At 45.7% G+C, this 70,749-nt stretch overlaps 3 protein-coding genes and 1 non-coding gene across 10 annotated transcripts in view; 3 read left to right on the top strand and 1 right to left on the bottom strand.

Moving 5' to 3' along the window:
- Positions 1-1,267, bottom strand: part of LOC121818534 (double homeobox protein 4C-like) — a 4,642-nt gene extending 3,375 nt beyond the window's left edge. The window contains exon 1 of the mRNA XM_042242727.1: positions 1,011-1,267. Coding sequence (XP_042098661.1) covers positions 1,011-1,055 — 45 coding nt within the window. The 5' untranslated portion in view covers positions 1,056-1,267. The remainder of the gene's footprint in view (positions 1-1,010) is intronic.
- Positions 1,268-21,418: 20,151 nt separating this feature from the next.
- On the top strand, positions 21,419-30,053 carry CDK20 (cyclin dependent kinase 20). Of its 2 annotated transcripts, none has more exons than XM_004004053.6 (8): positions 21,419-21,802; positions 22,164-22,277; positions 24,821-25,009; positions 25,250-25,371; positions 25,572-25,634; positions 26,644-26,767; positions 27,228-27,383; positions 29,092-30,053. In XM_004004053.6, exons 1-8 carry the CDS (start codon positions 21,728-21,730, stop codon positions 29,287-29,289), a joined length of 1,041 nt encoding a protein of 346 aa, XP_004004102.1. In that variant the 5' UTR covers positions 21,419-21,727; the 3' UTR covers positions 29,290-30,053. The 2 variants fall into 2 exon arrangements, with proteins under 2 accessions (XP_004004102.1, XP_011970510.1); XM_012115120.5 differs by having other exon boundaries at positions 26,644-26,800.
- LOC101123603 (F-box/WD repeat-containing protein 12) lies at positions 30,049-68,380 on the top strand. Of its 6 annotated transcripts, none has more exons than XM_027964170.3 (10): positions 30,049-32,868; positions 36,732-36,769; positions 40,933-41,093; positions 41,516-41,634; positions 45,362-45,571; positions 60,685-60,843; positions 62,212-62,422; positions 63,499-63,677; positions 63,769-63,896; positions 67,842-68,380. In XM_027964170.3, exons 1-10 carry the CDS (start codon positions 32,599-32,601, stop codon positions 67,948-67,950), a joined length of 1,584 nt encoding a protein of 527 aa, XP_027819971.2. In that variant the 5' UTR covers positions 30,049-32,598; the 3' UTR covers positions 67,951-68,380. The 6 variants fall into 6 exon arrangements, with proteins under 6 accessions (XP_027819971.2, XP_060264992.1, XP_027819972.2 ...); XM_060409009.1 differs by having other exon boundaries at positions 65,896-68,380; XM_027964171.2 differs by having other exon boundaries at positions 32,750-32,868; positions 40,968-41,093.
- TRNAC-GCA (transfer RNA cysteine (anticodon GCA)) lies at positions 40,448-40,519 on the top strand. The gene has a single exon. It is a non-coding gene; the product is annotated as a tRNA-Cys (tRNA).
- Positions 68,381-70,749: the final 2,369 nt, after the last annotated feature.

Genomic DNA, 70,749 nt, shown 5'->3' with positions numbered 1-70,749 from the left:
TCTGCTTGCCAGTGCAGGAGACCTTAATCTAGGACTGAAAACCACTGGTCAAGAACAGAGATTTCAATCCTAGCTACACATCAGAATCACCTGGGAGGCTTTCTAAACAGCCTGTGTATATTCCAGCTCTGCCCTCAGAGACCTGAATTTCATTAAGAGCAGCAGCAGCAGTTTTCAGACTTGACCTCACACTTCAATCACCTAGAGGGCAGAGGAGGGGGTGTTATTTAAATTCCCAGGCTGGACCCAGACTCATCCCAGTAGACTTCCTGGAGGAGGAATCAGAGAGACTACAGTGTGCCCCCAAGGCTGTGACCCAGAGAACTAAAGATCCAAGATCCCTGGGACCTCCAGTCTCCTTTGGGGGATCCCTGTGAAATCAAAACCATTTTCTTTACAACACCCAGATGTGACTTGGCTCTGCTCTTTTGCTTCCTTCCTATATTCTGATTCCCAGAGGCCCAGAGAGCTGGTACAGCAAAGGGAATGCAAGGAACTGAGAAACCAGCCTCTGAGTCTTATTCTGCCATTCCTCTAAGACAGTTTTCAGGCTTTGAAACCATGGTTGCTTTTCTTAAAAAATACTTCAAGGTTAACATGTAACGAGTTTATTGTTGTTCAGTCGCTAAGATTCTTTGCAGCCTCATGAACTGCAGCACAGGTTTATTATGGTTATTTTTACTGAATTAGTGAATATTTTGAAATGTCTCAGTTTCAATTTATTTTTCCCCCCTTTTTTTCAGTTCTCAGTTTTCAATTTTTAACATGGTAAATATTTGACAGAACCCACAGAAGCCAGTTTAGACTCCACCCCTTGCCAGAGTAGTAACCTAAATTACTAACCTCTAACCTTTATTTTCCTGTAAATGGGGATAATGTCTACCTCACAGCAATATTAAGAGGATTAACTCAAAGCAGGGCTTTTAAAACCAGTATTAAAAACAGACAGTTAACACGTGGGCTGGTTCCCCACCCAGCCCTGCCCTCCTGTCAAGCATTTACATTTTTACCTGGATTCTTGACTCAGGAACCTTGATTTGCTCAGCCAGAGCCATTCTGGCATTAATATCGGGGTAAGCGTCACTTTTGAAAGCCTCAAAAAGAACCTTGTACTGGTTTTTGTCGTACTTGGTTCTCCTGCGCCTCTGGCCTTCTTTAGACTGTGGAGCAGGTCCAGAAAGCGACTCTAGAACAGATCCAGAATGAGAAACAGACTTTAGCCTCAGGCCTCACATTTCGGTTCACTTGTAACCTCTGCATCTCTGTGTGAGAGATGAGACTTGCTCACTTTGCAACCTCCCAAAGAGAAGGAATTTTGTTTCTGGGCAGGAAGCTTAGGCCCCCTTGGAGAGCTCTCACAAGCCCACTCCTGGGATTCTGCTCCTGGCCTGGCACCCTCTGAGGAATCCCATTAAATACGGACTCGCCCTCAGCTCCCAACTCAGGATTCCACCTGCACATCTTACCGATCCCAAAAACGTCGGTGCACCCCAAACAATTCTTGGGGCATCTGCCATATAAATTATAATGACAACGCAATGCACAGGTCCAGACACTGGCCTGGGAATGCCCAGATGTGTCTGTCAAGACCCCCACTAATATGTACCCACCACCTATGAGAGGACTCAAAATATGCAGGTATTAGGAGATGTCAAAAATTAAAACGAGGAAATCTCATCTGAGAAAAACCAAACATCGTGGAATTCTACACATTAATATTTGCATTTCTGCTTGTAACCAGGGCAAGCTCCCCAGTCCTCAATTTTAGCTTTGGACTCCCAAGTCCATTAGAACTGGGCTCACCACTGACTCAGTTCTAAACCAAATTCACTCTCTGATGGAAAATGGGCAAAATATCAGGCCCTGGAGAAGCTAGGCTCCCTTCCCCCTTTAAGCCCTCCTCAAAGCAATCTAGAACCGCTGCATCCTGCAAAGGGAACTTTCCACATTTCTGAATTTAAGGGGAAAAAAAAAAAAAAAAAAACCATGATGGGTGCCTACTACCATCTTGAGCTCCTTCTCTAAGGAGGCTTTTTCAGGGCCTGGTCTAGTTAGCCTTTCCCTCTTTCCAAGTCTCAGCAGTAAATGGCACAATGAACAGAAAACTTCAAAGCACTCCAGCTGAGCCCTGCGAATACCCCACAGCCCAGACTCTTCCGCATTAGTGCACAAGAGCCCTCCTCCCAAAGACTCACCCTCCGAAGAAGACATGCTGAGGATGTGCCTCAAGACGAGCAAGGAACTTCAGCAAGAACTGCCTCCCTCTCTCCTGGAGTCCTGTAGAGGCACTGGAGGGACCCACCCAGTCAAGCCCCTTTTAAACACCTTCCAAGGCCCCCTCCCTTAACACAATCTTCTCTAAAAGTAGTTCTGGGAGTGGCCAGGCGCACTCGGAAGAGCACTAGTTTCCGGTGCGTACAACGAGGGAACTTTGCGCAGCTACTGAGACATTGAGCGCTGGGTCAGGATTTAGGAAACCTGATTGGAGATTGCCCCCACCCTGTCGCAGAATAGACCAGACCACACAGCGTCATCAAGGTGATTGGTTTTAAGAGATATGACGGCAGATGAATTAGTTAAGGAATGAAAGGCCTCTTCTGCATCCACAATATGCCCAGGTGCAGTGCGGCCAGCGTCGCCCAACAGCAAGCGTCCCCCAGTAGCAAACATAGGGCCAGACTGAGTCACACTTACCTACCCCAGTACTACAGAACTTGCTGCTGCAGTTTCCTCATCCATGTCCTCTGATCAACATTTAAATAATGAAAAAAAAATTTTTTAATCGTGAAATGAACTATGTTATAAAAGCTGCTGCCATGCCTACATAATACATAGAAGGTCATGAGTCAAGATTTAGACATTTATGCTGTATATCAGGGCCCACTTTTCTTGAATTCCAATGGACTGAGCAAATCTCAAGGGAATTTTAGTAGAATATAATTCCAGGAAAATAGAAAGGAAATAAATTGCAAACTGCCCCCAAGGTGCAGGGACCAGGAGAGAAAGGGGTGGGAAGCTGCATGACCTTTTGCTTATCTCATTGTGGTGATTAACAAGCAGGGTGGGGCACTAGATATGATCACATTTTGTTGTTGCTGTTGTTCAATCACTCAGTCGCATCCTACTCTTTGCAACCCCTTGGACTGCAGCACACCAGGCTTCCCTGTCCTTCACTATCTCCATGATTTTGCTCAAACTCATGTCAGTTGAGTCCGTGATGCTATTTATAACCACCTCAACCTTTGCTGCCCCCTCTTCTCCTGCCCGTAGTCTTTCTCAGCATTAGGGTCTTTTCCACCTCTTCACATCAGGTGCCCAAAGTATTGTAGCTTCAGTTTCAGCATCAGTCCTTGCAATGAATATTCAGGGTTGATTTCCTTCAGGATTGACTGGTTTGGTCTCCTTGCAGTCCAAGGGACTCTCAAGAGTATTCTCCAGCACAGTTAGAAAGCATCGACTCTGGCACTCAGCTTTCTTTATAGTCCAACTCTCACATCCATGTGGGTGGATGTGTAGTCAATCATGTCCAACTCTTTGTGATGCTATGGACTGTAGCCTGCCAGGTTCCTCTGTCCATGGAATTTCCCAGGCAAGAAGACTGGAGAGGGTTGCCATTTTCCTACTTCAGGGGATCTTCCTGACCTAGAGACTAAAACTGTGTCTCTTGCATATCTGCCTTGTCAGGCAGATTTTTTACCACTGTGCCACCTGGGAAGCCCCAGTTCACGTCCATACATGACTACTGGAAAAACCATAGTTTTGACTAGACGGAGCTTTGTCGGCAAAGTGTCTGCTTTTCAATGTACTGCCTAGGTTTGTCATAGTTTTCCTTCCAAGGAGCAAGCCTCTTTTAATTTCATGGCTACAGTCAACATCTGCAGTTATTTGGAAACCCAAGCAAAGAAAATCTGTCCCTGTTTCCACTTTTTTCCCCTTCTATTTTCCTGGCCACCTCATGCGAAGAGTTAAATTATTGGAAAAGACTCTGATGCTGAGAGGGATTGGGGGCAGGAGGAGAAGGGGACGACAGAGGATGAGATGGCTGGATGGCATCACTGACTCAATGGACGTGAATCTGAGTGAACTCCGGGAGTTGGTGATGGACAAGGAGGCCTGGCATGCTGTGATTCATGGGGTCGCAAAGAGTCGGACACGACTGAGTGACAGAACTGAACTGAACTGATACAACCAGATGCCATGATCTTAGTTTTTTGAATGCTGAGTTTTAAGCCAGCTTTTTCACTATCCTCTTTGACCTTCATCAAGAAGTTCTTAAATTCCTCTTCACTTTCTGCATTATAATGGTATCATAAACGGTAAAGAATCTGCCTGCCATGCAGGAGACCGGGGTTCGATTCCTGGGTTGGGAAGTTCCTCTGGAGAAGGGAATGGCAAGCCACTCCAGTATTCTTGCCTGGAGAATTCCATGGACAGAGAAGCCTGGTGGGCTACAGTCCATGGGGTCGCAAAGAGTCGAACACGACTGAGCGAATAACACACACATAACACACACACACATTTCTCCCAGCAGTCTTGATTCCAACTTGTGATTCATCTTGCCCAGCATTTCCCATGATGAGCTTCCCTGGGGACTCAGTGTTAAAAATCCTCCTACCTATGCAGGAGATGCAGTTCAATCCCTAGGTTGGGAAGGTCCTCTGGAGATGGGGATGGCTACCCACTCCAGTATTATTGCTCATAGAAGTCCAAGGACAGAGGAGCCTGGTGGGCTATCGTCCATGGAGTTGCAAAGAGTCAGCATGACTGCACAACTAACACTTTCACTCTGCAAATATGAAAAATAAGCAGGGTGACAGTATATAACCTTCAAGTTCTCCTTTCCCAATTTTGAACCATCCATTGTTCCATGTCCAGTTCTGACTGTTACTTCTTGACCTGCATAAGGTTTCTCAGGAGGCAGGTAAGGTTTCTCAGGAGGCTGGTATTCCCGTCTTTTTAAGAATTTTCCACAGTTTGTTGTGATCCATACCAAAGGCTTTTGATCACATTTTGACCACTATCTAGCGTTTTCTTTCAAGCTCCATAGTTTTGTTTTGCTTCTGGCTGGATTAATTTGCAACTTGTTCAATTAATTTGGCATTGTCTCAGAAAAAAAAGAAATTATTTCCACCAAAGTCTGTCCTGAGCTGAAAGATTTAAATAGAGCAAACTTGGAAAGATCCAAGTGTTGAGAAGTAGAGTGGGAAGTATTGTTGAAAATTGTCAAAAAGACTACCTCAAAATGCCATATGAAGCTTCTCTGATGGTCTCCCATGGAGAATTCCATCTCAGAAACCTGCTTTCTGCTCTGCATTCCAGGAAGCTCAGAAATACATGGGCACTGGCCTCCTATTCTGCTCTGAGGTTGGTTCTGCTGGCCCATCTCGTTCCTGCAGAAAGGGGTAGCAGGCTGAAAACCCAGAATGCTTCCAATCCTAAAAGGCTCTCCATCTGCCCCAGTTCTGGTTAGAAATGATCTTCACAGCTGTGTGTCCATGATGGATGTACTCTGTTTGAAAAAGTTTAGCATCAGAGGGTCCACCTTGGGCAGAAGGAACCACCTTATGGGTGTGATAGTTCCCACTCCTTCACCAGGGAACAGCTACATCAGCTCCAAGCAGTTGTACTTCCCCACCCACACACAGCCCCATAAGACCCCACAAGACTCCCCTTCGGCCCCACAAGATCCCACAGCCACCCCAAAAAGACCCCAAATGGCCCCACAACAACCCAACAAGACTCCACACCATGCTATCCCACATAATGCCCCAAAGCCCCCACCATCTCTTTAACACTTGAAACTCTCACTTCATTTCCCGTTCCTAAATTTGAGAAGACTACTGCACTTGCAGGGGATGGTGAGTGTCAAGCTCTGTGCAGAAGGAGAGAGATGAACAGGAGGTGCAGGAGTGGAGAAACCATGGAGAATTTGCGGGGGAGCAGAGGGAGCTCTATACAGGTGTGGACATGGATTTTTGGAGAAACACTTTAGAATGGGAGAAACTCTAGTGTGCATCAAAGCAGAAAAGAGGTGACCAATGTTTCAGTGCCACAAAAGGACATATCCAAAGCTCAAAGGATCTGAATCTCTGCTCTGGGCCAAGCCCTGATCTTGTATTAATTTGTCCCCATAACTACTCTCATCCCCATTTCTTCAAGAGTGGAGGCCAAGCCCCAAAATCCCTTTAAAGGCACAGTCCTGGAATCCAAGGCAGTTTGGGCAGTAAACTGCTGCCCTTTTTTCCTCCTCTGAAACAGGCCCTGAGGGTGTTTATAACCAATAAAGTGGCTGAGCCACATTTATAACCAATACATGGCTGAGCCACATTGGGCACCTGAATGGGGCAAGTCCAAACTGAGATGTGCTGTGACTGTAAAACACACCCTGAATTGCGGGGTTGTTTTGTTTGCTTCTTTGTTTGTTTGCTTGGTTTTTTCCCCATGGTGTGGCATGCAGGGTCTTAATTTCCCAACCAGAGACTGAGCCCATGATTCCTGCAGTGGAAGCTTAGAGTCTTAACTACTGGACATCCAGGGAAGCCCTGGCACTCTGCATTTTGGACACTCAGCACAAAACACACGATGTGAAACAGCTCTGTCCAAGAAAAAAATACTCAATAGCCAATCTAAGAAATAAATGGAAAATTTTATTCAAGCCAATCTGAGGATTACAACCCAGGAGACAGTCTCTCAGAAAGCACTGAGGACTGTTCCACCCATTGGAACTCAAAGATCCATTAGAGGTCAAATCACAGTTATATAAGCTTTTGAGACAAAGTGTTATACGTACGAGAAACATATTGATAGTTTACATGATCTAACAAGGCAAGTAGTGAGTCATCATGACTTCTTACAGAATTGAGAAAGGAATGTTATCTCCTAAGGAGTTACCTTGCTGGCACTGACAGAAAATTGGTGGGGTTTTTAGTTAATTTTTTTGTTGGTGAGCACGCATTCCTGTGTCTTCTAGATCTTCTAAGGAGATCTAGTCTGTGTACAGTGCAGACTCCCAATGCGCATGAAGGGGAGAGAAGAGTGACTCAAACAGCAGATAAAATTTTAGGTTCAAGTTTTCTTGTCCTGCCTTAAAATAATTTTGTTTCATCAGCTCAGTGATTTTTATATGCATTACACAGTCAAAACAACATTTTTTACATACTGGGCAAAATAAAACGTGTTAGTAAAATCAATGTCACTCATCTTACCTTTTTAGTGTAGTTATTATAAAATTTAAAATCACCTATGTGGCTCACATTATATTAAGAGTCTGTGCCCTTAATTGCTATGCAGTCCCTCTACACCTATGAGGTGCCAGATAATGGGCAAGATCCTAAAGATAAATTTATGAACAAGACAAATAGTATTTCTCTGTGGCATCAAGAAGCTTCCCTGTTCCTCATGGGAGAAGGCCAAAGCTTCAGATTCCTTTAGAGCCCTCAACCCCTGGGATCTATTGCCTGATGATCTGAGGTGGAGCTGATGTGATAACAATAGAAATTAAGCGCACAATAAATGTAATGCACTTGAATCATCTGGAAACCATCCCCAATCCCTTCCCCCACCCCTCACCCCTCCCCCTTCACCCTCACACTTGTCTATGGAAAAACTGTCATCCACAAAACCAGTTGCGCCAAAAAACACTGTGGACTGCTGCATTAGAGAATAACAGGGAAAAAATTAAAAAAAAAAAATTTAAGGAAGTTTATCTTTACTTCCAAAGACATTTGACAATGAGTCTATCCCAAATTATGTTTATTTATTATTCAGTTGAAGTGTATCAGACACTCATCACTCATAAATTAATGTTTTCCCATAAGAAATGGCAGACTTTATAACATAGTTGTGAATACTTGTTGATTATTTGAGGTTAGTATTTCAAGAATCATGCCAAAAAAAATTTTTTTTAAAGCATAACAGTAATAGATGGAAATAGAGAAGGGGGAAAAAAAGATTGTGTGTGTGAGAGAGATGGAGATTGAGGGTGATTGAAAGGGAGTCAAAAAGAGTCCATTCATGAATGTCTTCATGATTCAGACCCTCAGGACCACACTTGGCTAAAATGAACTCCATGGGCCTCCCCTGGTGGTCCATTGGCTAAGATCCCAAGTTCTCAATGCAGGGGACCTGAGTTTGATCCTTGGTCAGGGAACTAGATCCCACATGCCACAACTAAGAGCTCACAGGCTTCAACTAAAGACCCTGCGTGCCACAACTAAGACCCAGCCCAGCCAAATAAATATTTTTAAAATAATAATAACTAAAAAAATAAAATAAACTGCATAACTTTTGTCTCTCTCCTCCTCTCCCCCAGCCCCCTGATCTCCCTGTCCTTCCAATCCCTGTGACATTAGTGTTAGTCGCTTGGTCATATCTGCTTTTGTGACTCCATAGACTGTAGCCCACCAGGCTCCTCTATCTCTAGGATTCTCCAGGCAAGAATACTGGAGTGGGTGGCCATTTCCTTCTTCAGGAAATCTTCCCAACTCAGGGATCCAGCTGAAGCTCCTGCACTGAGGCAGATTCTTTATCCTCTGAGCCACCAGGGAAGGTCAGATAGATTTTGTTGTGAATCTGGCTCCTCCCTGCCCTAGCTCCCTGAAATGGAAAGACTTAGAAAAACTCTCTAAACTTCATTTTTCTTATGTGAACAACAGAAGTAACTAAATTCGCTGCCTCACTGGGTTTTCATATAAAGTGCCTTTCAGTAGGTTCTGGCATGTGTTACGTGCTTATTAAACATTAACTATTTTACTCTCTTCAAAAATACGAAGACCAATGAATTAGTGCTTTTATTTTATGCCTGAAATTTCCCTGATTCAGAGCTCACAGGGAAGAAAGAGCAGCCTGAGCAGACAAAGGATTATGAATGATATCCTGGGGCACTCCAGGGGCTTTTAGCCATGTCAGTTCTAGGCTAAGCAAAGGAGTCAGATCTTCCTTGATTAACTCATTAAAAATGACTACAGGGCACTCAGCTCTGCTAGGGCTAATTAAGGGAAAAGACAGAAGGGGATGGAGCTGATTTGCAGCACAAAGAACCACAAAGAAATCTGGGATTAAAGGATTTAGTAGATTTGGGCGAAGGTGCTGCTATGCCTTCCAGTGGGGCTGGTAGGACCGATGCGGGCTCTGTGAACGAAGCTACCGAAATTTCAGACAAAGTGGGAGACTGGCTTTGGGGCATCTACCACTTCAGCACCAATAAGAATGACTTCCAGAGGAACTTGTTCTTCAATTTGGGACTTTGCTGCTGGAGTTTGGCTGGCCAGGAATTCGAGTTACATTGACCAAATAGCATCTCAGCCTGGGATGTAACCACAAAGATACACGGAACCCCTGTGCTGTACTTGAACCTTCCAGAAATAGAGCCTTCAATCTGTGACCATCACAAGACTTGCCCTGATGGCAGCTGAAGCTTTATTCAGATGGGTACTTTCCCTTCCCTGCCTGATTTACTTTTCTTTGTTGAGTCCACTCAGGACACCCACTGCAGGTCAATGGGCAGGCTTCAGCTAAAGTGTCGTTCTCTGTTCTGTAAAGTTCTATACAACAAGGGTGTGATCCCTGGGTCGGGAAGATCCCCTGGAGGAGGGCACAGCTACCCACTCCAGTATTCTTGCCTGGAGAATCCCATGGACAGAGGAGCCTGGCGAGCTATAGTCCATAGCGTTGCAAAGAGTTGAACACAGCTGAAGCAACTTAACACAGATACATAGTTCCTAAGTTTTGTCAGCGGATGATCTTTGTTCTTGACCTGAAGAATAATTTAATTAACAAAGACTGTACATAAAGACAAAAAAAAAACACACACACAAAGATTTAGAAGATTTGGAGTCAAATTCATGCTCCAGCACTTATACGCAATATTCTGGGTCCCTAAATACCTTATGATTTAACTTCTCTGAATCTGGGTATCTTCACATGTAATTCTCACACCACCACTGGTAAAACCCACTATGCTTTAATGACTTAATAATGATGAACATTTATTGAGAACTTAATGACTTATTACACTCTCATTAAACCATTGGAGCAACCCTCTTCAGTGGGTACTAGCAGTATCTCATTTGAAGAGAAAAACACTCAGCAATTGTTGTGGTCTTCAGCTGATGAGGAGCACTTTGAGAAACCCACTGCAACCACTTTGGTTTTATCCCCTGCACTAGGCCTCTACATATTAATGTTCCAAGAGTAACTGCAGGTTCCCTAAGTTGGAACCTTGGCCCATGGCCCTCTCCCTAGAAGTGCACACGATGGGCACTCACAGAGCTTTATTGACTTACTGCTTGATGATGCTAAGAGTGGTGGAAAGGACTTCCCTATTGGTCCAGTGTTAAGAATCTGCCTGCCAATGCAGGGGACACGGGTTTGATCCCTGGTTTGGGAAGATTCCACGTGCCTTGGGGCAGCTGAGCCCATGTGCCACAACTACTGAAGCTGGAGAGCTCTAGAGCCCATGCTCACTGCAAGCCTGTGCACAGCAACAAAGACCCAGTACAGCCAAAAATAAATAAATTAAAAAGTGACAGAGAGCCACTGACTCACTTTAGTACTTGAGAAAATACAGAATTTTCTGAGATAAGCAGCTATGGAGGGGAACTGGAAGATTACTAGTAGTAGTATCTGCTATGTGTTTAATCCTCAAAAGGTCGTGTATGAGAGCAGCCACCTCATTCAGCTGAGAGAACTGCAGGCACTGGAGTAGGCATTTCTCCTCTTCACAAAAAGGAATTTATAGAGTGCACTTGAGTCATCTTCTCAGTTACTCTGCGACCCCATGGACTGCAGCCCATCAGCCTCCTCTGTCCATGGGATTCCCCAGGCAAGAATACTAAAGTGGGTTGCCATTTCCTTCTCTAGGGGATTTTCATGACCTAGGGATCAAACATGCAACTCTTGCATTGTCAGGCAGATTCTTTACCACTGAGTCATCTTGCTGCTGCTGATGCTGTTAAGCCACTTCAGTCGTGTCCGACTCTGTGTGACCCCATAGACAGCAGCCCACCAGGCTCCCCATCCCTGGGTTTCTCCAGGCAAGAACACTGGAGTGGGTTGCCATTTCCTTCTCCAATGCATGAAAGTGAAAAGTGAAAGTGAAGTCTCTCAGTCGTGCCTGACTCACAGTGACCCCATGGACTGCAGCCTACCAGGCTCCTCCGCCCATGGGATTTTCCAGGCAAGAGCGCTAGAGTGGGGAGCTTAGGCTATTCTGTGTACTCACTTTCTGAGGCAACTTTCGAGCCCCTTGGCTTGGATAGGATTGGGGGAAACATATGAGTAACAGAGTATAAACTCTTGACTAGTTACTCAAAATGTGCTTTGCAAGCCAGCAGCCCTGTCTACCAATAACAATCCAACAAGAAAAATGATTATACAAATATACTCACTTAACAATAGAGGTCTAAAACACAGTGAAACGAAACCAGACTTAACTGAAAGGAGAAATACATAATTCAACAATAAAAGTTGAAAACATCATGTCCCACTTTCAATAATAAAACAAATAGGCAAAAGAAAAGCCAGGAGCTCAGTCGTGTCCGATTCTTCGAGACCCCATGGACTATATCCTACCAGGCTCCTCTGTCATGGAATTTTCCAGGCAAGAGTACTGGAGCGCATTGCCATTTCCTTCTCCAGGGGATCTTCCCAATGCAAGGACTGAACCCGGTCTCCCGCAGTGCAGGAAGACGCTTTACCCTCTGAGCCACCAAGGAAGCCACTAGCTAGAACACCACTAAAACACAATTCGATCCAGCAGACGCCTGTAGGTAGCATGTGGTCTCTTCCTGGACCAGATTGAACGTGTGTCCCCTGCACTGCAAGGCAGGTTCTTAACCACTGGACCACCAGGAAGTCCCTGTGATTACTGTTTTAATGATTTTTTTAGAGGAAATTTAAAAATTTCAGAACAGTTTTAGATTTACAGAAAAATCGTAACAATAATGCACCTCGCACATATTCACAACCCAGTTTCTTCTCTTAACATTTTGTATTAGTATGGCACATCTTCAATAATTAATAACTGAACATTGACACATTATTGACGGAAGTCCGTACTTCATTCAGATTTCCTTAGTTTTTACCGAATATGTTTTTTTTCTGTCCTAGTGTTCTAAGATATCAAGTTCTATTTCGTTGTCACATCTCTTTAGCCTCCTCTTGGTTATGGGCTTCCCTTGTGGCTCAGCTGGTAAAGAATCAGCCTGCAATGCAGGAGATCTGGGTTCGATCCCTGGGTTGGGAGATCCCCTGGAGAAGGGAACGTCTACCCACTCCAGTATTCTGCCCTGGAGAATTCATGCCATAGACTGTATAGTTCATGGGGTCACAAAGAATCGGACACAACAGAGTGAACTTCACTTGGCTGTGGCAGTTTCTCAGACTTTCCTTGTTCTTGATGACCTTGCCAGTTTTGAGGAGTGTTGTTCACCTTTTTGTAGAATGGCCCACATTAGCGATTTGCGTCATGTTTCCTCATGATTTGATAGAGATTATGGGATTTGGGAAGGAAGACACCAGAGTGCCATTCTTTCCACGTACTATCAGCATGGCTTATCAGGCTTATCACTAGTAATAACCTTATCTCCTGACTGAGGTGGAGTCTTGTCAGATTTCTTCCCTGTATAGTATTTTTCATTTGATTTCACTTGATTTTCATTTCAGATGAGATGGGTGAATGGCATCACCAATGCAATGAACATGAACTTGGGCAAACTTCAGGAGATAGTGAGGGACAGGGAGGCCTGGCGTGCTGCAGCCCATGGGGTCACAAAGAATTGAACATGACTGGGCCACTGAATGACAATAATATAGCCTTTTTTATTAACTTTTCATACTGTCCTCTTTGACAGTATGACATGACATACAGCCAGCCGTTAAAAAGTGGGGAGCTATTCATGTACTGGAAAGAAAACAACTTACAGAAATGAAAATATGTAACAGGGAGAGGTAGAGGGGAAGGGAGAGAAAAGTCCATATGTATTACAGGGACTCAGCCACACAATATATCACTAGAGTTTAATTTCCTTTAATTGTAGGGTCAGAAAAGATACTTAGGAATTGATTGATAGCCTAGATCCTGCAAAACCTGCTGTTCTGAGGGGAAGAGGCATCTGTAAATTTCAACAAAATTCCTGGAAAGATAATGCAAAATTTTCTGAAGCCACAGGAAAACATCAAAAGAAGCATTAAAATAACCCTAATATTAGGGTGACTAATATTGTGACTATGTGGATGACAACACACTGTGGAAAATTCTTAAAGAGATAGGAATACCAGACCACCTGACCTGCCTCCTGAGAAATCTGTATGCAGGTCAAGAAGCAACAGTTAGTACTGGACATGGAACAACAGACTGGTTCCAAACTGGGAAAGGAGTATGGCAACACCGTATATTGTCACCCTGCTTATTTAACTTCTATGCAGAGTGCATCATGAGAAATGCTGGGCTAGATGAAGCACAAGCTAGGATCAAGATTGCCAGAAGAAATACCAATAACCTCAGATATGCAGATAACACCACCCTTATGGCAGAAAGCAGAGAAGAACTAAAGAGCCTCTTGAAGAAAGTGAAAGAAGAGAGTGGAAAGCCTGGCTTAAAATTCAGCATTCAGAAAACTAAGATATGGCATCTGGTCCCATCACTTCATGGCAAACAGATGGGGAGACAATGGAAACAGTGACTTACTTTTCTTGGGCTCCAAAATCACTGCAGATGGTGATTGCAGCCATGAAATTAAAAGACACTTGCTCCTTGACCAACCTAGACAGCATATTAAAAAGCAGAGACATTACTTTGCCAACGAAGGTTTGTCTAGTCAAAGCTATGGTTTTTCCAGTAGTCACATATGGATGTGAGAGTTGAACCATAAAGAAAGCTGAGCGCTGAAGAACTGATGCTTTTGAACTGTGGTGTTGGAGAAGACTCTTGAGAATCCCTTGGACTGCAAGGAGATCCAACCAGTCCATTCTGAAGGAGATCCGCCCTGGGTGTTCTTTGGAAGGAGTGATGCTAAAGCTGAAACTCCAATACTTTGGCCACCTCATGCGAAGAGTTGACCCATTGGAAAAGACTCTGATGCTGGGAGGGATTGGAGGCAGGAGAAGGGGACGACTGAGGATGAGATGGCTGGGTGGCATCACCGACTCAATGGACATGAGTTTGAGTGAACTCCGGGAGTTGGTGATGGCCAGGGAGGCCTGGCATGCTGCGATTCATGAGGTCGCAAAGAGTTGGACACGACTGAGCAACTGAGCTGAACTGATGGCATTGATATTTTTAGAATAGTATTTAAACATGAATGAATTTAAATTTCATGATAAAATTTTATAATTATTGCAATTGTTTATATTTTATATGTTGTTTAAGGTCTTTGTAAATGTGTTGCCATATAAGTTACTTGAGAGAAATTAATTGGAATCATTACTGATGTTTACACGTTTAAGAAAACAAACTTTCATAGTCCAACTCTTTGCTATCCCATGGACTATAGCCTGCCAGGCTCCTCTGCCCATGGGATTCTCCAGGCAAGAATACCGGAGTGGGTTGCTGTTCCTTTTTCCAGGGGATCTTCCCAACCCAGGGATCAAACCCAGGTCTCCTGTATTGCAGGGAGAGTCTTAACCATCTGAGTCACCAGGGGAGCCCAAGGTATTTGAGAGAAATTAATCACAATCATTACTGATGTTTACAAGGTTAAGAAAATGAACTTGCATAGTTTTATCTTTTAGATAATAAATTGAAAATTAAATTACAAAAAAAAAAGTGGGGGTATGCTGCATCTCCTGAGAGCAGAGTACTTACATAAGTTATCTGGAATTCTTCTGAACAGGATACTTTCTGTTATCCTTTATTTATTTATCATTTATTTATTAATAGTGATTTATGGATACTTATTTTATACTTTTGGTTATAACCCAATACTACATCCTTGTTTTCCTGGTCAAATTGTTTCAGCTTTGGAAATTGGAAGCTCTTTCTGCTGGCTCATGTACACCTTATTTTTTCTTCTATTCTTTTAGCTGTTTCTTGCTTTCTGTTTTAAATATTATTTGCGAATATACTGAGAAACACTTCAAATAACACTATAATTTTTTTAATACCAAGCATAATTTCTTGATAAAACCCCAGTGGGAGGATAATCTATTATCCTCACCAGAAAGTAACCCCTTCTCTTACTCATTTATGTATTTTTAAATCTATTTTTGGCTGCTCTGGATCTTCATTTCTGCGAGGGCTTTTCTCTAGCTTTGGTGAACTGGAGCTCCTTTCTGAAATGTATCTGTTGGAGGAGATTCTAGAAGTGGGTCAAAGAGGATATACAGCTCCTTCTGCACAGGGTTCTCTCATTGTGGAGCATGGGCTCTACGGCACTTGCTGCTAAGTCACTTCAGTCGTGTCCGACTCTGTGAGACCCCATAGACAGCAGCCCACCAGGCTCCCCCGTCCCTGGGAATCTCCAGGCAAGAACACTGGAGTGGGTTGCCATTTCCTTCTCCAATGCATGAAAGTGGAAAGTGAAAGTGAAGTCACTCAGTTGTGTCCAACTCTTAGCGACCCCACAGACTGTAGCCCACCAGGCTCCTCCATCCATGGGACCCTCCAGGCAAGAGTAGGCGCTTGGGCTTCAGTAGTTGCAGAAGCTGTGATTCATAGGTTTAATTGCTCCTCTTCATGTTGAATCTTCCTGGCTAGGGATCAAACCTAAATCCCCTGCATTGGCCAGCGGACTCTTATCCACTTCACCAATAAGTCAAGTCCAAATATTAACCCTTTCTATTCCTCTTTTTTGCTCCTGACATTCCATGTTTCCTTCTGTTATCATTCCCCTTCTCCTTTCAAGAACTTCCTTTAACAATTTTTTTATTAAGTTCAGTAAGAACAAATTCACACAATTTTCTTTCATCTGAGAATGGCTTCATTTCATTTTCATTCCTAAAGTATATTCTCACTGGATACATAATTCTGTTAACAGTTCCTTTCTCTTAGCACTTGAAAAATGTGCTGTCTCCTTCTGGCCTTTATGGGTTCTAATGAGAAATCACAAGAATTAGAGACATTCTGCCCCAGTAGGCAATGTATCATTTTTCTAGGACTGCTGGGCACATTCAAGAGTTGGTTTTTTGTTTTTTCTTTTAGTTTTCAGTAATTAGATTTATGATGTTTTGGGGCATTATGATATTTTGGGGCCTATTCTTTTGGGATTGACTCAACTTCTTCAACCTTCCCCAAATTTGTGAAGCTTTCAATCATTATCTATTCAAATATTTTTTTTCAGCCCTTCCCTCTTCCACCTCTCCTAAATTTTAGATCTACTTAATGTCTTACCAGCCTTTCAGATTATGTTTATTTAAAAATTCTTTTTTTTTTATTTAAAAAGGCTTATTTGTGGAAAATAACATGTAAAATTTACCATTTAAACAATTTACTATCTGAACAATTTCTAACAATTTCAGTTCAGTGTTAAGCATGTTTACAGTACTGTGAAACCAATATCCAGAAGTTTTCATGTGGGAAAACAAACTCTATACCCATGAAACAACAGCACCCCATTTCTTCCTCCACCCATGCCCCAGCAACCATCAGTCTACTGTCTGTTGATATGAATTTGATTTCTCTAACATACGTCATATAAGTGGAATCATACAGTATTTTTGTTTTTGTGACCAGTTTATTTCACTTAGCCATAATGTCCTCAAGGTTCACTCACATTGTATCATGTGGCAGAATTTTCTTCCTTTTTAAGAATGAATAGTATTCCAGGACTTCCTTGGTGATACAGTGGTTAGGACTCTGTTTGTCCAAAGCTAGGGGCACAGGTTTCCTTGGTCAGGGAACTAAGATCCCACATACCATGCCCTTGAGTTAAAAAAAAGAAAAAAAGAGTAGTATTCCATTGTATGTATATATTGTGTTTTGTTTATCCATTTATCTCTCTATGGACACTTGGGTTGCTTACTCCTCTTGCCTACCATGAACAGTGCTACTATGAAGATGGAAGTGCAAATATTTCTTCAAGGTCTTGCTGTTAATTCTTTTGATATATATTCAGAAGTAGAATTGCTGGATCACATAGTGATTTTATTTTTAATTTTTGAGGAACTGCCATACTGTTCTCCATAGCAGCTACACCGTTTCATATTATTTTGTGTCTAGTTTCTTTGAACATTGTGCTTGAGATTCATCTATGTTGTTGCAAATGACAATGTTTTGTTTATTCTCATTACTATGTAGCACTCCATTAGGTGAAAAATCCTGCAATTTATTTATTCTAATCACGACGGTGTGATCACTCATCTAGAGCCAGACATCCTGGAATGTGAAGTCAAGTAGGCCTTAGAAACCATCACTACGAACAAAGCTAGTGGAGGTGATGGAATTCCAGTGGAGCTATTTCAAATCCTGAAAGATGATGCTGTGAAAGTGCTGCACTCAATATGCCAGCAAATTTGGAAAACTCAGTAGTGGCCACAGGACTGTAAAAGCTCACTTTTCATTCCAATCCCAAAGAAAGGCAATGCCAAAGAATGCTCAAACTACCGCACAACTGCACTCATCTCACATGCTAGAAAAGTAATGCTCAAAGTTCTCCAAGCCAGGCTTTAGCAATACATGAACTGTGAACTTCCTGATGTTCAAGCTGGTTTTAGAAAAGGCAGAGGAACCAGAGATCAAATTGCCAACATCTGCTGGATCCTCGAAAAAGCAAGAGAGTTCCGGAAAAACATTGCCTATGCCAAAGCCTTTGACTGTGTGGATCACAATAAACTGTGGAAAATTCTGAAAGAGATGGGGATACCAGACCACCTGACTTGCCTCTTGTGGAATCTGTATGCAGGCCAGGAAGCAACAGTTAGAACTGGACATGGAACAACAGACTGGTTCCAAATAGGAAAAGGAGTCCATCAAGGCTGTATATTGTCACCCTACTTATTTAACTTCTATGCAGAGTATATCATGAGAAACGTTGGACTGGAAGAAACACAAGCTGGAATCAAGATTGCTGGGAGAAATATCAATAACCTCAGATATGCAGATGACACCACCTTTATGGCAGAAAGTGAAGAGGAACTAAAAAGGCTCTTGATGAAAGTGAAAGAGAGTGAAAAAGTTGGCTTAAAGCTCCACATTCAGAAAATGAAGATTATGGCATCTGGCCCCATCACTTCATGGGAAATAGATGGGGAAACAGTGGAAACAGTGTCAGACTTTATTTTTGGGGGCTCCAAAATCACTGCAGATGGCGACTGCAGCCATGAAATTAAAAGACACTTACTCCTTGGAAGAAAAGTTATGACCAACCTAGATAGTATATTCAAAAGCAGAGATATTACTTTGCCGACTAAGGTCCGTCTAGTCAAGGCTATGGTTTTTCCAGTAGTCATGTATGGATGTGAGAGTTGGACTGTGAAGAAGGCTGAGCACCGAAGAATTGATGCTTTTGAACTGTGGTGTTGGAGAAGACTCTTGAGAGTCCCTTGGACTGCAAGGAGATCCAACCAGTCCATTCTCAAGGAGATCGGCCCTGGGATTTCTTTGGAAGGAATGATGCTAAAGCTGAAACTCCAGTACTTTGGCCACTTCATGAGAAGAGTTGACTCATTGGAAAAGACTCTGATGCTGGGAGGGATTGGGGGCAGGAGGAGAATGGGACGACCAAGGATGAGATGGCTGGATGGCATCACCGACTTAATGGACATGAGTTTGAGTGAACTCCCAGAGCTGGTGATGGACAGGGAGACCTGGCGTTCTGTGATTCATGGGGTCGCAAAGAGTCGGACATGATTGAGCGACTGAACTGAACTGAACCCAAAGTCATTAAAATATCATGTTTTCTTCTAAGAGCTTTATTGTTTATCTTTTATATTTAGGTCTGCAGTCCATCTGGAATCAATTTTTGTGTATACTTTGAGATCTGCTTCAATAGACATTTCTTCCTCATATGACTTTCCAAATGACCCAGTACCATTTTTTGAAGACTATCCTTTCCCATTCCACTGCTGTATTTACCCACACCTCTGTAATAGCTGTAAAGCATTCCATTCTAAGGCACTCTCATAACTTATTCACCATTCTTCCATGGGATATTTGACTTATTTTCCGGCCTCTGTCATCATCAAACAGGGTGAATATATCTGTATGGACATCAAGACCTTCTTCTGAAATTGTTAGAGTACAATTTCTGAGCCAGAAAAATATTTATTTTTTTGAAGAATTAATAAATTATATGGTTCACATTTCAAAAAATCCAAAGAGGCCCAGTGAAAAGACCGCTCCTACCTTGTCCCCAATCCTTCCGGTCCCTTCACCAGGTAAGCACAATCATGAAATCTTGAGCATTTTCCAGACACCTTGTAATACATGAACAAGCATTATTTATATTCTTTTCTTCTTTTCTTTTTACACAGCCAGTGGCACTCTATATACTTTGTTCTTTGTCTTGTCCCTATGACTTAATACATCTTAGAAATCTTCCCATTAGTGTACACAGAAAAGCACCCTGGTTCATTTTTAAGGTAGCATAATTGATGTGTGTATCACAATTTAGACAGTCTCCTATCGATGGATATCTATGCTGTTTCTAAGTTTTTGCAATTCATCTGCGCTTCAATGACTGACCTTGCACGTGTCGTTTCACGTGAGTGCAATGTATCTGTTGGAGGAGATTCTAGAAGTGGGTCAGAGAGGATATACAGCTGTGATGTGATTATTTTATTATTATGTTAGTTGTGATTAGATTATTTTACGGTTTATCTCATTGCCGGGGTCCAGCCCCGGTGGATCCAGGGAATTCGAAGGGTGGACGGCGTCGGCGTGGAAAAACTTGTTTATTTACTAAAGTAAGATTAGATTAAGAAATTATAGTGTAGTAAGAAGATTAAGTGGAGGAAGAGGGCTGAATAGCTTGGTTTACGCGGAAGGCCAATAAAATTCCAGACAAGGAATTTGCACCATCTACGTTTTGAATGCAGCCCAGGTGGAAATTCAACCCGAAATTGAAGTGTCAAGAAACCAGGCCGGGAGACTAGTTAGAGAAGCTGGTCCAAGAAGCTGGCCCCCGGCCCCTGGCCCCGTCCTTTATTGTTCAGAAGGCCTTTTATGCTTTTTGATAAAACACAGAGATCAATGGGTAACACAAGATTATGTAGCGTTCGCAGCTCAAGCTCTTTCTGTACATCATTTGGCATACAAAAGGTCTCAGGTGATTTACATTATCTTCTGGCCAAGAGGCTTGTTAACACTTTTGGCTCTCTTCCTTAATGAATGTTAATCTTGTTTCCCCTGAAGTGTTTTTCTTTAATCTACATCTCCTTAAAGCATTAGCATTAAAGTTACATCTCTATAGAACAAAGGTGCAGTGGGACACAACAAAGAGGGTACTTAACTCAAAGATCTAATGTTGCTAACACAAGGTCTACTACTTGTTTTTCTAACTATATCTACAACTAAAGGATGTGAAAATTTGGCAGCAAATATTGATTCAACAAATGAAACCTTTAATCAGTCCTATTCTAAAGATTTTGACTCCTCGGAAGCTCCTACATTCTGTCAGGAGGCCTCAAACAATCACACGCGCAGCTGTACGAGTCCTGCAGGCAGGCTAGAAAGCCATCAGAGGGTTTTTTGGATTGAAACACTCTTTTAAATGCAGAAGACTAAAGCCCTGAATTGACTTTTTCCAGAAAATGTCAGAAGAGTGGAAAAGCAGAGCACAAAGGCCGGCAGATTTTTGTTGGGGTACATGCTTAGGAATTTCCAGAGGGTCCCTGAAGTCTGAGCACGCCTTGCGTATGTCAGCTTCCTTCCTCATGACCTTGTCACGGGCGGGATTCCTCACACTGGCTCCCAGCAATCTCATCGTGTATGAGATTGAACACTTTTTCAGAAGTTTTAAAAAGCTACTTGCTTTTATCAACATCCTTTGACGGCATGCACTTCTTAAAAATCCCTCAGTCTGCAAATTTGTCCAGTGTTTCCTCATTAGAAGTCCTCAGACATTGTCTTTCTGTATCAGAGTTTGCACTTTTTAAAAGTTGTCTTTAAATGCTGCCATTTGACTCTCCCGCCACACCGCAGACCGGAACCCGTCTTGCTTCAATCATCATTGACTCTGGGGCTTAAAGGCGGAAAATGGCACCTGTATGTTTTCCTAGGTGGAAGCTCTAGGTAAGGGGGAGGAGGGATCCTGGCCTTCTGCGGGAGGAGCCCGCCCCACCCTGTAACTTTTCGGCCACGCCCTCGGCGCCGCAGTCACGCCCCCGGGTGGACGGCCCCGCCCCGCCCCTCCCCGCCCCGCCCTCGCCTCCTCCCTGAAGAGCGGCTCCACCCTCCCGCCAATTTAGCGACTTTCCACAGCCTCTCGGCTCTGCCCTCCGGCTGCGTGGCCCCGCCCCGTTGCGTAACCTGGCATCACTGGTCACGTGGTGCTCGGCAGAGGCGAGAGGGATCAGCGGTGACCATCGCTCCCGCCCGCACGGTCTGCGCACGGATGACTTCTGCTAGTGAAGCGCACTGAGGCGTGACGGCGAGGTCCTAGGGAAAGGCACTGAGAGGCCAGGACGCCATTCCTAGTTGCCCTCGGCCTCCAGGCGCGGGCGCTCGTTTCCGCACCGTTGCTAGGCAGCCGCGTCTGGGGCGGGAGCCGGGGGGGGGGCGGGCTAACGCGGAAGCGTCAGGTGCCAGGGAGGGGCTGTGACTGCGCAGGGTCAGGGTGCCGGGAAGAGGGCCATGGAGCAGTACTGCATCTTGGGGCGCATAGGGGAGGGTGCGCACGGCATCGTCTTCAAAGCCAAGCACGTGGAGGTGAGCATCCAGCCCTTCCTCCTTCGGTTCCATTGAGATCTCCCCGTCTTCCTGACCCATGCTTGGGCCATAGCTTCTGCCTCCCGGTAGTTCATCCTGGCGTGCGCCCACTTCTTTTGCCCGCGGAGGGGAGGGCTTCCAAGTTGCGGCCAGCTACCAACGGTGCTTTCAGCGAGTTCCGCTAGTAGCCTGGCGTGGATATCTCTGAGTTGTTTGCCCAGCTCTGCGCCAGTTGGCCCTGATTTCCCTCCAGCACGGGTTGAGGGGTGCGTTCCACCCCCACGAGGACCTCAACTCTCGGCGTCGCACCCCTTTTCCCAGCCGGGACGGGCTGGCAGTGTCTTCGTTCTGTCCCAAACAGACTGGAGAGATCGTTGCCCTCAAGAAGGTGGCCCTGCGGCGGCTGGAGGATGGCATTCCCAACCAGGTCCTACGGGAGATCAAGGCCCTGCAGGAGATCGAAGACAGTCAGTATGTGAGTGGGGCTGGTGTTCTGAGGGGCTGTCCCGCCCTCCTCGCTCACTCCCACTCTGAGGGCCTGCGGTCACTGTGTTTCCTTATTTGCATCCTCACCCCTCAACTCACTGCCTTTCTTGTCCACGTTCATTCACCCAGTTATTTCATTCCTCACTCCTTCCCTCTTGTTCACTCATTTATTTCTTGCCTACTTGTTCATTCATTGACTGAAGTATCCTTTTTCTCAAAACATATAATGATTTCTAATGATAACGATTATTGCCACCTGTTGAGCTCCTGTTACGTTCTGCAGGCTGGGTTAACTGCTTTTATGTACACTGACCTTCTGAGTTTTCTCCTCCATACTGCAAGGCGGGTTTCAGGCTCTCCTCTCAGGCGAGGGCCTGCTCATGGGCACTCAGCTGGCTCAGCTTGTCTGTGGAGGCTTTGGCCTGATTGCAGAATCAGCGTTTTAACATTAGGGTCTCCCATAGGCTCTGCCTTCTGCTGGGCACTGGCGACACAGCCCCTAACCTGCTCTTGAGAACTGAAGTGTGGTAGGGGAGACAGACAAAGGCTACAGGGTCCACTTGGCGTGATTTGTATGTGACAGGCATGAGAGGGGCTGTGGGCACATGGGGAGAGACACCTCACACACCCAGGCTCATTGCGTGGTTTTCTCTCTTGTCCATGTCCTTCCTGAGTGGAGAATGTACCTAACTTCCTGGGTAGTGACAAGGCTAGGCCCATGCACCCAAGAGTAGGCAATACTCTGACTTGCTTCTTATTCTCTAGAGATGTCCATGATATTTTGTGACAAAAGCATGTTGTAGAACTGCATGTGTCATCCTGGTTTTGTATAAGAATATTTAGTGTATATATACATATACATATATATATAGGCTTCCCAGGTGGCTAAGATGGTAAAGAATCTGCCTGCGATACCTGAGACCTGGGTTTGATCCCTGGGTCGGGAAGATCCGCTGGAGAAGGGCATGGCAGCCCACTCCAGTATTCTTGCCTGGAGAATCCCATGGACAGATAAGCCTGGGGGCTACAGTCCATGGGTTCACAAAGAGTCAGACATGACTGAGCGACTAACACATACAACACACACACACACACACACACACACACGTATGAATATGTGTCTGTGTATACCATGTCTCTTATAAAGTCTGGTGGGATAGACTCCTACTGTTGACTATAGGTGGTAGGATTTTATTTTTGCTGGCTTTTTTTTGTTATAATTTTGTGTATTATCTGAATCTATGTTTGTCCCAACTTGTAAAATGACTGTCTGCTACCATCAAAATCAGAAAAACAGCACTACGGCCATTCTTGTGTTTTGAGGACAGTAAAAGGGCTTGCAAACAGCTTGTGTGAGCTGGTTGGAGGGCCCATGGGAAGCTGGTGATACAGTCCTATGTCCTGTGTGGCAGGCCTGAAGGGTCTATCTTTAAAACACTGCAGATATTCCCCTGGCCCAGGCCATCCTCACCTCTCATCAGAACTATTACAAGAGCTCCCCGTTCCCTCCTCCACCTTCCCTGCCACTACTCCCACTCCACAGTCAAAAACTGTAGATGAATCCACTCCCCAGCTTGAAAAGCTCCAGCAGCTTCTCTTCACTCTGAAAGAACCATCTCTATCTGCTCCGGCTCATGCCAGCCTCTTCATTCATTCATTCAGCAAAATATCTTCCATGTCTCTCCGAAAACAGCACTATCGAGACTCCAGGAATATAGAACAGAGCAGCCTCCTTCCTGTTCTTGCCTTCGGACCTTGTGTTTGCTGACCCTTGCCCACAGCTCCCTCCCCGATCCCTGTATAACAGACCTCATCCCATCTGTTCTCTTCTGTTTTCATCAGAATACCCTATAGGTTTGTTAGTTTCTGTCATTTGTCCCCCGAGCTCCTTAAAGTCCTTGGGAACCCACTGGCCCTCCCTCCTGTTCATTGCTGTGCAGCCAGCCCTTGTGACCTTGTGGGCCCTCAGTTTGTATGGCATGTCTTCTGCGCCCAGTGCTGGGAGCTGTGATCACCTGTGTGGATGTGTGTTTCCAGATGACTTTCCAGTTCGTGGGCTGGGTGGGGGATCAGACACTGCCCTATGTGGCCTTTCTTAGACCTCCTTTCCCCTGAGGGTTTGCTAGAGCTAAATCACTTCAGTCATGTCTGACTCTTTGCGACCTCATGGACTGTGACCCGCCAGGCTTCTTGTCCATGGGATTCTCCAGGCAAGAATACTGGAGCGGGCTGCCCTGTCCTCCCTCCAGGGGATCTTCCCAACCCAGGGGTCAAAGCCACATCTCTTACATCTCTTGCATTGGCAGGCAGGTTCTTTACCACTAGCGCCAGCTGAGTGTTTACTACAGGATTCCAGCAGGGACTTGCCTTCTTCTGGGAGAAGGGAGCAAGAGAGCACCCGGCTCCCTGATGCTGAGCCCAGGTCTCTTGTCGCCTTCTCTGCCTGCCTGGTCCTCTGTTGGTGCCGGGGCTGAGGATACAAGAGAGTCTGAGCCATGTGAGTCTGCAGGCTGACGGGGCACCCCACTGCAGGTTGTGCAGCTGAAGGCCGTGTTCCCACATGGCGCAGGCTTCGTGCTGGCCTTCGAGTTCATGCTGTCAGATCTGGCTGAGGTGGTGCGCCATACCCAGAGGCCACTGGCCCAGGCGCAGGTCAAGAGCTACTTACAGATGCTACTCAAGGGCGTCGCCTTCTGCCATGCCAACAACATTGTGCATCGGGTCAGTACCACCATGGACTGGGGTGGGCCTGTGGATGGCTGGGCTGGGAGTAGGCCAGCCTTTGATAAAGGGCATGGTTTGGGAGGGCACAGAACGGGCAGGGCCTGGGGACAAGTGACCGGAGTTGTGGCCCTGGAGACCAGGTCCTGAGCTCACCCAGGTGGCCAGCCTGCCGAGCCCTCCTGTCCTGAGGTCCACTGGGGGCTTTAGAGGAACTGATGCTTCTTTTGGTGCCCTCAGGACCTGAAACCAGCCAACCTGCTTATCAGTGCCTCAGGCCAGCTCAAGATAGCGGACTTTGGCCTGGCCCGGGTCTTTTCCCCAGATGGCAACCGCCTCTACACGCACCAGGTGGCCACCAGGTAGGGAGGACCAGTTTCCAGGGCAGGATATGGCAAAGGATAGGCCCCCAGCCTTCCTACTGGGGAAGAGATGATTTTGGACAGAGATGTTCTATTCAAACAAGTGCTCCTGGGGCGGGTGTGGGGGTCAGGGTGACCTTCCAGGGCAGCTTCCTGACAGACCAGTGACCTACCTGTGACCCCCTGCCCTCCTCTCGTAGGTGGTACCGAGCCCCTGAGCTCCTGTATGGTGCCCGCCAGTACGATCAAGGTGTCGACCTCTGGTGAGACTCCTATGGGCTAGACAAGGGGGGATGTGGATAGCTGAGTCACCTCTCCTCCTGGACACTGAGGTCTCTAAGCCATTTGGGGGTTTTCCCTGCTGTGAGCTCTAGTTTGCCTTGGGAGTGTCCCCTCTGGTTAGAGTATCTCTGAGGAGTTTGGAATCAGTGATCCTCCCCATGACAGTTTTGAGCTGGGAGGGGACAAGTGGGATTGGAGTGATTGTCCCTGTAGGAAGCTTCTGGGCTGAGGTTGGGAAGGCAGTCCGAGGCATGGGGCATCTAAGCTGGTATACAGGGGGTGACACCCCAGGATGTAGTGTCCCTGAGTTATGCAGAGGCCTGGGTCCCTGGGTATGAAGGCCCTGAACCTTTATTTGGAGTTGGATGCATGGCAGCTCACTCTAGTATTCTTGCCTGGAGAATTCCATGAACATAGGGGCCTTATGGGTTACAGGCCATAGGCTCGCGGAGTTGGACATGACTGACTTACCTGGTAGCTCAGTTGGTAAAGAATCTGCCTGCAATGCAGGAGACCCTAGTTTGATTCCTGGGTCAGGAAGATCCGCTGGAGAAGGAATAGGCTACCCACTCCAGTATTCTTGCCTGGAGAATTCCATGGACAGAGGAGCCTGACAGGCTACAGTCCTTGGAATCGCAAAGAATCAGACACAACTGAGTGACTTTCACTTCCTAGAGTTTGAGATCTGGGGGCTGTTTTGGAGGTCTGCCCCAGAATGGGAGGGGGTGGCTGTGTGTCCCAGAGTATGAGTTTCTGAGAAGTTCCCGAAACTATTGGGTTGATGTGTATTTCAGAGTTGAGGCCTGAGACCTATTTGGAGAAGGGGCTGTGCTACGTATTCTAGGCTTGAAGCTTTGGACTGTGTGAAGCTGGGGATCTGTAGGCTACTTTGTGGGTGTCTTGACCACAGGGGGAGGTGTGGGTGCTGGTGTGGGGAAACCTGTGTCCCTGGTGTGAGATCTCTGAGATGTTTGGCTTCTGTACCTGCAGGGCCGTGGGCTGCATCCTGGGGGAGCTGTTGAACGGGTCCCCCCTTTTCCCAGGAGAGAATGACATCGAACAGCTTTGCTGTGTGCTTCGAATCTTGGGCACCCCCAGTCCTCAAGTCTGGCCGGTTTGCAGGGGCCTACCATTTGGAGGGGTGGGGGTGGGTGTCCTCTCTTCCCCCAGCAGCTTGTAACTCGCCTGCCCTGCATCTTCTGTCTTCTGCCTCATGGCCCCCACACCTCCTAGACGCTCCCAGACCTTGGTCCTGGCCCAGCATGGGATCTCCTCCATCCCTGATCTGCTGGAGGAGGAAGGACCAGGGTCCAGCCCCGACCCCTTCCTGCGAATCCCCAGCACACACGCAGCCCATACCAAGCTGGGCATGGAGCAGGCGCCTGAGATGTATGCATGTTCACTCACATCGTGCTGTGAGCGCATGATGTCATGAGTGATGTGGTGCGAGCAGGGGCAGGTGGATGGGGGCTCTGTGAGTGAGTGGCAGCAGGTGGGTGACAGGAAGCAAGAACTGACTCCTGAGGGGGCTGACGGGGTGGGCGCCAGCCCTAATGAGCCCCCTTCTCCTCCAGGAGATCACTGAGCTGCCTGACTACAACAAGATCTCCTTCAAGGAGCAGGCGCCCGTGCCCCTGGAGGAGGTGCTGCCCGACGCCTCTCCCCAGGCCTTGGACCTGCTAGGGCGGTTCCTCCTCTACCCACCACAGCAGCGCATCTCTGCCTCCCAGGTAGGGAGACACCCATTGTCCTGACCCTCCTTGTTCGTGCCCCTGTGACCTAGCAGGTTGAGGTCCTCAGAACCTGTGATGGGCTGGGAACAGCACCCCCAGAGACAGGGGTCGTGGAGAAGGTGTGCCTCTCCTGAGCAGACCCTGGAGAGGCAGCAGGTGGCTAGGAGTGGCCATATTAAAAGGGCATGCCCACCTCGCTGAAGAGTGCATCTCACTTCTTCACCCCTTCATTCCTTCAAGAAGAATTTACTAGCATCTGGCATGTGCCCAGCATTGTCTTGGGTCCTGATGCCAAGTGAACAGATGTGACTTGTTCCTCTGGGCTCTCCACCCTGTGGTGGGGCAGGGCAGCCAGTCTGTGGGCATCAAGGGGAGGGATGTTGGGACTGACTCTCGCGTCATGCAGGTCTTCTGGAGAAGGGCAGGGGCGGGGTCTATTATCCCGAGAGAAATGATAAGCAGAGGCCTGGAGAGGAGGACCCAGAAGGGGTAGGTTGTGGCTGCAGGTGAGGGAGGAGGGGAGAACCATGGACTGATGGCTCATGGTGTCAGGCCTCTGTCACATGTACCTGTCCATCTGGCCTCACGGCAGCCTTACCTCCCTGCCCTTGGAACAAGCAGTGTGTGTTTACATACACCCACTGTGAGTTCCAATGTCAGCAATGCCTTTAGGATGTACTGAAGCCAACCGAGGCTTCCCAGGTAGTGCTAGTGATAAAGAATTTGCCTGCCAGTGCAGGAGACATTAAAAAAAAAAGATGCAGGTTCGATCCCTGGGTCAGGAAGATCCTCTGGAGAAGCGAATGGTACCTCACTCCAGTATTCTTGCCTGGGAAATCCTAAGGACAGAGGAGCCTGGCGGGCAAAGTGTTGGACGTGACTAAAGCGACTTAGCACACACACACAAAGCCAACCGATCACTTCTCAGCCCCGCGCTGCTGCCTCCAGTCTAAGCGCCTCCTGCCTCCCCGCAAGTCCCCAATTGCCTCCCAGAGTCTGCTTCTCCTCCTGCCCATTCAGTCTCTCCACCCTGCAGAGAGTGGGACCTTGTCCAGGCAGGCTGTCACATCTTCCCCTGCAGGGCTCTCTCCTCAGCCAAAAAGCCCAGGTCCTAGTGGCCCACAGGCATCACACACGTGGGGCCGTCACGTCTGTGACCCTGCAGCTCCCTTCCCCTTGCTCACTCCGTGGGACCTCAAGCCTCCTCCAGGTCCTAAGGTCTGTGTACTTCTGTCCCAGAGCCTCACTCATTCAGCTTTCAGATCTCTGCTCAAGTGCTACCTCTTGGGGCCTACCCTCCCATTCTTCAGGCCTGCAGCTGCCCTAGTTTTCCTTGTCCACGCTCTGACTTTCTCTTTCCCACAGCACCAATCATCTGATGCACTGTTTATCTTACTTTTTCTTGTTTATCCCCCCCGTGCTGTGCTGTGCTTAGTCGCTCAATCATGTCCAGCCCCTGACTATATGGAAGACTTGAAGGCAGAGCTCTTTGTTCAGTTCACTGCTACATCTCCTGTCTTTGGAGCAGTGCTGAAACAGTGAACACTCAGAGCTGTTGGGATCATCTTGAATGGAGAATGCGTGAATGAGAAAATTTCTTCCGGGGTATTCATATCCCCCGCTGCTCCCACAGAGGGAAATGAGCTGAACCTGGAAGGCTGCAGTGACCGATTTCCTTTTGCTATCTCTTTCTCACTCCCCTCAGGCCCTCCTGCACCACTACTTCTTCACAGCTCCCCTGCCTGTCCACCCCTCGGAGCTGCCGATCCCCCAGCGCCCAGGGGGACCTGCACCCAAGGCCCACCCAGGACCCCCGCACGTCCATGACTTCCACGTGGACCGGCCTCTCGAGGAGTCACTGTTGAACCCGGAGCTGATTCGGCCTTTCATCCCGGAGGGCTGAGATGCAGGGCCAGGCCCTGTTGGCTTGTCCCCCCAACTTCCTGCCCCTCCCAAGGACAACCCAAGCCACTCTCTGCTCCAGCCTGATTTCAACCACAGTGGCCCTGGTCCTGGCCAGATGATGAGGCCATCCAGCCCCAGCAGAGGGCGCCCTCAACCTGTGCTGTCGGCCTCCCACCTGTGTGCTGAAGGAAGCAGTGAGTTCCACTGCATGCCTGTCATCATCAGGGATTCCACCGGTCAGGGATTGTCCCAGTGGAACCATCTAAGGCAGCACTGAGTTTACCATGTCCTCATGTTGGAAACCCAAGTGAGAAGGAAAGTTTGGTTTGATTTTGTTCTCAGACATTAAACACTAGTTCAACTTTGAGATTTATTATAAAAACCCTGAATAGTTCTATGTGACGTACGCCCCTCTTCCATAGTTCATATAGAAAGAAGTGGCCGAGGTGGCATCATCTCTTGATCCTTGTTTCTCTCTGGTCACTTGGAAAGTGGCCCCATTCATGGCTACTTTAGTCTTGGGGGCTTCCTAGGTTCTTCATGTAACAGAGCTCCTTTTAGAGGTGAGGTGGCAGAAGGCAAGGGCCAGGGATGGCTCAAGTGGGGGACCCCGTAGTGACCCTCTACACCTTAAACTGGTTTACCAGCATCACCCTCAGGATAAGGGTGCACCTTATCCTCTTCGCTCAGAGATATCTTGCAAATAAGACAGACATTCCTGGAATTCATTTGTTAATTCAGTAAATATCAAAACAATCTGAACTTGCTTTTGTCTTTCTTATTTAATAATTTGGCAAGCCAACTCTAAAATATATATGTGGAAATGAAAAGGTTAAAAGGAGGGAGAAGCAGAAGAAAAGGAGAAAAGCAATGAAAGGATTTACCGTATCAGATACATACCAAGACATATCATAGGGCTATAGTAAATAAGACAGTGTACTGTTTGTTCATGGACAGATTAAAAACAGACAAGTGAGAGAAACTTACTAGCAGTTTTTTATTCAAAATATACATTTTGTGCTCATATGTATAAACTTCTGCAAGCACTGAGGTTACAGAGGTGACTAACTGCCACCATCACTGCCCTCTAGGCTCTTTGAGGGTAAAGCACAGTAAACTCAGTTGTTGCTTGCAAGGATGAGTTTAAGTGTCTCATGTGACTTTAAAGGTATTTTAAGGATCTGGCTTCTGCGTGTTTGTCCAGCCACATCTGAAGACTAAGTAAGCTTCAGTCTAGCTCAATTTCTGGTATCTCTCACCTCCATATAAATGTGGGTCTAGACCCAAACCCTGATCACTGATACTCAGCCAGTTCTGCTCACAAAGACTCTATAAACCTTACCCCCACCCCCGACACAGACCCTAGCCTTGACCTTGAGCCTTAAATTTAACCTGACTCTATTACCCTGACCCTGGCACATACCCTCACTCTCACCTTCACTCAGTTCTTCAGCAGCCCCTTCCCCACCCACCCCCCACCCCCGGCCACTGGCCTGGCTTTGATCTTGCATTGACTCTGACCTTCATTCCAAACTCTGACCTCATTTGACCTAAAATTTAACCTTGTCCTTGAACTTGGCTCTCATTTTTACCTTAACCATGACTATCTAATTGATATTTATCTTACTTTGTTTCTCATGTTGACCCTGGGATTGAACTCAGGTCTCCTGCATTGCAGGCAGATACTTTACTGTCTGAGCACTGTACTCAAGCTGAAACTGAAACTAGTCTGCACCCCAAACCTGATCATGACTCTGGTTCTGACATTCATCTTGCCATGGACTCACACTTGGCTGACACCACTGACACCCTAATCCCATCATGACCTTGAACTTGACCTAGACCTTAACCCTGAAATTGAACTTCAGGGTGATATAGCCCTTCATGATTATGATGACTCTGATCCTCAGCCTAATCATCACCTCCATCTTGACCTATCCTCACGTTGAAACTTAAGCCTGATTTTGACTACAAGCCAAACTCTGACACTCTGTGGTAAGAAGACTAATGTTACCCTAAAAATGCCCATGTCCTAAGCTATGAATGTGCTGTTTTACACACAGAAGGGATTTTGCAAATGTAATTAAAGGAATGAGATGTAAAGAGTGTCCTGGATTATGCAGATTGGGCCAATGTAATTGGGGGAGGGAAGGGAGAGTTGGAGGAGAACTTAATTCCTGCCAGCAGGAGTAGAAATGGAACCCCACCTTGACTTAATTGACCTTGACTTTCATAATGTCATGCTCACCCTGACACTGACATTATCCTCACATTGATCTTGACCCTGAATCCAACACTGATTCTAATTCTGAACATCAACCTCACCCTCAACTTGACCCTGAATCCTACTCAGAACTGGACATGCACTGTCAACCTGAACCCAACTTTTACTTTCATCCCCAAAATACCATCTTTCTTATCCTGACATTCATCCTCTCACTGACCCTCTGCAATGGAGGCACAACTTGATCTTGACTGTCACACTGATCTCAAACTTGAATTGGATCTTGAAACTAACCCTGGATCTAAAATTTCCTTCACACTGATCTTGTCCTTGAACCTGATTCCAATGACATGACCTTGACCTTTTTGTGATCTTAACCCTTAACCTGACAGAATTTTACCTTGAACTGGACAGTCACCCTATTTCTGATCTTCATGAATCTGTCCCTGATCTTACCCTCATCCTGACTGTGACCCTAACTGCTCTGACACTGAGCTAGATCATGATCCTCACCCTTACACTAACTCTGATCTTTGATATGGTCATGACAAGTCCAGAGTGAGGTCCGGGGTCAGGTCCAAGGCAGGGGTCATGACAAAGGAGACACTAGGTGAGGGCCAGTGCCAGGGTAAGGGGGAGGCTGGGGGTCTCTGTGGAGGTGACTGTGAAGGTGAGAGCCATGGCTAGGGCAAAATTCGGGGTGAAGGAATGTTAGGGTGTGTCAGGGTCAGGTGAGGGTAAGAATAGGGGTGGGGTAGATGTCAGATGCTAATGAGGTCAAGGGCAATGATTAGGGTGAGGCTGAAGAAAAGGGACAAGGTCTGGATACGGGCCAGCACCAGGGCAAGGGCTCAGGAGGTACTTGGTGCAGGGGCGCCACAAGTTCCAGTGTAAGGGTCAGTGCAAGGGCGAAGGTCAGAACGAAGATGAATGTCCGTATAAGGGGGTGAGCGAGGTTCTGGGCTACTGTCAGGACAAGAGCAAGTGCCAAGGGGAAGCTCAAAAGCCAGCTGAAGACTAACAGAAGCGGAGCCGGCGTGCTATTACTGGAAGGAGTAACAGCACCGCGGCTGACCAAGAATTATGCCAGCCGGCCGGAAGCCGGCGGGTTGGGCGGGGCGCGGCCTGCGGAAAGAGGTTCAGCTTGAGGGGTGGGGCCCGGCCTACGGGGCGGGGCTCGGCCTCGGGGGCGGGGCTCGGCCTACGGGGGCGGAAGCGCGGCGAAGGCGTGGCCAAGCCCCGGCGTCCTGGGCGGCGGGCGCCATGGAACCGCGCCTGGGGTTGCATGAACTGTTGCATATCTTTTCCTTCTTGGAGGCTCGCGACCTGCTCTGCGCCGCCCAAGTGGACAAGGTAGTGCGTCCTGTCCCAGGTGGGAGGCAGGGCTGGGTTCATGGTCATGGGTGTGTCCACGGTTGGTCCGTCCCCTCTAGGCCTCAGTTTCCCAAATCTGGGAGGGGGCGTGCGGCGGCCCTGAATCCGCCCGGAATCAGCAGAGGACTCTCGTGGCCCCCGGGGTGGTGACTTCCTCAGCGTTTGAAGGGGTCGCTCAGAAAGCCTCTTACTCCTCCGTCCCTCCATCTGTCTATAGTGTGTCCAGAGCTCCTGTTGGTTTGACATGCTCTGGGTACCTGTGAACAGAGTTCACCCCAAGATTGACTTAGAAATCCCTCCTCTTCTGGAATGTTCTGAAAGTTCCCTTCTGGGGCCTGCCCGGAAATCCTTGCTCTCCCAGTGAGTGGCACCTCCTGCAGGCTCGGGCTACCCCTTGTCAGCCAGTCGAACTCTCATACTGGCTGTGAAGCCTAAGTGCCTGTTGAATGTGGTAGTCTGGTCTGCGCTTCTGCACATGTTACAGGTATTGTGAGTGCTTTCTCTTCTGTGTGCTCCCTCAGCATAGCTGTAACCAAATGATCGTACAGTGTTGTGTATTTGTTAAATATCTGCTCCTCACCCCCCACCCCCACTAGACTCATTTCTGAGAGTGGGGAATTTGTTTCTTGAATGACTGTGTATAAAATCACTGTATAATCATTGTGTGTATACACTCAATGTGAGGTGAGGTGAGGTGAAGTCGCTCAGTCATGTCCGACTCTTTGCGACCCCGTGGACTGTAACCTACTAGGCTTCTCCGTTCATGGGATTCTCCAGGCAAGAATACTGGAGTGGATTGCCATTTTCTTCTCCAGGGGATCTTCCGGCCCAGGGGTTGAATCCGGGTCTCCCGCATTGGAGGCAGACGCTTTAACCTCTGAGCCACCAGGGAAGACTACACTCAGTATATGGCTTGATATTTAATTGTTCAGTCACGCGAAGTCCTGTCCCACTCTTTGCGACCCCGTGGACTACAACACGCCAGTCCTCTCTGTTGCTTACCATCTCCCAGAGTTTGCCTAAATTCATGTCCATTGAATCGGTGATGCCATTCAACCATCTCAACCCCCTTGATATTTAGGGTCCTCAGTAAATGTTTGTTGAGTGAAAGAATTTCTTCACTTTTAAAAATACATTATCGTATCGCTTTACAAAAGGTAAACAGACCTTTACCTGCTTTGTGTAATTATAATTTAAATGTGTAGAGTAAAATCCTGGGTTGTTATCCCCAGTTGTACCCGTAAGGTATTAGGGTGTCTTTTTGGTGCTCCAAAATTACTGCAGATGGTGACTGCAGCCATGAAATTAAAAGACGCTTACTCCTTGGAAGAAAAGTTATGACCAACCTAGACAGTATATTCAAAAGCAGAGACATTGCTTTGCCAACAGAGGTCTGTCTAGTCAAGGCTATGGTTTTTCCAGTGGTCATGTATGGATGTGAGAGTTGGACTGTGAAGAAAGCTGAGCGCCGAAGAATTGATGCTTTTGAACTGTGGTGTTGGAGAAGACTCTTGAGAGTCCCTTGGACTGCAAGAAGATCCAACCAGTCCATTCTGAAGGAGATCAGCCCTGGGTATTCTTTGGAAGGAATGATGCTAAAGCTGAAACTCCAGTACTTTGGCCACCTCATGCGAAGAGTTGACTCATTGGAAAAGACTCTGATGCTGGGAGGGATTGGGGGCAGGAGGAGAAGGGGACGATAGAGGATAAGATGGCTGGATGGCATCACTGACTCGATGGACACGAGTCTGAACTCCGGGAGTTGGTGATGGACAGGGAGGCCTGGTGTGCTGCGGTTCATGGGGTCGCAAAGAGTCGGACACGACTGAGCAACTGAACTGAACTGAGGTGGCGCTAGTGGTAAAGAACCCACCTAACAGTGCAAGTGACTACTTGGTCGGGGACGTAGGTTTCATCCCTGGGTCAGGAAGATCCCCTGGAGGAGGAAATGGCAACCCACTCCAGTATTCTTGTGGGGAGAATCCCATGGAGGAAGGAGCCTAGTGGGCTATGGTCCATGGGGTCACAAAGAGTCAGACACAACTGAAGCGACTTAGCATGCATGCACACCAGTAAGGAAAATGAGTATCAGGTAGTAAGTGCGTTGGCTGAGGTCACCCAGGTAGTCCCCCAACAGATTTAGAAAGGGAGGTGCCCTTTACCCTTTGATAGTAGCAGATTCTCTAGGTTCTGGTTCCCCTGTTAGTTAAAATGAGGTCAGTAAACCCTGCCTCACAGTGTCATCATGAAGGTCAGGTTCTAACAGAGAGATTCTCAGAAGACTTGAAAGTGAAAATGTTAGTCGCTCAGTTGTGTCTACTCTTCTGCAACCTTATGGACTGTAGCCTGCCGGACTCCTCTGTCCATGGAATTCTCCAGGCAAGAATACTGGAGTGGATAGCCATTCCCTTCTCCAGGGAATCTTCCTGACCCAGGGATCAGACCCAGGGATCAAACCCAGGTCTCCTGCATTGCAGGTAGATTTTTTACCATCTGAGCCACCAGGGAAGCCCAAAGGTGGGTAGCATCTATTTTGTAGGTTCCATTACATTTTATAATTATTAAGGATTATAAGTATTAGGGAAATAAGATCTCAGTTGGGTTTTGAACTGGGAACTGTGTAAAAGGAAAATGGATAATCTTGCCAGGTTTGATCTTTGCAAAATATCAACTTTACATTCCTTCCAGCCAAAAATTCCTTTTTTTTTTTTTTTTTTAATTTGTCTATACTGGTTCTCAGTTGTCACACACAGAATCTTCAGTTTTCACTGCAGCATGCGGGATCTAGTTCCCTGATTAGGAATCAAACCCAGGCTCCTGCATTGGCAGTACAGTGTCTTAGCACCTGGACTACCAGGGAAGTCTCCAAAAAGACTTTTTAAGGGCTGAAATATTTTGAACTTGGATGAGTGAGGGCTGCAGAAGTAGGAGCCTGGGCTCAGACAGGATGGTTGTCACTTCTACCAGGGCCTGGTAAGCCACATATCTGGATGGGAGCCTCAGTAGGTCTGGGCCACAGAAAGCTCCCGAGTGGGTTCCATGAGGATGGGTAGGCCCCTGAATCCAGGGTGGCCCAGCTAGAGAGGCCAAGAGGTTCCAGGATGCAGGTGTGGCCTGAGGGAGAGGGAGGCATGGCACTCTGATCCTGTCCCAGGGCCACCTGAGCCTCTTCCAGACATTTCTGCAGAGAGCAGTTTGTGGGAATAGGGCCTATGTACCCTCCCCAGATAGGAGTTCCGTGCTGCCGCCTTGACATCTCTGGGCCATCTTTAGCCAGGGCCTGAATTTACTCCATTGCAGCAGGCTTCTTATGGGCCCTGCTGCTCTGCCTTCTTCAGTTCTTCCTTCTCCTAGCATCTAGTGACCTTCCTGAAACACAGTTTGGCTTGTCGCTCTGCCGTTTACAATTCTCAAGTGACGGCTCACTGTTTTTGCCCTTCCAAGAGTTGGTTTAAGCCTGTCTCCAGCTCCTTTCTCTGTGTTCTGATGAAGGCAACCTGCTCATCATCTTTTTCACACTTGTGAATCTCTGCCGAGGTGGATGTCTCTCCCTGAAATCACTTCAGGCATTTTCTTAGAGGACAGCCACTCATCCTCAGGGTTTGATCCATCATTTCTTCTGAACCTCTTGGCCCCAGTTGAGTTGGTCGTTCTTTCCTTCCTCGTTCGTTGTTTGGTGGGTTTTATTTGATTGTCTGAATATGTCACCTCAGGGTGAGTGTTCTTGAATGCCAGCACTGGATCTCATTCAGCGCTCTGTTGCCTCCACAGGACCTGGCAGGCTAGGCCCTGATTGCTTGCTGACTGAACAGATGACTGTCTTCTCTCCCCTCCTCTTTTAGGTCTGGAATGAGGCTTCAAGGACCAAGGAACTGTGGAGGTGAGTGAAGGAAAAACCAGGCCACTCGGGAGAGAGTGTGCCTTGAAGGAGAGAGGGGTGGCCCTTTTCAGCACTCGCTGCATTTCTGTTAAGGAGACAGGAACAGACAATCCACAGCCCCTACCAGCAGGAAACTCCTCCCTACTTGGAGAATAAGACTTTTCTTTAATAGTGAAGTGAAGCTCGCTCAGTCATGTCCAACTCTCTGTAACCCCATGGACTGTAGCCTACCATGCTCCTCCGTCCATGGGATTCTCCAGGCAAGAATACTGGAGTGGGTTGCCATTTCCTTCTCCAGGAGATCTTCCCAATCCAGGGATCGAACCCAGGTCTCCCGCATTGCAGGCAGATGCTTTACCATCTGAGCCACCAGGGAAGCTCATATAATATATAATAGTATATTGAAGTAAAAGAGACTTTATTAATCAAGTGGAGGTTAATCTTAGAGGTGGGGGTATCAAACTCAGGGGCAGATGTGTATAGCAGATTGAATGCAGCTGGCTGATAGACAAATTGATGGACAGATAAGCCATTTTGATTTCATCTTTGCTGTAATAGCATTGTTCAAATGGGTATATCTTTCCTTTTCTCCTTAGCTGTGAAAAGAAGAGACGTGAAAAGCAATTTGTAAGGCCTCCTCAGACAGCCATTTTGCTCTTTTGCATTTCTTTTTCTTGGGGATGGTCTTGATTCCTGTCTCCTGTACAATGTCATGAACTTCTCTCCATAATTCATCAGGCATCATCAGGCACTCTGTCTATCAGATCTAGTCCTTTAAATTTATGTCTCATTTCCACTGTATGGTCATAAGGGATTTGATTTAGGTCATACCTGAATGGTCTAGTGGTTTTCCCTACTTTCTTCAATTTAAGTCTGAATTTGGCAATAAGGAATTCATGATCTGAACCACAGTCAGCTCCTGGTCTTGTTTTTGCTGACTGTATAGAGCTTCTCAATCTTTGCCTGCAAAGAATATAATCCATCTGATTTCGATGTTGACCATCTGGTGATGTCCATGTGTAGAGTCTTCTCTTGTGGTGTTGGAAGAGGGTGTTTGCTATGACCAGTGCGTTCTCTTGGCAAAACTCTATTAGCCTTTGCCCTGCTTCATTCTGTACTCTGAGGCCAGAATTGTGTGTGGTTTATTCTGTGTGGATCACAATAAACTGTGGAAAATTCTGAAAGAGATGGGAATACCAGACCACCTGACCTGCCTCTTGAGAAACCTGTCTGCAGGTTAGGAAGCAACAGTTAGAACTGGACATGGAAAAACAGACTGGTTCCAAATTGAAAAAGGAGTACAGCAAGGCTGTATATTCTCACCCTGCTATTTAACTTATATGCAGAGTACATCATGAGAAACGCTGGGCTGGAAGAAGTACAAGCTGGAATCAAGATTGCCGGGAGAAATATCAATAACCTCAGATATGCAGATGACACCACCCTTATGGCAGAAGTGAAGAACTGAGGAGCCTCTTGATAAAAGTGAAAGAGGAGAGTGAAAAAGTTGGCTTAAAACTCAACATTCAGAAAACTAAGATCATGGTATCCGGTCCCATCAATTCATGGGAAATAGATGGGGAAACTGTTGAAACAGTGTCAGACTTTATTTTGGAGGGCTCCAAAATCACTGCAGATGGTGACTGCAGCCATGAAATTAAAAGACGCTTGCTCCTTGGAAAAAAAGTTATGACCAACCTAGACAGTATGCTAAAAAGCAGAGACATTACTTTGCCAACAAAGGTCTGTCTAGTCAAAGCTATGGTTTTTCCAGTAGTCATGTATGGATGTGAGAGTTGGACTGTAAAGAAAGCTGAGTCCCGAGAAATTGATGCTTTTGCACTGTGGTGTTGGAGAAGACTCTTGAGACTCCCTTAGACTGCAAGGAGATCCAACTAGTCCATCCTAAAGGAAATCAGTCCTGAATATTCATTGGAAAGCCTGATGCTGAAGCTGAAACTCTAATACTTTGGCCATCTGACACGAAGAATTGACTCATTTGAAAAGACCCTGATGCTGGGAAAGATTGAAGGTAGGAGGAGAAGGGAATGACAGAGGATGAGATGGTTGGATGGCATCACCGACTCAATGAACTTGAGTTTGGGTAAACTCCAGGAGTTGGTGATGGACAGGGAGGCCTGGTGTGCTGCAGCCCATGGGGTCACAAAGAGTCAGACACCATTGAGCGACTGAACTGAACTGAACTTGTAGTACAGTGCTCACAATTGAAATGGGTAGAATGCCAACCCTAAACCCTAGTATTTGTTTTCATTTTTACTGATAAGCTGGGGTAGAAATTTCCCTTTGAGTAACGCAAGTAAGTATATTTCTTGCAGCAATTCAAAAAAATCTCTGCAGCAGCTTATCACCTAACCCCCGCATGTGTGTCGTGTGTCACCATATTGTATGCACCTCCAGGTTCCTGAAGCAGATTGTTCAGCTTGCCAAGTCACAGATGGGTTTCTGGTTGATTATTATTTTTTAGTATCTGGTGTTAACTCTTTTTAGCATAAAGTCATTGCTTAAGATTGTACCTGTGTTCATATAAAAACACTGGGTTTCTGTTTCTGGGACAACACATGCCAGGAGCTTTGTCACATGTACATATCATTTCTGACGCTGTTCCTGTGTAGGTACCAGAGCCCCAAATTCCTCAGGCCCAGTGAAATTCTTATGGACACAGTCAATGAATGTGATTAACTGATCATGTGTTTTTAATATGTACTCTAATTCTAATTTAAAATACTTCATGTTACTTCTTTAAAATGCTTCATGATCTTTTTTTCCCCTTTGACTTTTTAATTAAATTGTGCCATTTCTTTAACACACTAAGCATTAGTTTTTTGGTTAGAAGTAAAACTGCAAACATTTCCTTTTGTTTAAGGTACGTAATTTCTGTTGTGTACATTAGATTGTTTTGCTGTCAGTTGGTATCTGAAAGGTTTTGATGCCCAGGGTTTTGATTTTTTCACTTGATACCTCTTTGTATTTCAGAGATGTATATACTTTACCCGTACCCATACTTCAACCGTATTGACAGTGTGCCCTTTTTTAGTCAGATAATTTGGTTTTATTTCTTCTGAATATTCATCATGGTTCCTACTTACGGTTTGATGTATAATGGCCTTAAAGATGTAGAAACAGGCTTCACTTCCACAAAGAAACATGCTTTCTCCCTTTTTTTCTTAAAACTACATTGTCTTCTTGGTCTAGTTTTTATTTTCAAACTGTTTAAGTTGACATATGTGTACAAGAAATTCCCCTTTGTGCTTATTTCACCTAAATGAAAATCAGCAACATGAGAGTAATGATGTGAGGCAGCTGACATTCAGCTGCTTAGTCCAGGAGATGACACAGATGGTGAAGGCTCTGGCGGAGCTGATTCTTTTATTTTGTTGGTGCCATTCAGCTTGTGGGATCCTCGTTCCCCACCCAGAGACTGAACTAAGGTCCTCAGCAGTGAAAGTGCAGAGCCCTAACCACTGGACTGCCAGGGAATTTCCTGAAAGCCCATTCTTGTCTGAAGGGAACAGTTTTCTGTGGCCCCAGACAAGTTTTACCAGGTGGTAATTTGATTTCAGTATAGCTAAATCATCATCTTTTACCTGATTTGTGTGTGAAATTTGATTTTTAAGTGTGTGCAACTACTTCATGTAGGCCAGTCCTATGCAAAGGGATTCCCTAGTGGCTGAGATGGTAAAGAGTCTGCCTGCAATGCAGAAGACCCAGGTTCGATCCCTGGGTTGGGAAGATCCCTTGGAGAAGGAAATGGCAATCCACTCCAGTACTCTTGCTTGGAAAATCTTGCAGACAAAGGAGCCTGGCAGTCCATGGGGTTACAAAGAATTGGACATGACTGAGTGACTTCACTTTTGCTTTCAGTCCTAAGCAGACCAAACAAGGTAATCTGGATACCCATTCTGCCCACAGGCTGTAAGTATGCTACTTCTGGTAGAATAAGCAGAGTTTCAGTGAGTATAGGAAAACCTGCATCCCACCTCAGCACTGAATCCCTCAAAGGAGATTGAGGCCTACATAGACAAATCGAGTTGTCCAGGCTAATGTTAATAGATGCTGAAACTGGGAATTGAAACTAGGCCTACTGATGCCAAAACACTTTCAAATGACTCCTCTTCTGCCTGGGACTGGGGCCTGTGTTTCAGGCAGCTGTGTCTGAGACGCTGGTCCTCCTGTAAAGCCTCCCAGATGACCCTGGGCACACAGACATGGAAACAGTACTATCTCCGCCGATCTGAGCTCGAGTTCCGAATGGCATCTGGGCGGCCAGAGGACTTTACCTGCAGAGCCCTTGCTGGGCATAAAGGTATGGGGTGGCAAAGTGGTAACTCTGTACATTCCCACGGCTTCCCTGTCACGTCTCCAGGGATTTGGTCTTTCAGCCAGTTAGTTGGAAAGTACCACTTAATGAGGATATGGACTTGCTGGTTTGTATACTTGTTCTATATAATTTGATCCTCACAGAGATCATTATATCTGTTTCAGGGTAGAAAGAAACTAACGTAAGGAAGTTGTTCACAGTTACATGACCAGTGGGATGATAGGCAGTCCTGGGCATGATACCCGGGTTGTAAGTCTGAAGCCCAAACTCTGTCTGTCTGCCGCTGTGCCCTAAATCAGCACTGCTTCTGAGAGAGAGAGAGGGATGGCTGTCCCACCTACCAAGCTGAGTGTTCGTATCCTGAGCACCCATATGTGTGCTCAAGGCAAGTCTGTGTTCTCTTTCAGGAGAGATAGATGATCTGGCCTACATCTCAACCAGCGAGTACCGGTTTGATGGTCAGGACAAGTCCGTGGTGTGCACCGTGTCCTCAGATGGCACCGTGCGTGCCTGGGATCTGCATGAGGTGAGCTGCCTGGGAGGGGGCCAGGATGAGAGCTATGGATTCTGCTGTGACCTCAGTCTTGCAGCCCTTTGCCTTTATTCTCTTTAACCATCACAGACAACTTGTGAGGTGTGGGAGTCCCATTGTACAGTGAAAAGTGTGAGCTGTAGGAGGCTCAGTCACTGTGCCAGGTCACTCTTCAAGCTTGAGTCTGATTGATCACAGATGCCCTTAACTGTCTGCTGCCCTACCTCAGGGAGATGGGCATTTTTACCGTGCCTGATGGAGGCTGTTCATGCAAGGGGATGGCAGCTGGCTTGCCCAGTTTTGTGATGTCCACATTGGAGCTGATGCTGGCCTCTGGGTGGTTTTGCCCAGATGATGCAACTTTTACTCACCCATTTGCAAACTAAGTGTTAACAACTTCGATAACTAATAGTAATTTCAGACTTGGTTGGCACTTATAGTTAAAAAGTTTCCCTATCCATTTTCTCATTTGATTCCCACAGTAGCCAGTATTCTTCACAGTATCCATTATTATTATCATCCTAATTTTATACAGGTTTAGACTGAGACAGACAGGAAAAGCGTCTGAGTTGAACCACGTGGTCACTTGCAGATCCAGGGCTTCTGCCTGGGCCCATGGATCTTTTCCTGGAAAACTAGATAACTTATGTTTTCAAACACCCTAGACAAGGAGAGGTCCCTCTAGAGCCTTGCATTATTAAGTAGACAGACTCGGTGAGGTGGTTGCTCATCTTGTGCTATTGTTCGGGTTTGCTGGACATGACAGTTTCCTTCCACGTGAACTTAGTGCAGAGCGAGCAGAGGGTGAGCTCCTGAGTAGGGCACCAGGAAGCCCTACCTAACGACCCGCAGATTGCCCCCGTGAACAGGGCACGGTGGTCAGAGACCTGACTGTGATCTGTGGGCTTGACTTCTCAGTCCGTGTGGTAGCCGCATTCTCGAGCCCCTGTGCCTGCCTTGGGGGTTGCTCCTCTGTCCAGACTTCATGGTAGAAGCCGTGAGAGAGAATCGTGTGAACCGTGTTAGGCGATGGGGGTGCTTGGCTGCCAGTGAGTGAGTGAGTCCGAAAGCCCTAGCTGGGCTCCAGCCCGGGATTCGACAGATGCCAGATGACAAACCAGGCCATCTGAGGGACTCTAGAAACTGGGATAGGAACTCAGAAAAGGAGGAAGGTTGGGGGCACTGGATGGGAGCAGTGAGAGGGCAAAGGGGCAGAGCAATTTGGGAATGAGTTTTGGGTAGTTCTAATTTACTTTGATTTTCATAAAACACTGTCAGTGCTTTTATATGAAAGGAAAAATGGGACTAAATGATAATTCATAAGAAGTAAAAAAAATCGCCCTTCCACTTTTCTAAGGTTATATTTCCAGAGGTAACCACTTTTTTATTCATTTCTGATCCTATTAAATTTTATATTTTATTAGTGAATTCTGTTTCTTGGTCTGTATACTTTAGAGAGTATCCATTGACTGCTTTACAGAAGCATTTTTAATTACTAGGAACCCTTTCATATTTGATTATAATTATTATTTTTGTTTGTTTAAAGGGTACAGTTATTTGCATCATATGTCTTTCCTCCATAGTCAGTTTTTCAGTTGTTTATCATGGATTTTTCTCTTCCATGTGCTTTATTTTCCTCATATATATGCCATGATATTTGACATAATTCCACGTGAAGGTCTCTGGTGACCATGGGTGCATGTAGCTGGTTTCTGTCTCATTGCAGTTGTGTTGCCCTGAAGGAGACCTGCCTCAGGCTGTGGACATGAGACCTTGCAGGCTTAGTAGGTTAGGGATCTTGGGCAGGAATGAGACCCAAAGGCTGCGAGGTTCCATAGTTGCCAAAACAAAAAGATCTTGACTTGAAAGAGCTTTGGTGCAGGGGTCAAAGACCTTTCTGTAAGACCTTTTCTTTCTCTGGTCAGCAGACCAGAGAGCAAATATTTCAAGCATGGTAAACCATGTGATTCTGCAACAACTTAACTGTGGCTGTAATGCAAAAGCAGCCATAGATAACAGGTAAACAAAAGGGAGTGGCTGTGTTCCAACATAACTATGGACACTCAAATGTGAGTTTCGTGTTGTTTTCAAGTGTCATGAAATGCTCTTTGTTTTTTTCCTTTAACTAAAATTCAAAAATGGGCTGTAGGCTGGGTTTGGGCACAGGCCGTGCTTGAACTCTACTGTGGTCGACCACTGCATCCATTCTCCCTGCTTCCCTATCTTAATCCCTCTTGTGAGCACATCTCCAGTCTTACTTTATTTTTAAAAAGTTCAGTCATTTGGTTGGAGTCATGCAATATGTAGCCTGTTTCCATGCTCTCTTCCCCTGGTCGCTGCTTTCGATTCTGACATGAGAAGGGAAGTTTCACTGCTGCTTTGCCTACTTCCATACCACTGGCCACTGGGGAGTAACGTGTGGTCTGCGAGATCTACTTGACATGAGCCCGTCACTGGTGCAGAGTTTCTACTAGTGATGGTCTTGTTAGCTGTTCCAGCAGCAGAAATCAGCTATTGATATGTTGATGTGAGGGGGAAGAAAGAAGAGAGAGGAAGAATACTGGGATATCATAACTGGGAAAAGATTGTGCTAACAAGATAACACCTGATACAAAAAGGACCATAATAACTACAAATTGGAAGGAAAAAAAAAATAAAACACTTCGTCACAGCTCTGGAAAACTCTGAAACAATGGCTAGAGGATTGGTTCTCTGATGCCCTTTGTTAATGTGCCATGGGCCAGCTCTTTACCTCACTCTTCTAGCTTTCAGAATCCTGGGGGGAGAGACCGGGGAGCTGGGAGTCAGCCCATCTGAGAGCAGTTGTTCTCCTCTGTGCTAATGGCCGTGACAGGGCGTGGACGTTGGCCAGGCCAGGCCCGTGGTAGCACCACTGGGCACCCTGATGGGAACGGCGTGTCCCGAGCAGGGCAGCTGCAGTTATTCAACAGAAACTGTTTGCATCCATGAGCCTAAATTAGTTTATCTGTAAACTTGGGCTTCCTGGGGACCAGGTGGGATGCTCTGTGTGGAAGTTCTCTGTATGCAGCCCTCTGGAACTCAGGTCCTGAGTACAGCTCCAGTCCAGGGCAGGGTGGAGGGTGGTGTTGGTCCTGCCTCCCTGCCCAGCCTTCCTCAGTTAAGCCATAGTTGACCACTGGTAGTGCTTCAGACATCCCAGTGTGCACCGCAGACCCCACCTTCAGTCCTCCTGGCCATGGCTCTAGCCCCAGGCACTCGCCGCACCCACGCTCAGCCACTGCTCTCCTCTAGGACAAATGTGTCGTTTGTGTAGAACATTACTTTTTTTTTTTTTAATAAATATATTATTTATTTAGTTTATGGCTGTGCTGGGTCTTCATTGCTGCATGATCTTCTCTTGTTGCCAGGCAGGCTCTAAGGGTGCACAGGCTTCAGAAGTTGGGGCATGCGAGCTTAGTTTCCCTACGGCATGTGGAATCTTCCTGGACCAGGAATCAAACCCATCCTCTGCATTGGCAGGCAGATTCTTAACCACTGGGCCACCAGGGAAGTCCAGGGGAACATTGCTTTTGTGTTGTATCCCATATCGTGCTGTGCATCCTATGAGGATGGGGATCACACCCCTCATCCTGCATGTCCCCAGTGTGCCCTGGATGATGGCTGAATGAATGAAACTAGTAAGTGTTGAGGAAATAATGAGCCCTGTGTGAGTTGTTATATTCATTTTGTTGTTGCACAGGGCATGGAGCTCTGGTCGAGCCCTGTACAGTCTGCTGCTCTGGTGAATCTGGTGACCTACCCGCGACTGCAACTGGTTGTCACTGTGGACGAGCGGGGACTGATCAAAGTATGGGAAGCAGAGAATGGGTGTGAGCAAGCCGCCTTCTTGCTGCCCATGTATTCATCCACATTGGAGGCCTGTGACATTCCAGAGGGTCCCCTCTTGCTGGTGAGTAACCTGGCTCCTAGGAGCCTCTCCTGTTTTCCAGCATCTGTGGGCCTGGCACCAGACCGCCGTGTCAGATGGTACCTCAAGCCAGGCCCTCCATGTGGCAGACCAAGTTATTCTGCTCAGTCCCCCCTGCGCCTCCTTGCCTGCCGTGTGGAGGGCAGACTCCACATCCGCCTTCAGTTCTAACATGCCACAGCCTGCTCCCTGGACCTGTCTCTGCAGCCTCTCACCCTCTCCCAGTGAGGTCCAGCCCCCTGGGCTGCCGGTGCTTTCTTGTCCTCATGCCCCTGCTTTCCTGTCTCCTGGTCCTGCTCATAGTCTTTCTTTCCCTTCTGGTTACTTCTCACTACTGCATTCTCACCCTTCTTTCCCCCTTTCAAGTCTCAGCAAGGGCCCAAATCAAAGGAAAACTAAGGCATGTTCAACAGAATGCAAGCGTTTGCCTGAGATGATGAAGGCCTTCTGTTGCCAGGACATTTGGTTTGGAGGTGATTCTTGAGTATTGCGAGGGAGCATTTGACCAGAGAGAAAGGGTGAAAGTGGGTGTAAGTTGGCAGGTCGAGGATGTGGCTCTCACCTGGCAGCAGTATCCTCCTCCTGGAGGGAAGGAGGTCTTGGAGAGTGTGGACAAGCTGGCCTCCCAAATACCAAGATGAGGACACCCCCAGGAACAGTTTCTTATGTAAACAAGACTAATTCTGTAAAGAAACTAAGCTCATGAACAAAAACAGTAAGACCTGATGAAACATATTTCATATAAATAACTCTGCAGTTGTTTAAAGGAGACTTTGGAATAAGTGTAATTAATACCTCCAGAGCAATTTGAGAATATATTGTAGAGAGGAAGAGGAAGCCACTGTAGTTCTCTCCAGGGAATGAGAGACCACATAATTCACACTTCATTGTCGGTGAAGGACAGTTAGGAAAGTTAGAATATATATCAAATCAGAGAGCTAAAAATAGCAAACAGTTTCTAGGCCAGGAGTCAGAAGATGGCAGAAAGCAAAGTGCTGAGCCTAACACTGGGGCTGCTTTTGTTCTGGAGATGTTTACTCCAAGGCCAAGGAGCTAAGCAGGGAGATAGCCAAGTAGATAAAGGTTGGAGTGCAGGGCCATGAAGGGTTGGAGCCCTGTGAATCCTCTTACATTGGATGTGTTATCAAATGTTGGAACCTGAGGGTTGTGGGGGAGGGTCTGAAAATAAACAGTCCCTGCAATGGCTGCAGCTGCCCAGTTACCTGGTGGTAGTAAATGAAAATCCTTTCTAGAGAAAGATAAGACTCCCCATGCCTCTCTTTTCAAGTACAGTGTTTAGCACTCCCTTAGAGATAAATAGGACTTCCCTGGTGGCTCAGACTGTAAAGCATCTGTCTACAATGTGGGAGACCTGAGTTCGATCCCTGAGTCGGGAAGATCTGCTAGAGAAGGAAATGGCAATCCACTCCAGTACTATTGCCTGGAAAATCCCATGGACAGAGGAGCCTGGTAGGCTACAGTCCATGGGGTCGCAAAGAGTCGGACACTGAGCAACTTCACTTCACTTAAAGATAAGTAGTGATGATTCACTGCAGTCCTTACCAAACTACCAATAGTGTATATTCTTGGGCTTCCTTTGTGGCTCAGCTGGTAAAGAATCCACCTGCAATGCGGGAGACCTGGGTTCAAACCCTGGGTTGGGAAGATCCCCTGGAGAAGGGAAAGGCTACCCACTCCAGCATTCTGGCCTAGAGAATTCCATGGACTGGATAGTGCATGGGGTCGCAAAGAGTGGGACATGACTGAGCGACTTTTACTTTCAGAGATAAGTAGAGATAAAATAATATGACCTACCCAAGGCAATCTACAGATTTGGTGCAATCCTTATCAAACTACTACTTTTTCACAAAACCAGAGCAAAAAATTTTTAATTTATATAGAAACACAGAAGACCTTGGAATAGTCAAAGTAATCTTGAAAAAGAAAAAGGGAGCTGGAGGAATCAGATTCCCTGACTTCAGACTATACTGCAAAGCAGCAGTAATCAAAATAGTATGGGACTTGCACAGAAACAGGAATATAGATTAATGGAAAATAGAAAGCCCAGCGATAAACCCATGCGCCAGTGGTCAGTTCATCTATGACAAAGGAGGCAAGAATATACAGTGGAAAAAAGACTGTCTCTTCAATAAGTGGTGTTGGGAAAACTAGACAGCTACATGTAAAATAATGAAATTAGAACACTCCCTAATACCATACACAAAAATAAACTGAAAATGGATCAAAGACCTAAATGTAAGGCCAGACCCTATAAAATTCTTAAGAGGAAAACATAAGGCAGAACACTCTGACATAAATCTCAGCAAGATCCTTTTGGATTCACCTTCTAGAGTAATGAAAATAAAAACAACAGTAAACAAATGGGACTAATTAAACTTAAAAGCTTCTGTGCAACAAAGGAAATTATCAAAATGAACAGACAGCCACAGAATGGGAGAATAATCCCCCAAATATGCAAACAGCTCATGGAGCTTGCTCTCTGTCTCTCTCTCTCATATATATATAAACAATATATATATAAAACAATCAAAAAATGAGCAGAAGACCTAAATAGACGTTTCTCCAAAGAAGACATTCTAAAGGCCAAAAAGCACATGATAAGGTACTCAGTGTCAGTAATTATCAGAGAAATAGAAATCAAAAGTACGGCGAGAGATCATCTCAACCAGTCAAAATAGTCATCATCAAAAAATCTACAAACAATAAATGCTGGAGAGGGTGTAGAGGAAAAGGAACCCTCCTACAGTATTGGTGGGAATGTAAATTGGCACAGCCACTATGGAGAACAGTATGGAGAGTCCTTAAAAAACTTAAAAATACAACTTAAAATATGATCGAGCAGTTCCACTCTTGGGCATACACCTGGAGAAAACCATTATCCAAAAGAATACATGTATCCTGATGTTCACTGCAGCACTGTTTACAATACCCAAGACATGGAAGCCATGGGTGGTGATATGAGTATTTACTTTGTAATGATTTACAGAGCTCTAATGTTTATGCTTTGTGCAATTTTCTGTGTGTGTTACATACATCAATTAAGAAGCTAAGATTATAGAAGAATTAGTGAACTGGAAGATAAAAGTAGTTCTGTAGAATGCAGTGGGGATATCAGGAGTGGTGAATGTGGAAGAGAGGCTGAGAGACAGAGCCCAATGCTTCTCAGACTTGAATGGGATGTTATTTGCCTGTGGACTCATTTAAATGAAGATTCTGATTCAGTGGGTCCCTGGGAATACCTGAGATTCTGAGTTTTTTAGGAGCTTCTTGAGAATATTGATGTTGTCAGGTCACAGACCACACTTGGAGTAGCAAGGCCATTAAAGGCCCCATGAAAAACTTTAGTATTTGTTTATTTGATATCTTAGGAGTAGGTGAGTCAGGGTGTCATTTCATGGGGCTCCAAAGAGCCCTGATCTTTTATGTCTCCACGCAGAAAGAATCCAGCGAAGGGTGAAGTGATAGATAAGTGATTTATTAGAATATGGTGCTTGTGAGGCTTACAAGCAAATGGGCGAGAGAGCACTGTGTCCTGAGAACTCAGTGGGCTATAGTTTTATAATCAAAGGAAAAGTGAGGAGGAGGAGATCTTCTTTGTCTTTGTTGAATAGATGTCACCCTTCCATCATCAGTTCCTCCTCCAGGTTGAGCAGGGGAGTTTTCTTGTCCCTACATGGTCCAGCCAGGTCCACAGATTACTGTTTTCATGTATGCGGAGAGAATGTCCTGGGGATCATCAGCTGACCGACCTCCCTGGGCAGGATGTGGACTCATGCCACCACTGGTTTGCAGTTTGGGGGCATGACTCATGCTTCTGTCGCTAAGCAAGCCAGCTTGCTTTCGAGGTTAACCAAATTTGCATTCTTGAGTGATCATTAACTCGCAGGGGTCTCCCCAGTTTTTAAAACTTACAGTCCCCTAGTGGGAATTAACTATTTTATGACCTACTTTGTCTCTTTACTCTTTCCCTATCAAGCTGGGGGGGGGTGGGGGGTGGGGTGGGAGCACAAGAAATGTGTGACAAGATGGTAGATATTTTTCCAAAATAGACTGAGGACATTAATCCATGAAGGTCAAGAAGGTCCTGCAAACCCCGAGTAAGGTAAATAAAAATAAATTTGCACATAGACCCATCAGAGTGAACTGAGATAATTGAAGACTAAGACAGATCTATTTAACAGCAGTGAGGGGAACTACCTTAAGTGTAATAGTAATGAGACTGCTTCAGGCAGTGGGAGAATGATCACAGGTGAATTTTCAGAAGAAGCAGGAAAGATTGTTGAGCAAGAACGATGGTAAGTCTTAGGAAATCTAAACGAATATCCTGTATAAAGCAGCAGCAACAATGCCTTGTGGATTTTATATGTAGAAATAAAATGAATGACTTCACCATTTAGGTTAGGAGAAGGTTATGAGGAACTAGGTCTACTAAGCTCCTTGAACTGTCCGAGATTCAGTTCAGTTCAGTCGCTCAGTCGTGTCCGACTCTTTGCGACCACATGAAATGCAGCATGCCACACCTCCCTGCCCATCACCAACTCCCGGAGTTCACTCAAACTCAAGTCCATTGAGTCAGTGATGCCATCCAGCCTCTGTCATCCCCTTTTCCTCCTGCCCCCAATCCCTCCCAGCATCAGAGTCTTTTCCAATGAGTCAACTCTTCCCATGAGGTGGCCAAAGTACTGGAGTTTCAGCTTTAGCATCATTCCTTCCAAAGAATACCCAGGGCTGATCTCCTTGAGAATGGACTGGTTGGATCTCCTTGCAGTCCATGGGACTCTCAAGAATCTTCCCCAGCACCACAGTTCAAAAGCATCAATTCTTTGGCGCTCAGCTTTCTTCACAGTCCAACTCTCACATCTGTACATGACCACTGGAAAAACCATAGCCTTGACTAGACGGACCTTAGTCGGCAAAGTAATGTCTCTGCTTTTGAATATGCTATCTAGGTTGGTCGTAACTTTCCTTCCAAGGAGTCAGTGTCTTTTAATTTCATGGCTGCAATCACCATCTGCAGTGATTTTGAAACCACCAAAAATAAAGTCTGGCACTGTTTCCACTGTTTCCCCATCTATTTCCCATGAAGTGATGGGAATTAGTCATATACTTTATAAGGCAGTTTGCAAACAGTTATCTCTCACCTAACTCCCAAAATAGTATACAGCAAATAGCTTCTAAATCATAAGAGGAAGATCAGTGTGTCTTGTGGTTTCCCTCTAGGGGCAGGATCAACCTGACCCAAAGTTTGGCTTGGTTATTGTCAACTGGGAAAAAAAAAAAAGCACAACCTAGAAGCTGAGAGTTTTGTTTTATTCAGCAGACTTTCAGATGATCTTAAGAAAACTGTTCTGAAGAGGCAAGGGTGGGGACCCAGGATATATAGGATTTTTTTTGCAACAAATGACCAGGTGGTTGGAACATCAAAAGATTACTGTTAATTAAAGAAAACCAGATATGATATCTCAAGGAATTTAACACTTCTTCTGTGTATGGGGAAATGCAAGAGTCTGGGCTTACTGAATTGTTCCTTTGATATGTACCTTCCTTTGATGTGGGCTTCCCTTGTGGCTCAGCTGGTAAAGAATCTGCCTGCAATGTGGGAGACCTGGGTTCAATCCCTGGGTTGGGAGGATCCCCTGGAAAAGGGAAAGGCTACCCACTCCAGTGTTCTAGCCTGGAGAATTCCATGGACGGTATAGTCCACGAGGTCGCAAAGAGTTAGACACGACTGAGCAACTTACACTTTCGTTTTATGAACCTTCACTGTCTGAGGCCACTATCCTGTGTTTTCACATCCCGAGTCCCCTCAGAGCTCACCATTGGGAGTGGCGGTAATGTGCTGGCAACATCCTTTGTTTACAGATATGGCAGGCAGCATTTTTAGTTCTCATTATCAAAACTCATGATGCCACACATGCTCTGAGGGGATGTGAAAAGATTCATTGGTTTCATTATCAAGCTTCCCTGGGAGAGCAGGGCGGGCTTCTAGGAGTCAGCTCTGGAAATGGCTTGAGGGAGTACGGAGGAGTGACTGGCTCTGGTCTTCCTTCAGAGGAAGCAGAGCCCTGCTGGCATCTTGATTTGGGGGCTCTGCCCTCCAGAACTGTGAGAGAATACATTTTTTGTTTTTATAAGCCACCCTGTCTTATTACTGCAGCCAAAGGAAACTAATATAAAACTCCTATAAGACAGAACACTTAAGGAAGGGTTGGAATTAAAATGATGGGAAAATGATAGGTATTAGAGATGTTACCAGAAGCAAGCTGATACAGCTAATAATGTTAGACGAGAAGACTGGAGGTGAAAGTCTTTCCTGGATCTCAGGGGTCTTATATCAGAATAGTAATTAGGTAAGCCTCCTGGGAAGATACAGCAAGACTATTTTTTTTGGCCTCATTTTTTTGGTGTAGCTTTTGGGATCTTAGTTCCCCGACCAGGGATCAAACCTGTGCCCCCTGCATTAGGAGTACAGAATCTTAACTACTAGACCACCAGGAAAATCCCAGGGCTAATTTTGAATGTATTTTAGAATATGGTCTAAAATATATATTGAAAAATAATGTGTAGGATTTCAAGGAGAAATGGTCAAAGCTACATGCATCATGAGACATTTCTTTTTTTATATAAATTTATTTATTTTAATTGGAGGTTAATTACTTTGCAGTATTGTATTGGTTTTGCCATATATCCATGAATCCACCACAGGTATACACGTGTTCCCCATCCTGAACCCCCCTCCCTCCTCCCTCCCCATGCCATCCTTCTGGGTCGTCCCAGTGCACCAGCCCTGAGCATCCAGTATCATGCATCAAACCTGGACTGGCGATTCATTTCACATATGATGTTATACATGTTTCAATGCCATTCTCCCAAATCATGCCACCCTATCCCTCTCCCACAGAGTCCAAAAGACTGTTCTATACATCTGTGTCTCTTTTGCTGTCTTGCATATAGGTTCATCATTACCATCTTTCTAAATTCCATATATATGCGTTAGTATACTGTATTGGTATTTTTCTTTCTGGCTTACTTCACTCTGTAAAATAGGCTCCAGTTTCATCCACCTCATTAGGACTGATTCAGATGTATTCTTTTTAATGGCTGCATAATACTCCATTGTGCATATGTACCACAGCTTTCTTATCCATTCATCTGCTGATGGGCATCTAGGTTGCTTCCATGTCCTGGCTATTATAAACAGTGCTGCAATGAACATTGGGGTACACCTGTCTCTTTCAATTCTGGTTTACTCGGTATGTATGCCCAGCAGTGGGATTGCTGGGTCATAAGGCAGTTCTGTTTCCAGTTTTTTAAGGAATCTCCACACTGTTCTCCATACTGGATGTACTAGTTTGCATTCCCACCAACAGTGTAAGAGGATTTTCTTTTCTCCACACCCTCTCCAGCATTTATTGCTTGTAGACTTTTGGATCGCAGCCATTCTGACTGGCGTGAAATGGTACCTCATTGTGGTTTTGATTTGCATTTCTCTGATAATGAGTGATGTTGAGCATCTTTTCTTGTGTGTGTTAGCCATCTGTATGATGAGACATTTCTGTTACCTGGTTAGAGAGAGATGATCTGGGTGGGCCCACTCTAGTTCCGTGGGTGCTGTAAAAGGCAGAGCATTTTCTCTGGCGGGTCACAGAAGAGGAAGTCAGAGGCGCAGCAGGTGAGGGCACGGGAGCCTCCTGTGCTGGCTGCCAGGTTGTTGGTGGGCCTGGAATGGGGATGGTCTCTGCTGCCAGCCAGTGGGCAGGGAAACCTCAGTCCTGCGGCCTCAGTGACCTGAATGGGCGCTCAAATGAGAACCCAGTACCCTGACACCTTGACTCAGCTTTGTGTGACTTTTTTACATTCCACGGGTTATTTGGAAGTTGTCAGGTCAGTGGCTCATTTCAAGTTAAATTACATTTGTGTGCAAGGTCAGCATCAGGGTTCATTTTTACTTACAAATGGTCATCCAAAACTTACAGGAAAGACCATACTTTCTTCATCGAATTACATTATCACCTTCTTTTTGTCAAAATATCAACTGACCAAATGTGTTATGGGTGTTCTGTGTCAAACCTGTGAGTCAGTCTCCACTGATCTGTATGTCTGTCCTGATGACAGTCACATGGGGTCTTGTTTCCCACAGATTTTAGTTAAGTCATGACCTCCCACATTTCCTTTCTTTGAAAATATATCTATTTTCCATAAAAATTTTTGCAGTGAGCTCATCAATTTCCATAAAATTTCCATAAAACTTTTCCAGTGAGCTCATCAATTTCTGTAAGACTGCTTCCTTAGTTTTTGGTTACTTTGAATCTGTACATTGATTTGGGAATAACTGACACCTTATTCAGTCTTCTAAGCATCAGTTCAGTTCAGTCGTGTCGGACTCTTTGCGACCCCATGAGTCGCAGCACGCCAGGCCTCCCTGTCCATCACCAACTCCCGGAGTTCACTCAAACTCATGTGCATCGAGTTGGTGATGCCATCCCGCCATCTCATCCTCTGTCGTCCCCTTCTCCTCCTGCCCCTAATCCCTCCCAGCATCAGAGTCTTTTCCAATGAGTCAACTCTTCACATGAAGTGGCCAAAGTATTGGAGTTTCAGCCTCACACCAGTCCTTCCAATGAGCACCCAGGACTGGTCTCCTTCAGAATGGACTGGTTTGACCTCCTTGCAGTCCAAGGGACTCTCAAGAGTCTTCTCCAACACCACAGTTCAAAAGCATCAATTCTTTGGCACTCAGCTTTCTTCACAGTCCAACTCTCACATCCATACATGAGGAGGGATGGGCTTCTCTGCTGGTTTCCCTGGTAACTGACAAGCCAGCCTGATGTCAGTTACCTCTGTAATTGGTCTTCCTCCTATATATGGACGTCACCAGATGGTCTATACCAAAATCAGGTTGATTATATTCTTTGCAGCTGAAGATGGAGAAGCTCTGTATTGTCAGCAAAAACAAGACCAGGAGCTGACTGCGGCTCAGATTATGAACTCCTAATTGTAAAACTCAGACTTAAATTGAAGAAAGTAGGGAAAACGACTAGGCATAAGGGTATGATCTAAATCAATTCCATAACTCTGACCATAAACTGGACCACAGACAGAAGGAGTTACAGGAGTATCGAGGGACAGAAACAGGCTTGAATGAAGCATGAGCCTCCTGAACAGAGAGCACACGGGCTGATAATAAAGCCCTTCCTGGGAAAGCACAGTCTTCAGCCAGGAGAAAAAAAGAAAGGGGAAGGAAAGAGCAAGAAGTGGGATGCAAGAGGATTGGAAAGCAGGGAAATGAGTAAACTGTTATTATTAAGTCTGAATAAAGGCAATCCTGGGCTTACCTGTTGGCTCAGACAGTAAAGAATCTGCCTTCAATGTGGGAGATGCGACTTCGATCTCTGGGTCAGGAAGATCCCCTGGAGTAGGAAATAGCAATTCACTCCAGTATTCTTGCCTGGAGAACCCCATGGAGAGAGGAGTCTGGCAGGCTACAGTCCATGAGGTCGCAAAGAGTCTGACATGACTGAGAGACTAACGCTTACACTTTAAATCAAATCCCTTGCGATTATACAGTGGGAAGTGACAAATAGATTCAAAGGATTAGAGCTGAGAGAGTATCTAAAGAACTATGGACAGAGGTTTGTAACATTGTACAGGAAGCAGTGATCAACACCATCCCCAAGAAAAGAAATGCAGAAAGGCACAATGGTTGTCTGAGGAAGTCTTACAAATAGCTGAGAAAAGAACAAAAGCAAAAGGCAGAGGAGAAAAGGGAAGACATACCCATCTGAATTCAGAGTTTCAAACAATAGCAAGGAGAGATAAGAAAGCCTTCCTCTGTGAACATTGCAAAGAAATAGAGGAAAACAATAGAATGGGAAGACTAGAGATCTCTTCAAGAAAATTAGAGATACCAAAGGAACATTTCATGCAAAGATGGGCATAATAAAGGACAGAAACGGTATGAAACTAACAGAAGCTGAAGATATTAAGAAGAGGTGGCAAGAATACACAGAAGAACTATATAAAAAAGATCCTAATGACCCAGATAACCATGATGGTCTGGTCACTCATCTAGATCTAGGCATCTTGGAGTGTGAAGTCAAGTGGGCCTTACGAAGCATTACTATGAACAAAGCTAGTGGACGTGATGGAATTCCAGCTGAGCTATTTAAAATCCTAAAAGATGATACTGTTAAAGAACTGCAGTCATATGCCAGCAAATATGGAAAAATTCAGCAGTGGCCACAGGACTGGAAAAGATCAGTTTTCATTCCAATCCCAAAGAAGGGCAATGTCAAAGAATGTTCAGACTATCCCCACAATTGCACTTATCTCACATGCTAGCAAAGTAATGCTCAAAATTCTCCAACCTAGGTTTCAGTAGTACGTGAACTGAGAATTTCCAGATGTTCAAGCTGGATTTAGAAAAGACAGGAACCAGACATCAAATTGCCAACATATGCTGGATCATAGAAAAAGAGAATTGCAGAAAAACATACTTCTGCTTCATTGACTATGCTAAAGCCTTTGACTGTGTAGATCACAACAAAACTATGGGAAATTCTTCAAGAGATGGGAATACCAAACCACCTGACCTGCCTCTGAGAAATCTGGATGCAGGTCAAGAAGCAACAGTTAGAATTGGGTATGGAACAACAGACTGGTTCCAAATGGGAAAAGAAGTATATCAAGGCTGTATGTTGTCACCCTGCTTATTTAACTTATATGCAGAGTGCATCATGCGAAATGCTGAGCTAGATGAAGCAAAAGCTGGAATCAAGACTGCTGGGAGAAATATTAGTAACCTCAGATATGCAGATGACACCACCGTTATGGCAGAAAGCAAAGAGGAACTAAAGAGCTTCTTGATGAAAGTGAAAGAGGAGAGTGAAAAAGCTGGCTTAAAACTCAACATTCAAAAAACTAAGATCATGGCATCCAGTCCCATCACTTCATGGCAAATAGATGGGGAAACAGTGAGAGAATTTAGTTTCTTGGGCTCCAAAATCACTGCAGATGGTGACTGTAGCCACGAAATTAAGAGACACTTGCTCCTTGGAAGAAAAGCTGTGACCAACCTAGAAAGCATATTAAAAACCAGAGACATTACTTTGCCAACAGTGGTCTGTGTAGTCAAAGGTAAGGTTTTTTCCAGTAGTCGTGCCATGTGAGAGTTGGACCATAAAGGCTGAACTCCAGAGATTGATGTTTTTGAACAGTGGTGTTGGAAAAGACTCTTGTCCCTTGGACTGCAAGGGGATCAAACCAGTCAGTCCTAATGGACAGTAATCTTGAATATTCATTAGAAGGACTGATGCTAAAACTGAAGCTCCAATACTTTGGCCACCTGATGCAAAGAACTGACTCATTAGAAAAGACTCCGATCCTGGGTAAGATTGAAGGCATTAGGAGAAGGGGATGACAGAGGACAAGATCGTTGGATTGCATCACTGATTCAATGGACGTGAGTTTGAGCAAACTCTAGGAGATGGTGAAGGATAGGGAAGCCTGGCATACTGCAGTCCATGGGGTTGTAAAGATTTTGACACAACTGAGCAACTGAACAACACTAACTGCCCCCTCGCTAGTGAAGACTGCTGCTATGTCCTGCCTGCTCCCTGCTGCATATGGTAGAATGTCACTTAAGGGCCTTGCTTCAGACATAAGCTCCCCCATCCACTAAACCATTGTTGACTCCAGACTCTTCTGTCCTGAGGCTACGTAAGTGGGTAGGGTGCAGACCAAGAGTAATAGGAGAATGTATGGTTTTGTATTTATAAAGAAATTGCCATGCATCACTATGTAGCATACATAGAAATAATTTCTGTATAAATATACATAGAAGTGCATTTGACTTTTGTGTAGTTACCTGTATCCAACAGCCTTGCTAAATTTACCTATTAATTCTTTGGTAAAAAAGAAAAAATATTTTTATTATTTTTTGCCTGCACTGTGCGACTTGTGGGACCTTCCCCAACCAGGGATTCAACCTGTGCCCCTTGCAGTAGCAGTGCAGAGTCTTAACCACTGGCTCACCAGGGAAATTCCACCTATATAATTCTAACTGGTTTTGGGGGGAGTAGATTAGTAGAAAATTTTCAAAGGTAACAATTTCTTAGGACTAACAAAGGATTAGCTGTGTAATAAAAAATAAATTTGATTTCATCAAGTTCAGAACTTTAACTCTTTAGAAGACGTTGTTAAGAAAAATAAAAGGCAAACTTCAGACTGGAATAATGTATTTCCCATGTTTAAACATGACACAGGACTGTGTCCAGAATATATAAAGAACTGGTACCACTCAGGAAAAAGGACACAATGCAGCTTTTACATTACGCAAAGGATTTGAACACTCCTCAGTTCAGTTCAGTCGCTCAGTCGTGTCCAACTCTTTGCGACCCCATGGACTGCAGCATGCCAGGCTCCCCTGTCCATCGCCAACTCCTGGAGCTTATTCAAACTCATGTTCATCAAGTCAGTGATGCCATCCAACCATCTCATCCTCTGTCGTCCCCTTCTCCCGCCTTCGATCTTTTCCAGCATCAGGGTCTTTTTCAGTGAGTCAGTTCTTCACATCATGTAGCCATAGAATTGGAGTTTCAGCTTCAGCATCAATCCTTCCAGTGAATATTCAGGACTGATTTCCTTTAAGATGGACTGGTTGTATCCCTTTATGTCCAGGGGACTCTCAAGTGTCTTCTCCAGTACCACAGTTCAAAAGCATCAGTTCTTCACCGTTCAGCTTTCTTTATAGTCCAACTCTCACAGCCATACATGACTACTGGGAAAACCATAGCTTTGACTAGACGGACCTTTGTTGGCAAAGTAATGTCTGCTTTTTAGCATGCTGTCTAGGTTGGTCATAATTTTTCTTCCAAAGAGCAAGTGCCTTTTAATTTCATGGCTGCAGTCACCATCTGCAGTGATTTTGGAGCCCCCCGAAATAAAGTCTCTCACTATTTCCATTGTTTCCCCATCTATCTGCCATGAAGTGATGGGACCAGATGCCATGATCTTAGTTTTCTGAATGTTGAATTTTAAACCAGCTTTTTAACTGTCTTCTTTCACTTTCATCAAAAGGCTCTTTAGTTCTTTTCACTTTCTGCCATAAGGTTGGTGTCATTTGCATATCTGAAGTTATTGATATTTCTCCCAGCAATCTTGATTCCAGCTTCTGCGTCATCCAGCCTAGCGTTTCTCATGATGTACTCTGCATATAAGTTAAATAAGAAGGGTGACGGTATACAGCCTTGATGGACTCCTTTTCCTATTTGGAACCAGTCTATTGTTCCATGTCCAGTTCTGTTACTTTTTGACCTGCATCCAGATTTCTCAGGAGGCAGGTCAGGGGGTCTGGTATTCCCATCTGTTTTAAGAATTTTCCAGTTTGTTGTGATCCACACAAAGACTTTGGCATAGTCAGTTAAGCAGAAGTAGATGTTTCTGTGGAACTCACTTGCTTTCTCAGTGATCCACTGGATGTTGGCAGTTTGATCTCTGGTTTCTCTGCCTTTTCTAAATCCAGCTTGAACATCTGGAAGTTCATGGTTTATGTACCACTGAAGCCTGGCTCGGAGAATTTTGAGCGTTACTTGGCTTGCGTGTGTGATGCGTGTAGTTGTGCAGTAGCTTCAGCATTCTCTAAAGCATATCATCAGATGGCTATTAGCACATGGAGGGGCATTCCACACGGTCAGGTCATCGGTAGAATGCGATTTTTCTTTTATTTGGCTGCATGTGTTCAGTCATGTCCAGCTGTTTGTGACCCTATGAACTGTAGCCTGCCAGGCTCCTCTGTCCATGGGACTCTCAGGCAAGAATACTGGAGTGGGTTGCCACTTCCTATTCCAGAAGATCTTCCCAACCCAGGGATCACACCCAAGTCTCTTGTGTCTCCTGCATTGGCAAATGGATTCTTTACCCCTGCCCCACCTGGGAAGCCCTTACTTGGCTGCACCGAATCTTAGTTATGGCACTGCAGATCTTTAGTTGCAGCATGTGGACTCCTAGAGGGATGTGGGATCTAGTTCCCTGAACAGGGATTAAACCCAGGCCCTCTGCATTGGGAATGGGGATTCTTAGCCACTGGACCACCAAGGAAGCCCCGGGTTTCTTTACCTGAACACTTTTTCTCCTTTTTCCTTATTTAGGCCTCTCACCTGTTTTATTTGTTGTCTTTACGCCTTTACTCCCATGACAGTCAGTGAGTTATTCTGTTTTGATCCTCCTCACTTTTTAAAGATGTATTATTTCCAGCTTTTTGAGAACATAAAATATTTACACCCTGTTCGTCTCTTGTGTCTGCCTTTTTTTTAATTAGCTCTTTGATTTATGGTTTAATGTATCTCATAACCACACTAGTTCTTTCGGTGGCATTTTCGTTGGATCTTGTGATTTGATGAAGCCCATCCCCTGGTCAGGTCCCGAGGACGGGCCCACGATGCAGGTCCTGCCTTAGCATTGTGTTCTGTAGTCGGGGGGCTTGAAGAGTGGCCTGGCTGGACACTGCATCCCTGGCTCATGCTTTCCTTGAATTTTTTGGAGATACTATGCCACAGTGTTTCTGTTGGAGAAGTCTACTGCCACCCTTACTTCTCTTGTTAGATACTGGAGTTTTAAACATCAAAGGCCTAAAGGATTTTTTGAAAGATTTAAAGCCTAGTAGTTAGTTGTATTGTGATGTGTCTGTGGTGACCATCCCAGCTCAACTTCCCCAGGATTTATTTCCAGAAAGTTTTATTGCACTTGAATTTTGTTTTTTTGACTGCGCCACGTGTTTGTGGCAGCACATGGACTCAGTAGTTTCGGCGCTCAGGCGTAGTTGCTCAGGGGCGTGTGGGATCATAGTTCCCCAGTCAGGGTTCAAACCCACATTCCCTGCAAATTGGAAGGGGGATTCTTTACCATGGACCACCAGGGAAGTCCTTGTACATGGATTTTCCGTGTTAGTCTGTTAATTATTTGACTTTTCTTCTGTAGGAACTTCCTCTCTGTGTTTCTTAGACCTTTGCTTATCTCCTTGGACACTTTCTGATTCTTTTTGGCTCTTGATCCCATTTTTGTTCTGTCGCTTGCAGGCCGCCTGTGCTGAAGGGGCGCTCTACACACTTACGGTGCCCTGGCTGCAGCTGCTCTCCAGAGTCAACGTGTTTCCCGGCAACCCCACCAGTCTCCTCTGCTCACCTGACCGGCAGTGGGTGTTAGCGTCCACCCAGAACTCAGACCTGAGCCCGGAGGTCAGTGGTGGGCTGTGTCCCTTGCCTCAGGGGTCTGGCTTTGTGCACAAGGGTGGTGGGTCCTGTGCCCTAGGCTTTTGGGGTGCATCTGGTGGGGGCAGCTTCTCATGTAGGACCAAACCCCACAGCCTGCATGGGTGATGCCGAGTCATCTGTGACCTTTCACAGCAATGACTGCCTTCTCAGGGCCACCAGCTGAGCTGAGACATGGCAGCCTCACCCAGGAGCCTCTGTTCTTTCCAGGCTCCCGTGTTCCCCACAGGCTGGAGGGGGTCAGCTACCTTACTAGAGATGACAGAATTCAGTTTTGAGAAGGTTTGGGACTTCCTGGTGGAAATGCTCATGAGGTATTGGTGGCCTGAGAACAGGCTTCAACAAGAGTAAGGAAGATAGTGTCTGGGCGAGCATGGAGGAGATGCTGACAGTGTGGGGACGGTATCCATTACCTGGAGGCCCATACACAGCTTGCCTGTGAGAATGGTTGCCTCTGCCAGTGGTTCATGGGCTCAGAGATGCTCAGGCTGAGTGCCAGGGTGTGAATTGGAAAAGTGTGTGGGTGTGCAGGCGCACCCATGAGCTCTATCGTTCCAGTTGTGTCCAACTCTGACGCCATGGATTGTAGCTGGCTAGGCTCCTCTGTTCATGGGATTTCCCAGGCAAGAATACTCGAGTGGGTTGTCATTTCCTACTCCAGAGGATTTACCCAACCCAGGGATCAAACCTGCATCTTCTGTGTCTCCTGCATTGGCAGGTGGATTCTTTACCACTGAGCCACCCGGAAAGCCTGAATTAGAAAATTAGACCAGAGTAAAAAGCAGGCAGCTGAAGCGGGTCTTGAGACATACTAGAGTCGGCGAGCAAGGAAGGACAGAAAAAGAGAAGCAGTGGCCAAGCTGGACAGAACTGGCAGTGCCAGGACCTGAGAGTCAGGGGAGGCCAGGGGTCAGGAAGGGCAGCCAAAGGAGAGAGGCCATAGGATTGGTGGGCAGCCTCAGATCACTTCCAGGGACCAAGAAGGGGGTTGGAGGCAGACTGCAAGAAGATAGGAAAGGAATATGGAGGAAGACATTGGAGGCAGAAGCAAGATGGTGACAGGCGCTCAGGAAAAGAAAATCCATTTATTTGATTCACCCTTTATGCTGACCTCACTGGGACTGGTGTGCCAAGATCTTTCCAGCAGGGCCAGACATGGGGCGGGGTTAACCTCTTTTCCCTGGTAAGGGCGTTTGAGAAAGGCGGGTCCACATGAGGCACCCTGTGAGACCCAGTACAGTCACGGTGGATGTGGTCTAGTGGGGGCTTTCGGAGTGCTCCTGGTTGGAGAAGGCCTCGCTCACCGGCGATGAGACGTGCTGTGCTGTTTCCCAGGTGTTCTACACTCAATCCTTGCTGTGCCGGTCGGAAGATGAGACTCCTGCCTCCACCACTCTCCCCATCTGGCTGACATCCAGAGCCTGCTGGGCCCCCGACAAGGCAGCCAGGCTGATGGTGATGCACAGAAATGACAACGGCATGCAGTTGGTCATCACCACCTACGAGCTAGGGACCAGGAAGTCCAGGGATAGAGTGGAGATTCTTGGTAAGGATCCCCATGTCACCACCACTACCTTACAGTGCTTCCTCACGTTTCCTTTGGGGCCCTTTTTCTTTCCTCTCAGTGCATCGTAGTGACCCACAGATGGTTTCTAGTGCTGTTGTGTGCTGGTGGAGTGGGTGAACACTTTGCTGTGTGTTGGGGCCCTCTGCATGGCAGTGGGACTCAGAGGTTAACTGCTGTCCACTCTTCTCCCTTCTCTGCGTCCGTTCATCCCCACCTCTCCTTTTACAGCTGTGTCAGAGTCACCACTCTCAGCACTGAGTGCACACAGAGAGTCACCACTCTCAGCACTGAGTGTACACAGAGATGAATAAAAGCCACAACTATCTCTTCCCTAAGGAGCTCCTAGTCCAGTAGGAAAATAAGACCCACATTTTTGTCCTTTCCTGTCTCCTCTGTTTTCCAAACCCCACATCACCCTGATAGGCCTTTTCTTTGTTCCTTAGCATTTTTTCCTTTGTATTATATTCATTTGTTTTCCTATCATCATTTGACCATAAATTTTACTCTGAGCTTCCTGGCAGCCGAGGAAAAAAAGGGAAACAGGATGTGTAATATAATCCCTTGTCTGATACGAGAAAACGCATGAACTCTTCAAAAGAGGTAATTTTGTTTTCCTGGTGCTAACTAAATTCCATAAGGAAATGATCGAATTAATTTTTTTTTTTTTTAACAAGGAATGCTGTACAGTATAAAAGAATCTTCAACAGTAGTTTTCAGCAGATATCATAAACATCATAGTTCTCATGTGGTCATGTCTTACATCCCCCTGTCGTAGATGGGGAAGGGTAGAAAGCAGGGTGGAAGCCTCACCCCTGGATAGTACCATGGGCCAGATACTGTCACTTCCATGTGCGTATCACCTTGAACCTCACCAGCGTTTGACAGCTGATGACCAGTAGACTAGGGGAGTAAATGCATGGGTCAGACTGATTGCAGATGCAACACAAAGCCGTTGCTCTTTTCATTATTCCACATCCTCGTAGGTGAGGCATGTCTATTCCAGACCCCCAGCTGCTACTAGGACATGACAATCTGTGTGCCTTTATTTCAAAAAGTACGACAGATTGCGAGCTTCCTGCTGCCAGACACCATGATGCCTCCTCACCTCATGAAGGGCCACGGCTCCCAGGTGATCCTGCTGGTGTCCGGCTCAGAGCTGGTGCTCTTCACCATTCACGGCCTGCAGCTGGTGGCCTTTCAGGACCACCAGAGGCCCATCACGTCCATGTGGGTGGTGAGTGTGGCCCCTTGCCCGCCTGCTGCCAGCCTCATAGCTCCGTGCCTTAGAGCCCACATCCCTGCCTCACTTGGTTTTTCATTTCAAGGACCAGACTCGAGTCATCACCTCTTCGTTTGACCTCTCCCTGCGAGTCTACATGTGGAACAAGGAAAATAAATTTCCTGTCCTCAAGAGCTGCTATCATTTGCTTGGTGGGTCCCACAGATGGGCCAGGTAATTGCTTCTGACTTTTTAAATGTTACCTACACAATGGCCTCTCCTGGCCTCCCAGCAAGAGGATACCATTGGCAAGAATGAGAATGGGATTTGGGGTCTTAGCCCAGCCTACCCCTCCCTATGTGGGGACCTGAGGCAAGTCACTGTTCATATTTATCCTTTGGTTTTAAAAAAGACGCTACACTATGCATCATGTGCTTATCTCCTTTAATATACAAAGCCACCACCTGCAGTTAGCATCACCTACATTTCCCAGATGAAATCAGCCACGTGGGTTTTGCCCAAAGGCCCATGGGGATGCATAGTGAAGCCGGGGTCAGCCTGGATGCAGCCCTTAGCCCACCTCTGTAACCTGTACAATGCCAGGTCCATTTACCAAACCTAGGTGGCCATAGGGGCAAGACTATAACAGTTGAAAAGAATGTGATTTTTGTGCTCTGGTTTACAATTAGAATTGGGGATGCTGTGCTTAGTCGCTCAGTTGTGTCTGACTCTTTGCAACCCCATGGACTGTAGCCCACCAGGCTCCTCTGTCCCTGGGGATTCTCCAGGCAAGAATACTGGAGTGGGTTGCCGTGCCTTCTCCAGGGGATCTTTCAACCCAGGGATCAAATCCAGGTCTCCCGCATTGCAGGTGAACTCTTCACTGCCTGAGCCACCAGGGAAGCCCAAGAATACTAGAGTGGGTAGCCTATCCCTTCCCCAGGGGATCTTCCAGACCCAGGAATGGAACCGGGGTCTCCTGCATTGCAGGTGGATTCTTCACCAGCTGACCTACCAGGGCAGCCCAGAATTGGGGGCTGACATGTTTTTTCTTATCAGAGTAAGTCCTGCAAAGTAAGGACAGGGCTTCCAGATTGTCTGTTTCACTGGGTTACTTAAGGTAACACCTCCTACTTCATAACCATCAGTTACTTGTCATGAGTTACGGGATTAATTCAGCCTCTTGTAGCAAACATCTTACAGTGTTAATTAAAAAAAATACAATGCCCCAAACTAAATAATTTTACCATTAAGGATTTCTATAACAAACCTGCTTCCCTAGTAGCTCAGATGGTAAAGCTCTGCCTGCAATGCAGGAGACCCAGGTTTGATCCCTGGGTCAGGAAGATCACCCCTGGAGAAGGAAATGGCAACTCACTCCAGTATAACAAACCTACCTAGTTGCTGAGTTTGAGAGCCGTAACATTCCATCTCCACACTGCAGGCCATGAGGGGCTGTATATTTCCTACTCAAGACCCTAACATGTTGCTATCTACCCTCCCCTGTGCTCAGGGGAGGTGGCCTTGCTCTGTTCTGTCTGTCATCCACTCATGACTCCTCAGTAATGATTTTTTTCCTCCAGTGGCAGGAGACGTGTGTGTGAACAAACACTTGTTGCCACTGGAAGGAGGCCACTGAAGAGCTTGCCAGCGATGCTGGTCTCCCAAGATGTGCTTTTTTTTTTCCTTTCCTTTTTTATATGTGTCTTTAAAGAATTCCCTGTATCATTACCGAATGGTTAGAACATCTTTTCACTTAAATAACACTGTTGTCAGCTTAGTCAGCAAGTAGCACTTCTAGAAACTTCTTTTTTACATGTTTTTAAACACTGCTCTACATGCATCACACAAAGCAGAACACGTTTATTCACTGAAATATTCACTGTGCACGATCAGACACTCATTTTTTTAATTACTGTTTGTTTGCTTACCTCTGCTGGGTCTTCATTGCTGCACGCTGGCTTTATCCAGTTGCGGTGGCTTCTCGTTGCAGAGCTCAGGCTCTAGAGTATGGGCTTAGTAATTGTGGCGCACGGGCTTTGTTGCCCTGTGGCATGTTGGATCTTCCTGGACCAGGGATCAAACGTGTCCCCTATATTGTTGGCAGGCATATTCTTAACCACTGAGCCACCAGGGAAGTTCCAGAAACTTCTGTTTTATATGTGTTTTTAAACTGTGCTATTCTGAGGCTTCCCTGGTGGCTCAGATGGTAAAGAATTCATCTGCATTACAGGATACCCAGATTCAATTCTTGGATCAGGAAGATTCCCTGGAGAAGGGAATGATTATTCTTGCCTGGAGGATTCCATGGATAGAGGACCTTGGCGGGCTACAGTCCATGAGGTCACAAGAGTAAGACACGACTGAGTGACTGACATACCCATTTTATAGGATGGTAAACCATTCACTGAAATGACATTTTCTCAATGAGCAGAGCACACTTAGTAACATAAATGTGCTTTAATCAGAACCCTGGAATGTATTACAACCTTGAATTTTGCTCTTTGCTAATTCATAACAGATTCCTCAGAAATCATTGGTTAATGCAAGTGGTAATTTCCCTTTGAGGGCTTCATTTGGCAATGATAAACCCAGCAACCTAGCTCCGTGCTGATCCCCACAGGATGGGCAGCTATGGACTGCATTTCATCTATCTTCATTACTTTTTAGGAGCTTTTCAGTTTCCTAAAATGTTATAATGTGTAAACACATATTCTGATTCTCCAAAGAAAATGGGTATGTTAAATATAAATTTAATAGCAAACCTAGCAGCATACCCGTAGGAGAAATAAAACATGTCTACAAAGACTCGTACTTGAATGTTCTTAGCAGATTTATTCAGAAAACCCTAAAGGTGCAAACAGTGGAGATACCCATCAACTGGTAAATGGATAAATCCACTGTGGTGCATCCATACAGGGGAATGTTATTCAGCCATAAAGAGGAATGGCATATGACATACATGTGGGTGAACTGCCAACATATTGTGCTGGTGAAAGAAGCCAAATATGTAAGGTCACATATTGAATGATTCCTTTAATATGGTACATATAGAAAAGGCAGGTCTATAGGAACAGAAGGTTAATTACTGCTGCCCAGGGTTGAGTGTAGGATGAGATTTACTGCAGATGGCTACAACAGATCTTTTTGGGCCAATGGAAATGTTCTTAAAACTGGGTTTTAGTGATAGTTACAGAGTTCTGCAAATTTACTAAAGATGAGTTGAGGGGGTGGGGGAAGATGAAGAGGCAGTCTATAAAGAGGAAAAGAAAGAAGATAGGTGCTAGTTTAACCTTATTTGCAAACAAACCAAGGAGACTGCTGACTGACTGCTAGTTTCAGGGAGCAGTTGTTGCCCTGCTCAGCCCCATGCAGACCAGCCAGTCCTGCAATTTTCCAACCCAATCCTGCAGTTTTCTGACACAGTCTGCAAACTGCCACATTCCACTCTTGTTATTAATCTCTTTGTTTTTGTTTGCACAAGATGCATTTTTTAAAATTAATTTATTTTAATTGGAGGCTAATTCCTTTACAGTATTGTAGTGGTTTATTAATCTCTTAAGTTGAGTAATCAGCATGGGATTTACTCTAAGCTGAAAGGTAGTTCATGAAAGCCAAAGCTTGTTTCAGAAGCAGTCTGTATAGACAAAAACTGGGCTTCTGTGAGAAACTCAGCAAGTTCCTTCTGTGTGTGTTTGTTGGTTAGTTCTTTTTTTTGTTTGTTGGTTTGGTTCTCTACTTCTTTAGTGCAACAGAGCAGCATTGTGTTTTTGTGGAAACTGAAGGCCCCATTGGCTCCTGCAGTTACATCTCCTTTACTGAGACTGGTTAGGAATTGATAGTAATTCTAAATTCTGGAGAAATGACTCTGACCTGCCCAGATTGGATGAGGTACCCCCAACTCCTGTATCAGGAGAAGTTTCTAAGTAGCTGGAATCATTGTGATTCAGGCAGCTACTATCAGGAGGACCTCAAACTGATCACACTCAAGAATGTGATGATTTTTGCTACTTGATACAAATGAACGCAGGTCCTCAAGTCAAAGCCCAGTATACTCAGAGATGGGGTGGACTGGGTGGAGAACATACAAGGTTAAGCTCCATCTTTGTGTAAAAGCTTTGTGACTTAAACGTTTGTCCTTTTCCAAAGTTAACATACAGCATGTCCCTTCCTTCACAGTGGATTCACTCATGTGGAGAGTGACAGTATGAGCATTGTAGGCGTGGAAGCCAGAAACATCGGAACTAGTATTCTGAGGTCATATTACTTCCAAGTGCAGTGTGGCTAAGAGGACTGCATCAGCTGGTGATTGTCACCACAGTTGGTGAGGGGCTTGTCTGCATACAGAGACTAAAGTAATTATTGTATCGACATCGGGAAAAGAAGGAATGATTCTCAAATACCTACTGTGGGCCACACAAGTGTGTGAGGTGACTTTATTTTTAAATCCTCAGCAGAAGCCAATGAAGTGTAGATATTACTGTCTGTATTTTTCGAACAAGTTGAAATGTAGTGGAAGAGTAGTAACCCACTGTTAGTCCATTTTCCAGCTATCAAACAAACTGTCCAAGGTTATTCAAATAGTAAGTAGCCAAGAAGAATGAATGTAAGACCTTGGGTGCTAGAAAACCCAGGTTTAAAGTACTCAGATTGTAATATAATTGTTTTTTGTTGTCCAAATATGTAATTAATGAAGTAAATTTTTTTTTATCTTCGTAGTCTGTGTTACGTGCTTTAGACACACATTAATAAATAGCTCTGGATGTCCTACAGATGTTCTGTGGCACAACATTGCATGGCTGCAGGGCATCATTCTGTGCCTTGTGACAATGATGCCTCTGGAGTTGGTCCACTTGGAAGCCCTGACTGGGTTAGCGGGTCTGTCTTTAGAGTTCTTAATTGCAGGCAATAGGAACAGCAGGCTGGATCACTAACACCAAAAAAGGAATTTATTAGAAAGAGTAGCATAGAGGGGCAGTGTGCAGGCTTGAGAAGTAGGCCTGACACCATGGGAAGCTGGCAGCAGGTGACAACCAGGGCCGGCTCCAGCAAGGCCTGGCTCCCTAGCTCTGCTGCTCATATCCCTGTTTCCCCTCTGGCTCCACCACATCTCTGCCACCATGCTCCCATTGCTGTCACTGAACAGGCATCACTGCCATTATCTGAAAACTTCCTTAAGGAAGTGTGACTCTTTGAGACTCAGTGGAGTGTGCGTATGGGATTTACTGGCCTGGGTCACACACCCACACCATCAAGTTGAGGATGGGAGAGTCTGGCCCATTCAGCTTTAATAGTAGGTACTCACAACCAAGATTCATACAGTGAAAAACTCCTCAAAAATAGAAAATAAAGATTAAAACGTTCTCTACTACATTCTGCTGTTGTGGCTGGCTAGTACCCAATATACCCTACTTCCTATATTTGCCTTTTAACAATAGTTTTTTTGCCTAACACAGCACCTGTATACTATGTAGCCAAGACCACATGCAGTCATTTCACCCAGAGGAGAAAATCTAAGGTTTTTCTCTCTCTTTTTTAATCTTAAGGTTTATTTTGGAGTTATTTTAAATTTACAGAACATTCGCAGAGATAGTACAGAGGGTTCCCATATGCCCTTTACCCAGCTTCCGTAATGCATTAAATCTTGCATAACTGGTACACTTAAAAACCCAAGGTCTTTGTTAGCTGTGGGAACCGGTTTCAAGTCAGAACTCTTAGGGATGTGAATCTCTCTTTTAGTTCTATCACAATTTTTCTTGATGTTCCAAAACTCATAAACTAAGTACTAATGCATTGTATATGCAGCAGTGGGGAAAGGGGAAGGAGATGAGAAATTAACTGAAATAAATACACATACACACACACATGCGACACAGCAGGAAAGGAAATAGCTGTTCAGAGATGAAGGGAAAACCAGATAAATTGAGATATAGGAAGGTTTTCTGAAGACAAAGGGAAAGGGGTTGGGGTGTTGGCAAGAGATTGGAGATCAGACAAGGGAACTCTTTAGTGTGTGGATCCACCTAAGAAACTTGGACACGTGATGACTAGGAAAGCAGTCCTGGTCATTTCTTAGGGGAGGCCAGCTAATCAGATCCAGGCACTCTGTCCTCAGCTGCTACATTAGGTATCATGTCTGGGAATGGCAGCCCTACCCAAGAACAAATGCAGTTCTAGGGGTCCCTGCTTTGGTTGTGTGTAGGAGGTTTGTAAGGGGCTCTATGGGAACTTAGGGAGCTCTGGGGATTTCTATGGGTCTTGACAAGGGTAGGTCCTGAGTCTGGCAGATGGGCTTTTGTCAGGAAAACATGGTCTACTGGGGTGTGGTGCCATGGCCCCAGGAATAGGCACTTAGTATGTCATGCTCTAAAGTCCTTTAAGTCCAAGTCCTGAAGGCTTGTTTTACAAGGTGCAATGGGCACTGTTCCAGTTAAGGAGCGTAACTGGTCCTCGAATCCTACAGAAGCATCCACATCTCTGTGAGACCTTCCATTAACTCCTGGTGTAGGCATATGTATTCTCTCTTAATTTTTTAAAAATTTCCCTAGTCATTGGCTACAGGTCAAGTCTTAACAAACTACAAAATACTGACTGCTAACTGTGTATTCTTGTCTATAGTCACACTGTCAGTCATAAAGATCCCTAGTCATTGACTACAAGTCAAGTCTTAAACTGCATAATGCTAATTGCTAAGCATATATTTTCGCTATAGTCACATTATTGGTCATTGGTTCAAAGCACACACTATATCTTGTATTGGAAGATTGTATCCAAACCTCACTAAGTATTGTCTCCCTTGCCAGCACCTTAGCTGAGCCTTCAGTAGGCGATCCCATATTGTATCAGGCCAGTTACTTCTGGATGATGGATACATGACAAGATCAACGCATTACACAGTCATGAGCTCATCGTCGCCCCTCTGGTGTAAAATGGGTCCTTTGTTGTGAGGCAGTGTTGTACAGGATGTCTGGATAAGGCATTTAGCAAGTTTGGGAGATGATGCTGACAGAACTGTGGGCAATTATGACAAAGTAGGCAAGAATATACAATGGGGAACAGACAGTGTCTTCAATAATTGGTGTTGGGT

Source organism: Ovis aries, chromosome 2 (assembly GCF_016772045.2).
Source record: "Ovis aries strain OAR_USU_Benz2616 breed Rambouillet chromosome 2, ARS-UI_Ramb_v3.0, whole genome shotgun sequence".
NCBI classification, from domain to species: domain Eukaryota; kingdom Metazoa; phylum Chordata; class Mammalia; order Artiodactyla; family Bovidae; genus Ovis; species Ovis aries.
This window is presented reverse-complemented; position numbering and strand designations above follow the sequence as displayed.

Coding starts and splice junctions, on each gene's coding strand:
- LOC101123603 (XM_027964170.3), top strand. CDS start 32,599: ATGCCAGCCGGCCGGAAGCCGGCGGGTTGGGCGGGGCGCGGCCTGCGG. Junction 60,844..62,211: donor ACTCAGACCTGAGCCCGGAG/GTCAGTGGTGGG, acceptor GCTGTTTCCCAG/GTGTTCTACACTCAATCCTT. Junction 63,897..67,841: donor GGGTCCCACAGATGGGCCAG/GTAATTGCTTCT, acceptor CTTCCTTCACAG/TGGATTCACTCATGTGGAGA.
- CDK20 (XM_012115120.5), top strand. CDS start 21,728: ATGGAGCAGTACTGCATCTTGGGGCGCATAGGGGAGGGTGCGCACGGC. Junction 25,010..25,249: donor CCAACAACATTGTGCATCGG/GTCAGTACCACC, acceptor TGGTGCCCTCAG/GACCTGAAACCAGCCAACCT. Junction 25,635..26,643: donor GATCAAGGTGTCGACCTCTG/GTGAGACTCCTA, acceptor CTGTACCTGCAG/GGCCGTGGGCTGCATCCTGG.